The 71,537-nt window shown below is 46.5% G+C and overlaps 1 protein-coding gene, 1 long non-coding RNA gene, 1 other non-coding gene and 2 pseudogenes across 3 annotated transcripts; 3 read left to right on the plus strand and 2 right to left on the minus strand.

The window, feature by feature from the left end:
- The first annotated feature begins 3,368 nt into the window (after positions 1 to 3,368).
- LOC135276785 (uncharacterized) lies at positions 3,369 to 9,133 on the plus strand. Its single transcript, XR_010344350.1, has 2 exons — positions 3,369 to 4,788; positions 8,779 to 9,133. It is a non-coding gene; the product is annotated as an uncharacterized LOC135276785 (long non-coding RNA).
- A 2,847-nt stretch (positions 9,134 to 11,980) lies between these two features.
- Positions 11,981 to 13,043, plus strand: LOC135276781 (PEST proteolytic signal-containing nuclear protein-like; annotated as a pseudogene).
- A 9,623-nt stretch (positions 13,044 to 22,666) lies between these two features.
- Positions 22,667 to 22,770, minus strand: LOC135276854 (U6 spliceosomal RNA). The gene has a single exon (XR_010344409.1). It is a non-coding gene; the product is annotated as a U6 spliceosomal RNA (small nuclear RNA).
- A 13,450-nt stretch (positions 22,771 to 36,220) lies between these two features.
- LOC105720940 (olfactory receptor 1I1-like) lies at positions 36,221 to 37,285 on the plus strand (annotated as a pseudogene).
- A 5,980-nt stretch (positions 37,286 to 43,265) lies between these two features.
- CASP14 (caspase 14) lies at positions 43,266 to 52,305 on the minus strand. The gene is made up of 7 exons (XM_012457787.2): positions 52,146 to 52,305; positions 49,369 to 49,441; positions 47,702 to 47,851; positions 47,375 to 47,600; positions 46,325 to 46,441; positions 46,065 to 46,168; positions 43,266 to 45,591 (listed from the first exon to the last, which is right to left on the minus strand). Exons 2-7 carry the CDS (start codon positions 49,393 to 49,395, stop codon positions 45,487 to 45,489), a joined length of 729 nt encoding a protein of 242 aa, XP_012313210.1. The 5' UTR covers positions 49,396 to 49,441; positions 52,146 to 52,305; the 3' UTR covers positions 43,266 to 45,486.
- Positions 52,306 to 71,537: the final 19,232 nt, after the last annotated feature.

A 71,537-nucleotide genomic window follows, 5' to 3' on the forward strand; every position in this document is an offset into this window, starting at 1 on the left:
GAACACACACTCCTTCAATAAGATGCAAATGGAAAGTACATAAACAGATAATCAATACCATTATCATTATGGCCATCTAAACTGAAACCACAGTGACATACTCCTTCACACACACTAGAAAGGCTATGATCCAAGAAATGTAAAAGGCAAGTGTTGGCAAGGTCGGAGAGAAATTACAACCTTTAAATAATTTACGTGGAATATAAAACAGTGCATCCTACTTTTAACATAGTTTGGTATTCCCCTAAAAAGTTAAAAATAGGCTGGGCGTGCTAGCTAATGCCTGTAATCCTCGCGCATTCAGAGGCTGAGACAGGTGGATCACGAGGTCAGGAGTTTGAGACCAGCCTGGCCAACATAGTGAAACCCCATCTGTACTAAAAATGCAAAAATGAGCTGGGTGTGGCACTGGGTGCCTGTAGTCGCAGCTACTCAGGAGACTGAGGCACGAAAATCGCTTGAACCCAGGAGGTAGAGGCTATGGTGAACAGAGATTGTGCTACTGCACTCCAGCCTCAGCAACACAGGGAGACTCCATAACCAAAAAACAAAACCAACAAAAAAATTGAGGGTCATCTCACTGATGATCTAATAAATAATGGATTATTTCCTTGTCTTTAGAAAAATCACATTATTAACTGTTCTACTTTTAGATAACATAACTGCTATGACTTTAAGAACTCACCTTGACAAAGCCTTGAAAACCTAAGGTGATCACTGGGTGAACGGGCTGGGAGAACACATATAAAATCCACGCTGAGACACCCGGGAGCCCGCGTCCCCACAGGTGGACTGCAGGCAGCTGTAGCAGACTGGATGGGAGAGGGCAGCAGGCAGGAGCACGCAGGGTCTGGAGGCCATCGTTCTAAGGCCATTGGGAAACCCCTGGCAAACTTCAATCCAGAGCTTGACAGGATGAAATCTGTGACTGTAAATAAATGTTTTGACATTACCAAGTGAGGTCGCCGGTGGTGGTGGGATGGAAGATCCTCCAGGTGGGCTGCACTGAGGAGAGCGCGGCACCAGGCCAGGGTGTTCCTACCGGGAATGCGGGGTCTGCACCTGTTCAGAAGGAAAGGCTGAGTAGACCCGGCGTGGAATCATCTCCACTCTTTACATCTGTCAAGGCTGTGAAAACTGAGAGGGTCAGCTGGGCATGGTGGCTCATGCCTGTAATCCCAGCACTCTGGGAGGCCGACGTGGGTGGATCATCTGAGGTCAGGAGTTTGAGACCAGCCTGGCCAACACGGTGAAATCCCATCTCTACTAAAAATAGAAAAAATTAGCCAGGTGTGGTGGTGGATGCCTGTAATTCCAGCTACTCGGGAGGCTGAAGCTGGAGACTCTCTTGAACCTGGGAGGTGGAGGCTGCAGTGAGCAGGCATCGTGCCATTGCACTCCAGCCTGCACAGAAAGAGCAAAACTCCATCTCAAAAAAAAAAAAAAAAAAAAAAAAAAGAAAGAAAGAAAAAAATTGAGTGTCAGGAAAAATTCCCAAAAAGGAAAATTGGGCCAACATGGAAAGAGATATTTTTCTGCCAACTGTGGCAGGCAGTGAAGTGAAGCAGGTCTGTGGACTGGACTTTCACATAGAAATCATGTATTTTTGGTTGGGCACGGTGGCTCACACGTGTAATCCCAGCACTTTGGGAGGCTGAGGCGGGAGGATCACGAGGTCAAGAGATCAAGACCATCCTGGCCAACGTGGGGAAACCCCATCTCTACCAAGAATACAAAAAATCAGCCAGGCGTGGTCACACACTCCTGTAATCCCAGCTACTGGGGAGGCTGAGGCAGGGGAATCCATTGAAACTGGGAGGTGGAGGTTGCAGTGAGCTGAGATTGCACCACTGCACTCCAGTCTGGCAACAGAGCAACACTCTGTCTTCAAAAACAAAACAAAAGAAAAAGGAACCGTGTATTTCCTGATTTGGGGGTATGTGGGGGTCACCTGGAGAAGTTTCTTCTTTTGGTGAAACACACGGGAGTATTTTGTGTGAAGCTGCAAATCTGGCACAGCAGTAACTGCTGGGGAATCGGAGAGAAAGGAGAAGGCATACTAACTGCAGGTGCCGGTTTCCCAGATGCATGAGGTTACTGGGAAGTCAACTACTTTTTAAAACAACCCTGTCAATACCATGTCAGAAAGGCAGAAACAACATCACACTTCGTCACAGACGCCGAATCCAGCCCAAACCCAGCCCGGCACAGGCGGTGAACCCAGTGCCCCCGCGAGAGCCAGAAGGTCCCACACTAGGAGCTGCAGACGCTCCAAAGACCATGTTCGCGTCCCGAGTGATACGTGTGTTCTAAGGGACACGTGTGTGTTTCCTGGGTTATATGCGTGATGGTTGTTATTCTAACGGTGTCACGGGTGTTCTGGGTGGTATGTGTGCACTCACAGGCGTTCCGGGCACTCTGTGCACGCTGAGAGACACATCCGCGTTCCCGGGATCGGACCTGCGCGGCGACTGCTGCGTTCCCCTAACGGGTGTGACGTCTGTATGATGGGTGCCACACCAGCACCACAGAAGGAGCATTACTGGTATTATAAGGGGCTCTTATCAGTGTGGCGGCTGTTCTATTTGCTCTCCTGATGCTGCATTTCTGTTCCAAGCCTGCAGCACGGACCCGCGGCCGCCTCGCCTTGGGTGCAGAGAAACAACCTTGGCTGCGCTGGATTCACCGTGGTTTCTGGTTTCTAATTTTCCACACGAAGGGTCTCTGCCCCTCAGCAGTCACGGCGGCAAACGGGAAAGATTTTACTCACCGTGGACGCGGGTTCGAGGTGTCCCAAAGTGAGGGGCATCCCGTGGTCTGTGCTGAGGAGAACCCGCAAGGGCCTGCGCCGAGGAAACGGGCAGGACGCTGTGGCCTCCGGGATTAGAAAAGCAGGGCTCGCGCACCCTCTGCTGGCAGCCGGGGGCACTGCAGGGCCCTCGTGCTGGCGCTGGCGGTGGGCACGCGCCCTTAAAGTCAGAGGGAGAAGTGTTCAGGGCCATCGTTCTGGAAATACAAACTGACATGGAGCCCACTCGCCCATGTGTTTCTAAAAATGAAGAAGGGACAATTAATTGGAAACCATAGGAAATGAAATGAACATGGATGCATATTTTACAATTATGCAAAAATTCACTCAGCATAGTCTTCAGACTTAACTTTAAACTTCCTCTAACCCTTACTGTAACGCTAATCCTAAACCTCACAAACCCTTTCACCCTAACCCTTCACCATAATCCTGACCTCTCAACCTAACCCTGTACTCACCTGATCTCCCCACTCATCTCTACTACGCAGCTCCCAACCACCAACCGGAACCTCCTACTCGCAGCCCTTATACTATAATATTCAATTGGTAAACTCTTAAACCACTATCTCCTGATTTTGTGATGCCCTGACACTAAATCTGTAAACGCTAACCACAGTCTATTCACAATCCCATGCTTCTCTATCCTACTCAGCGCCATGCCACATCAAGGACTGATCTACAACCTCAGAAATGGAGACTTAGGAATCTTCAACATAATAACAGCAAATTTAAACCAACAGCATTTTGAAAGCATCAAACACCACGAACATGATTTTTTATCCCAATAAATCAATGGTGGTCTGCCTCATTTTGTATTTTCAGTAGAGATAGGCTTTTGCCATGTTGGCAAGGCTGGTCTTGAGCTCCTGACCTCAGGTAATCTGCCTGCCTCGGCCTCCCAAAGTGCTGGAATTACAGGTGTGAGCCATCGTGCCTGGCTATAGAATCCATTTTATATGTATACACTAGCAATGAATAATCTGAAAACAAAATTATAAAAATTCCACTTTTAAATCATACCAATAGCAATAATACGTTTAGGAATAAACGTAATCAAAGGCCAAGACTTAGATGGGGCAAACTGTAAGACATTAATCAAGGAAATTAAACAAAGCCCAAATAAATGTAAAAACACGTCACGTTCATGGATTTAAAGACCGTATTTGTTAAGTTTGCCAAACTACACAAAGCAATCTACAGATTCAACATTATTCCTATGAAAATACCAAATGCCTCGGGACAGAAGTGGGAAAGCTCATATGGAATTTCAAGGAACCCTGAAAAGCCAAACCCATCCTGAAAAATAACTCCAGATCTGGAGGTTCACACATCCCAGTTTCAAATCTTATTACAAAGCAATGGTAATCAAAACAGTGTGATACTGGCACAAGAATAAACAGAAAAATCAACTGAATTGAGTTGGAAGCCCAGACACATAACAGTACCTCTGTGCTCAACTGATTTGAGACAAGGTCCATAACCATTAAATTGGGGAAAACACGCTGTCCTCAACAAGTGATGTGAGGTAACTTGCGATCCACATAAAGGGACATGAAATTGTATCCTCACCTCATATCACATAAAAAACTTAAAATGGATCAAAGATCTAAATATGGCAAAACTAAAATCTCTAAACATATAGTGAAACCTTCATGACCTTGGATGTAGCAATAGTTTCTTAGATCTGACATGAAAACTGCAAACCATAAAAGAAAATCGACTGATTTCCTCAAAATTCAAAACTTTTATGCCTCAGAAGACATGAAGAAAAAAGTTTTAAGACAGAATTGTTATAAGAGGAAAAACAACCGTCTTCCCTCAACACTCAACACAGACACTTCTATTAACAGATGCACGGGTTTTTTGCCCAGACAGACCAAATCTTGGGTACCAGCTAGCTGTCCTACAGTGCAATCCACTTCTGACACTAACTGGAGAAAGCATCAGACCCCACAGACTAAGGGCTCAGTCCTAGGAAGGTAAGTCATGCTGCTTGTTGCTTGCAAATTCAATTGACAAACACAAGGATGGTAAAAACAAAGTGACTTTATGGCAGTGTTTAGCTGAAGGGAACATAGAGCCCAGGAAACCGCTTCCACTTTCGGGGCAGAAAGTGGGAGCTTTAAAAGGAGGAGTTGGCAAAATGGCATGCAGGGGATGGGGTGAGGAGGTGCAGGGTCAATGAGACTAGCTCTGATGTCTTATCCGTTAGGTGATCTTGCTATCATCATGGGAAGAGCTAGGTTGTAAATTGACTGTCGTCTCCTGGCAATCTCCTGCTGGGGGAGAGTTCCGGAGGTGCCTAGCTTGTTCCCAGGTTTGTTCCCTGAAACTTCTAAGTAAACACACAGAAAAGTCTGCAGTGTAGGAAGTATTTCGTGGAGAGACAGTAAAGCTTATAACTGCGTTCCTAAAGAGCTAAGTAGGAAGTGCAGGAGAAGAAAAACAGTAAAAGTAATTCATTTCTTCTCTAAGAAATCCGGGCATTCAGTTATAAGACGACAATCACATACAGTAGGTCACCGGGTTATCTTCTGACTTGGCCACAGATTGGAGGCTCTCACAACACCCTTACTGGGTTCAGCAATTTACTACAGCACATTACAGAACCCGTGAAAACAGTGTACTTCCTATCGCTGACTTATTGCCAAGGATATTTTAAAGGCTACAAATGAACAGTCAGATAAAGAGATGCACAACGTGGAGTACATGGAAGGGGTGCAGGCCTCCCATGCCCGCTACAGATATGACCCTCCCAGCATCTCCCCATGTTCAGCAACACAGACGCTCGCACTGTCCCAACCCAGTCCTTTATTACATAGGCAGATTGATTACATGAGTGGCCACAGTGATCAACTCAGACATCAGCACCTCTCCCCTTCACAGAGATGGGAGGGGGATGAAATTTCAAATCCTCTAATGAAGGTTGGTTCCCTTGGCAGCCAGCCCCACTGAGACTTTCCAGGTGCCCCCAGCCATCAGTCATCTCATTAGCACATGAAAGACACATCACTTCATACATTCCAAAGGCTGAGAGCTCTGTCTCAGGACCCCGCGGCAGAGACCACACATTAACTCATTATTTTATAGTAAGCCACAAAACAGAAGAAAAAACCTACACATTAGATACTTTATAAGTGTCTGTTATCCAGAATGTATAAATAACTTTTATAATTCAACAACAAAGACAACCCAACCTAAAAATCGACAAAGGACTCCGACACACACTTCACCAAGAAGCACACGAAAAGATGCTTAATATCATTACTCATAATTAACACCATAAAGAGATGTCCCTTAACTCACACTACAGCAGTTATACTAAAAAGAAAAAAAAGAAACCAGCGCTAACAAAGATATCCAGAAACCTGAAATACGAAACACTGCTTATGACAACATGAAAATGTGTCAAATAATTTGGTGTTTCTTCAAACAGTTACAAATAGATTTGCCGTATGACTCAGTGATTCCATTCCTAGGTGTATACCCCAAAGACCTGAAAACAGGTGTTCAAACAAAAACTTGTAAGCTCTTCAAATGTGTCAAGATCATAAATATGCAGGAAAGTCTTGGGAACAGTGCCAGGAAAACTGGATCAGAATGAAAAAGCACTCCCAGGTGGGGCAGGAGGTAAAAGTGAATTGAGTTTGTGGACTGAATTATCATGTAGGAACCGCGCTGATTTCCTGATCTAGGGGTTATGTGGTGGTAACCTGGAAGAGCGTCCACGCTTTGGGTAAAATATACCGGAGCATTTTGTGGGACACTGCAGATGTGGTGCAGCAGTAACTGCTGGGGAATCTAAGACAAGAAACAGGTTATATTGTGCACTGGTACTGGAAGTTTCCTCAAAGTATGACATTATTAAAAAGTAAATTGCTTTTTAAAACAACCATATCAATACTATGCCAGAAAAGCAGAGACATCATCAAAATCCACTATAGAGGCTACGCTTCATCCAAAGCTGTGAACCCTTATAAAAGCCTCAACGTCAACAGACTCCACTAAGTAGGTATTATTATATTTATTAGTAGTAGAAGCTACCGTGTGGATACATCAGTGTTACGGCACAGTGTGGGTACCAGCGTTAGGGCGCGGTGTGGGTACCAGCGTTAGGGCGCGGCGTACATATGATATTGGTGTTAGAACAGTACAGATATTACATTAGCATTAGGGCACCGTGTGGATAGTATTACATTGGTATTAGAAGCAAGAGTGTGGCTACTAGATTAGCATTAGAGTATGGTACGGATATCATATTGGTGTTAGGGCACGGTATGGACATCACAGTAATGTTAGGGCACGGTGTGACTGTTATATTAGAGGCCACTGTGAGAATATATCTTGGAAGCCACTGTGTCTGGGATGTTGATAATGATATATCAGGGTGTAGTCGTAAGGATGGGATTTGGGGATTTCATTTTTCTAGATGAACGTCTTCCTTTGCTGAGTACTATGAAGACTCTCTTCTGTGCACTCAGGGCCGTGGAAAGGAAGCTTTTTACTCACCAATGAACAACACTTAGTTGACAGGACCCTCGTGCTGCCCTGAGGGAGTTGAAGCTCCTCGCTGCTTCTGGCACCTCAGAGGGAAGTTGGTCAGGGGTGGGTTCTTGCGCCCTCTGGTGGTGCCAGAGCTCAGCACAGACACTTGCTCAGTTTCTCGGAGGACGTCCACCCCTGCCTGGCTGTCCTGAAATACCTATAAAATTCAATATTCAGTTTATTCAGTGTAATAATTTTGGAAATTCAAACCAAAATGAAGCCCACTGTGGCCCTATCCTTCCCAAAAATGGTGATGGAAGACTTTGGAAGCCATGTAGAATGAAATGAATATATGCACAAACTAAGAAAAACAAAAACTTACTCAAAATAGTCCAGAGACTGTAATTTGAAATGCGAAACTATAAAAAATGTAAGAGAAAATCTATGTGACGTTGGGTTTGGTGTTGAGTTTTAACACACAACATCAAACACCAATTCATGAAAATATTGATAACAGACTTTATAAAACTAAGTATTCTACTGTGAAAAACTGTATTCAGAGAAGAAAAAGACAAGACAGATGTGAGAAGATATTTACAAAATACATATGTGATTTTAAAACTGGGTAAACATCTGAACAGATACCCAGCCAAAGCAAATATACCGGTAATAGGCTGGGCATAGTGGGCATACTGGCTCATGCCTGTCATTCCAGAACTTTGGAAGGCTGAGACGGGTCAATCATCTGAGGTCAGGAGTTCCAAACCAGCCCGGCCAACACGGTGAAACCCCGTCTTCACTAAGATACAAAAAATTAGCCAAGCATGCTGGTGGGCACCTGTAATCCCAGCTACTTAGGAGGCTGAAGTAAGAGAATTGCTTAAACATGGGAGATAGAGGTTGCATTGAGCCGAGATCCTGGGTGACAGAGCAAGACTCCACCTCAAAAAAAAAAAGATGTTAATAACATATCTGATACATGTTGATACGTTAATACAAGGGGAAACTAGGTTGGGTCTACATAGGACATCTGCATTTTCTTCCCAATTTCAGTGTGACTCTAAAACTAATTTTAAATAAAACCTTCATTTAAAAATTAAATTTTTTTCAAATATCTGCTTAATTATTTGTACTAATAATTAGTACGTAACATTAACTACTCCTACTTTTTAAAATAAGAGCATTCATGATGATGCAAAGTAAATCATGCAAATATATAATTTCAAGGGACCTTTCACATGTTTTATATTAATATAACACATACACGTAAACATATTTACCATACCTTTTTTCTTGTAGTGTGGTTCACTCTCTAGGAAAGCTGGTCACCTCAGAACCAGGGAAAAACATTCGTATTTTGGAGACCATTTCAATTTACGGCTGGATGTTTTCAAAAGTATAACTTAAAAAAAAAGTTAAAATAACAAATTGACTGTGACTGAATCACTTATTCTAACGACACTTGTCTTTGTTTTGTTTCCCAGCATTCCTTTTGGCTACAAAACAAGAGCAAATATTTGCCATTGGAAAAAATATTCAAAGACAGGAAGACTGTAAACAGAATCTGTGACCACAATTATTCAATGTTTCATCAGGATGCTTTCTAATACAGAAGAGTTTAAAGGGACAAAGTTATTCCTCCAAAGATGCTTTGCAGAAATTGATGAAGCTAGAGAAACAAAAGTGGCGGGACATTCAATGTGACTTTAGATGCCACTGTGTCTTATGAGAAAAAATAATTTACCTTTTAGAGGATCACACAGAATTACTGGAAGCCCAGACTCTGCAATGGTTCTAAATTTAGATGTCGGTAACACTAGCAATAAATATAAAAAGGGATCTGTGTTTTATTTGTGTATTAAAATACCAAAGCAGTATTTAATGCTCCAAGTTATGCCTGAAATACAGTTGACAATATCAGAATCAAAGTAAGCTTCCTGGCCAGGCATGGTGGCTCACACCTGGAAGCCCAGCACTTTGGGAGGCCAAGGCAGGCAGATCACCTGAGGTCAGGAGTTTGAGACCAGCCTGACAAACATGGAGAAAGCCCATCTCTACTAAAAATACAAAAATTACCCAGGCGTGGCGGTGCATGCCTGTAATCCCAGCTACTGGGGAGGTTGAGGCAAGACAACAGCTTGAACCTGGGAGGCAGAGGCTGTAGTGGGCCAAGCTCACGCCATTCCTCCGCCCTACTGTATCTGTAAAAATGCAGATTCACTGAACCAGACTAAATTGTATTCAGTGGAAGGCTGATCAAGGATTCAAAAGAATGCAACCTTTTGTTTTATCTACTTCTGACCTAGAAGCACCCCCACTTCCTACTTCTAGTTGTTCCTCCTTACTGGACCAAACGACTGTACATCTTACACACATTGATTGGCGTCTCATGTCTCTCTAACATGTATAAAAGCAAGCTCTACCCTGACCACCTCGGGCCCGTGTTGTCAGGACCTCCTGAGGCTGTGTCATGGGCATGTCCTTAACCTTGGCAAAAAAAGCTTTCTAAATTGACTGAGCCCTGACTCAGATATTTTGGGATCACAATCTACAGTCACCACGGTGTGACAGTTGACTACAGCATTCAGTACGGAGACGTGCTATGCAGGTTTGTAGCCTGGGAGCAACAGGCTCTACCGTATAACTTACGTGTGGAGTGGGCTGCACCATCTAGGTTTTACAACGACACTCTATGGTGTTCGCACAAAGATGAAACCACTAAGGACAAATTTCTCAGAAAGTATCCACATCCTTAGGAGATGCTGAGTGTATTTTAAATGGTTAAAGTTTAGGAGGAAAAAAAAAAACTCAACTCCTGTTTAATAACAAAGCTTAATAGAGTTAACGTATTTCCTCTAATCTAACATGCTCATGATTAACAGACGTTATTTTATGCACCATCACAAACAGGCTGCCAATTAAACCGACTTTCTGAATAACAACAAAAATGTGAATTTACTTCTATCAATCCCAGTAAAATGAAAATGAATTACGTTTTTGACATGCTAAAGCAAAAGAGGAAGCCGTTAGCCTGAGGTCTTGCCTAAGCAAACGGAAACCGAACTTGGAGGCATTTAAACTGACTTAGAAAACATTAACAAACCAACCAGTCAGTGACAAAAAGCCCAGCCGCCAGTTGGCTGTATGACCAGGGACGCGGAGGGAACCATCCCCACAACAGGCGGTCGCCTGGCTGGAGCCGAGGCGGAACCTCACTCAGCTGCCACCACTAAGAGCTCGAAGCCCGAGCCCTGTTGGCCGTTCTGGTGCTCCAGGTGTGATTCATGAATCATTCCTTTGCTCAAATAAACCGTTTAAATTTCTTTTGCCTAAAATTCTTCTAACCCCTACATCCTAACCCCTAACCAGTGACCCCTAACTCTAGCCCTGACCCCTAATCCTCACCCTAAGCCCTAACCACACGGGAGTTTCTGCGTCTGCACTGATATGTCGGTGCTGATTATTACAACTGCTGTATTGGCCAGGCCGCACGAGCAGTGCCGGTTTTACAGAAACAGTCACAGGTGTTTTCTACATGCGCACTGCGGGCGTTGTATTCGTATTTCGGAGGTCGTGTCTGCCTTAGGAACGTTCTATTGTGTTCCGAGGCTGCGGTGCGCACCTCGCTCTGCAGCCGCCTGGCCTTGCGGGGAGACCCCAGGTGCGCAGGATTCAGAGGGGCTTTCGGCGTCCAGTTTTCCACCCCGAGATCTTCTTACCAGTCTCTCACCCTAAGCAGTCAGGGCTGCAAATAGGAAGGATTTTACTCACCGTGGACGCGGCCCAGAGTAGTCCCAAAGCGAGGCCGTGCCTCCTGGGTCCCTGCTGAGAACGCAGCTCCGCCCTCGCGGTGTCCCCCATGCCTGCACTAAGGAGAACGCAACTCCGCACGCTGGCGGGGCGCCGCGTCGCCACGTACACCTGCACGGCACGACGCCACGCACGCCGGCGCCGCGACACCATCTGAAAACGCGGGCTCGGGCGCCCCCTGCTGGCGGCTAGGGCCACTGCAGGGCCCTCTTACACTGCGGTGATGGGTATCACCTGCTGGCGGCTGGGGCCCTGCAGGGCGCTCTTGCTCACAGTGTAGTGGCGGCACGCCCCCTGCTGGTCGCTGGGGGCACTGCAAGACCCTGGCACGCCGGCGCCGCGACGCCACGCACGCCGGCGCCGCGACGCACGCCACGCACGCCACGCACGCCGGCGCCGCGACGCACGCCACGCACGCCGGCGCCGCGACGCACGCCACGCACGCCGGCGCCGCAATACCACGCACGCCACGCACGCCGGCGCCGCGATACCACGCACGCCACGGACGCCGGCGCCGGGACACCACGCACGCCACGCACGCCGGCGACGCGACGCCACTCGCGCCGCGATGCACGCCCCACCCGCAAGCGCCATGACGCACAACACGCACGCCGGCACCGTGCCGCCACGCACGCCACGCACGCTGGCGCCGTGCCGCCGTGGTGCCGCCACGCACGCCACGGACGCCACGCACGCCACGGACGCCACGCACGCCGGCGCCGTGCCGCCACGCACGCCGGCGCCGTGCCGCCACGCACGCCGGCGCCGTGCCGCCACGCACGCCGGCGCCGCGCCACGCATGCCGCCACGCACGCCACGCACGCCGCCTTGGCGCCTCGCACGCTGGCTGCTGGGGGCACTGTAGGGGCCTGTTGCTCACAGTGTATTGGCAGTACGCCCCCAGCTGGCAGCTGGGACACCGCAGGGCCCTCTTACTCCCAGTGTGATGGCTGGTGACCCCTACTGGCCTCCTTCTGCACCACTTAAAGTCACAGCGCCCGTTATTCAGCATCCACAGTTCTGGAAATTCGAACTGAAACGGAGCTATTACTGGAAAGAGCAGATGTCACAGTTCTTGTCTAACTTGGAAGAAAGATTTTCATTAAGAGGAAGTACAAAGATGGCAGATAACTTCATTGAAAATAAATACAGTGTAGGCGGGGAAAATGGAGGATGGGAAGGCGGGAGAGGAGAAGCCCGAAAAGTGGCAGCGAGCTGGAGCCGCCAGAGTAATGGAGGGGAAAGTTCCAAACGCAGCGCTGAGAAACGATCAGCTGAAGAAGCTGCAGACCTCCCAACAAAGCCTACAAAGATCTCCAAGTTTGGATTTGCCATAGGTAGACGACAAAGAAAGCATCAGCCATATCCATCAAACTTGGATGAAGTAAGCCTAAAGAAACTGTTCCAACTGTTGCTCCTAAAACACTTTCAGAAGCAGCAGCTTTTAATGAAGGTGAAGATAGTGAACCAGAAGAAATGCGTCCAGAAGCAAAGATGAGGATGAAGAATATTGGAAGGGATACACCAACATCAGCTGGACCAAACTCTTTCACTAAAGGAAAGCATGGGTTTTCTGATAACCAGAAGCTATGGGAGCGAAATATAAAATCTCATCTTGGAAATGTCCATGACCAAGACAATTAAATGATGTTTTGAAATTGGGGCGTGGGGTGGGTGTAAAGTTAAAAGGAACGGTTTCCTTTTTTAAAGAATGGTATAAGACTATCTTTGGAGCCGCTTTTTTTTTCTTTCTAATTTTTTTAAAAGATTGAGTGGTACACTAATAAATGAGAGTTTGAAATTAGAGGTAATTTATGTTTTATATACAGATTTCAAGACATTTGCTAATTTTGTAGTTTCATGTGATTAGTTTCCAAAGGCTACAGATAATAAAGAAATCAGAAATGGTAAAAAAAAAAAAAAAAAAAAAAAAAAGAAAGAGAGAAAATAAATACAGTGTAAAGAGCTTATTGTAGAAAAAATATGTAGGCCCCAAGGGAGGAGTAGGCTGATTGTGCAGAAAAACGGCCCGAGTCCTGTGCAGGCAATTTTATTTTGGACTTCTTCACATTCCTGCCTCCATCTCAAGTCTCCACCTGTTTTCTTTGGTTTTTCTGCTCCTGCCTTAGGTCCCTGACTTGCCCCTCTTAGGCTTGTGGGACCTCCTCACTGTTGGTTAAGGCACATGTGTGGTGATCAATCCAAAGCCACCATTGGGGCTGGCTCCTTCCCGCCTCCCGGGAAGGCCCTACAGTGGTCACGTCTGTACCTCCTGTGCCTGCCTGTCTCTTTTATGTCCTTCTCTGCCCCAACCTGTACTTATGGTGCCAGGTTTCTCTTACAAATGTCTCCTTTGTCCTTCTTATCAGCATGTAGCTAGCAATTTTCTGACATTTTAACTGTAGAGTGAATGATGATTGGGGCGCCCTAGGAGGAGTTCTAGGGTGTTTCTTTCCGCACAGGAACCTCTTCTTCCTCCTACCCACAACTGACAAGTGCCCATCCACTCCAGCATTAGAGATGGTACTAAAATATAAATTGTTGGTGGTCCCTCCAGGTGAGCCTTCCCATCATGTTGTGTCTAGCTACCTACCTACTGTAACAGAGCACACTATCTTGTGTCTTCCCCAAAAGTAGGGAAGGAACAATTCATTGGAAACCATAGGAAATGAAATGAATGTAGATGAAAACTTTACAACTTATACAAATAATCACTCAAAATCATCCTTACACAAAAAATGCAGAACTATTCAATTTCTAGAAGAAAACATAGAATAAAAGCTATGTGCCCTTGGGTTCGGTAATGAATTTTAACAAGCAACACAAAGTGTCAGTACACACAGAACAAAGAATTAAGTGGATTTTTTAAATATTAAAAGAGTATACACTAGAAGAGATCTTGTGAAGAGAATAAAAAGAAAAGTCACATATTGAAAGAAAATATTTGCAAAATACAGTTCTGAGAAAGAATTTGTATTCAATATACAAAAAAACCTTAAAACTAAGTAAAACAGCCCAACTAAAGATGCACACAAATCTGAACAGACCCCTCACCAAAGGATTTAAGAAAAACCAGACCTTTCAAAAGACTCCACCACTGATATTAACCAACTGCCTGAAGCTGCCTCTCCTTTCTTGCCTGATAAGACACCACCCATGACAGAGAGGTTCTGGCCAGTGTACAGAGGATGCACAGAGCAAGTTTTCATGTCCTCTGCCTCACCTTTTAATGTCAGAGGACTGAAAACATCACCCTGGGATCATGCTAACACTGCCATTTTTTGTACATGGGACCCATGAGGGAGTGAGAAACTCAACTGTGACTGCACGCATTTCTCCTTTCATAAATATTCATGGCTCCTCCTAGAGCTTATTAAATATGTGTATTTGGCCATGCCACTCAGCATAAATTACGGTTTCCTTTACCTCTCCCTTGAAGTGTCTGCTTCTGGCTTCTGGCTGGAGTCTATGCTTCCCAGCCCGTTAGAAGGACTACCCTGCAGGCTGCAACCCTGTATAGGAAATAAATCTCTCACTGGGTGCAGTGGCTCATGCCTGCAATCCAAGCAATTTGGGAAGCCAAGGTGAGTGGATCACCTGAATTCAGGAGTTTGAGACCAGCCTGGCCAACATGGTGAAACCCTGTCTCGACTAAAAGTACAAAAAATTAGCCAGGCATGGTGGTGGACAGCTGTAATCCCAGCTAATTGGGAAGCTGAGGCAGGAGAATTGCTTGAACCCAGGAGGTGGAGGCTGCAGTGAGCCAAGATCACACCATTGTACTCCATCCTGGGCAACAAGAGTGAAACACCCTCTCATAAAAAATAAATAAATAAATAAAATTATTTCATTCTATATTACAATGTAATAATGGAAATAAAGTGCCCAACAAGTAATGTGCTTGAATCTTTGGGCTCCGCTCCTGCCTGCCGGCAGCCTCTCCAGGCCCAGAACTTTCTCCAGTTGGCCTGTACAGGCCAAGCTCGTGGCTCACGATGGTCTATTTCAGCCCATACCCTACCTCGTGGTCGCCTTTGCAGATGAGGCTCCTGCCTCACGGCAGCCTCCACAGGCCCAGCTTCATCATGACGATGGCTCTGCAGGCCCAGCTCCTGCCTCTGGGTGGCTTATCTGGGCCCAAAGTGTCCCCAAGTCAGCCTCTCAAGGCCGAGCTCTTCCTCCCAGCTGTGCCTAGAGGGCCAGCGCCTGCCTCACAACAACCTCTTTCGGCTCAGCTCCTGCCTAGCTCCTGGTGGCCTTGTTAGGCCCCAAACTGCCCCAAGTCAAGCTCTCCAGGCCCACCTTCAGCCTCCCAATGGCTTGGACAGGCCCAGCTCCTGAGTGACAGTGGCCTCTCCAGGCCCAGCTTGTGCCTCACAGAGGTCTTCCCTGAACGAGTTTCCACCTGCCTCCTGGCAGCCTCCACAGGCCCAGGTCCTGCCTCACACTGACCTCATTAGGCCCAGCTCACGGTGGCCCCTGCAGGCCCAGCTCCTGTCCTCTCACAGGCTGTCCGGGCCCAAAACTTCCTCAAGGTGTCCTCTTCAGACCCAGCTCCTGCCTCTCGGTGGCCTCTTCAGTCCCAGTTCCTGCATCCTGGTGGCCTCACCAGACAACTTTCTCAAGTCTGCCATTCCAGGTCCAAATCCTGCCTCCCATCAGCCTCTCCAGGCCCAGCATCTGCCTCACCACAGCGCCCGCAGTCCAAGCTCCTGCCTTTCAGCAGCCCTGACAGGCCCCGCTCCTGCCCCCGACACGCTCTCCAGGCTGGAATCTTCCTGAAGTTGGCCGCTCCAGGCTGAGCACTTGCCTCACACTGGACTCTTTAGGCCCAGCTCATGCCTCTTGGCAGCCTCCCCAGGCAAAGCTACTGCATGCGGCAGCCTCTCCAGGCCCAGCTCCTGGCTCCCGCCTGCCTCTGCAGGCCTAACAGCTGACTCTTCATGCCCAGCATCTGCCTCACCACAGCCCCACCAAGCCAAGCTCCTGCCTTTCAGCGGCCTCTACACGCCCAGCTCCTGCCACCCAATGGCCTCTTCAGGCCATGCTCATGCCTCACAGGGCCTTTCCAGACCCAGCTTTTGCCTCATGGAATCTTCCCCGACTGGGTTGCTGCGTGTCCCCCGACATCCTGGATAGGCCCAGGTCCTGCCTCACGCTGGCCTCTCTACGCAAAGCTTATGCCTCACAATAGCATCTCCAGCTGCAGCTTTTGTCCCAGAATGGCGTCTCCAGGCCAAAAACTTCCTCAAGTCAGCCTCTCTAGGCCCACCTACTGCCTCCTGGTGGCCTCTGAGTGCCCAAATCCTTCTCAAGTTGGCCTCTCCTGGCCCAGATCCTGCCTCCCATTGGCCTCTAAAATCCCAGCCTCTGCCTTATGACGGCTTCTCCAGGCCCAACTCTACGTCTTAGCTGACTACACAGCACACCTGGTGCCTCTTAAAAACCTCTTTTGGCCCAGCTCCTGCCCGTTTGCCATCAACCACTATCAGCCCAAACCGTCCTTAAGTTCACCTCTGCAGGCCCAACATCTGCCTCGCGGTGGCATGTAAAGGTCCAGCTTTATCTTGAGAACACCCTCTGCAGAACCCACGCTTTACCTCTCAAAGTCTTTTGGAAGCCTCCCTGGACACAGCTCACACCTCGGCAGCCTCTCCGGGCCCAGCTCTGGCCTCTCGCTGGCCTCTAGTGTAGGCCCAGGTCCTGCCTCACACTGGCCCAGCTGTCTAGGCCCAGCTCCTGCCTCTGATGGACTCTCCCAGGCCAGCTCCTGGCTCCCGGCGGCCTCTCCAGGCCCAAAGCTTCCTCTCGTGGGCCTCCCCAGGCCCGGTTCCTGCCTGTGGTAGGCCCCTCAGGCCCAGCCTCTGCCTCTCAGTGGACCCTCCAGGTCCAGCTCATGGCCTCACCAGGGCCTCTCTCAGGCCCAGCTCCTGCCTTTTGGCAGCCTGTATGTACAGGCCCAGCTGTGGCCTCCCTGTGGCCTCTGTAGGACAAGCTGGTGCCTCCCGGCGGCCTTTCCAGGCCCAGCGTTGGCTTTCTGGCATCCTCTCCAGGCCCAGAACATTTCCAAGTCAGCCTCTCTGCGCCCGGCTCTTCCTCCTGGCTGCATCACAGGCCCACCTCCTGCCTCAAAACCACCATGTTTGGCCCAGCTCCCGGCAGCCTCTGTAGGCCACAGCCTTCCTCAAGTCGGGCTTTCTAGGCCCACCTTCAGCCTCCCAGTGGCCTGGACAGACCCAGTTCCTGCCTGAAAACAGCCTCTCCAGGCCCAGCTCTTGCCTTCGACGTCAGCCCCCCCAGGCCATCTCTGCCTGCCCGCCTGTCTGCCTGGTGGCAGCGTGGACAAACTCAGCTCCTGCCTTTCCGACGGCCTCTTTAGGTGCATCTCATGGCCTCCCCGAGGGAGGTTCCTACCTCTCAGCAGCATCTGCAGGCCCAGCTGTGCATCCCAGTGGCCTCTGCAGGCCCAGCTCTTCCCTCACAGCCGCCTTCCAGGCCCAGTTCTTGGAAGCCTTTTGGCAGCCCCTCCAGGCCCAGCTCATGCTTCTCACAGCCTCTCCAGGCCCAGGTGCTGCCTCCCGGCATCCTCTCTGGGCCCAGCTCCTCCCCCTGGCTGCCTCACAGGCCCAGCTCCTGCCTCCCAGTGGCCTCTCCAGGCACAAAACTTTCTGACGTGGGCCCCTCCAGGGCGGGGCCAGCTCCTGCCTCCCAGCCGTCTCCTTTGGCCCGGCGCCTGCCTCCCGTCTGGCCACTCCAGGCTCAGTCTCTGCCTCCCTCATGGCAGCCTCCCCAGGCCCAGCTCTTCTTCCTCGCTGGGTCTACAGGCTCAGCTCCCGCCGCCTTGCAACAACCACGTCTGTCCCAGCTCCTACCCAGCTCCCAGCAGCCTCTGTAGACTTTAGTCTTTTTCAAGTCGGGCTTTCAAGGCCTTCCTTCGGCCTACTGGTGGCCTGGACAGACCCAGCTCCTGCCTGACCACAGCCTCTTCGGCCCAGCTATTCCCTATACGGGCCTTTTCTGGCCCTGTTACTACCTGTTTTTCAGCCATTTTGGCAGGCCTTGCGTTTGCCTCCCAGTGGCCTCTTCAGCCCCATCCTCTGTGTCACGTCTGCCTCTCAAGATTCAGCTGTTTTTTCATGGCGGCCTTTCCTATACCAGCTTGTGCCCACCACGGCCTCTCCAGGCTCATCTCCTGCCTCTTTGTGGTTTTTTCTGCCCTGCACTTGCCTCACCGTGGCCTCCTCTGGACCCAGCTCTACAGGTCTTAGATCGCCAACAGCATCAAAAAGCCCAAAGCTTCCCTGGACTCTCATTTGTTCACTTTTCAGCAGTGTGCCTTGGCTGAACACCTGTCTCTGCTTTTAACCTGGAGAGTGTATTTTTGACAGATTTGTAGTAAATTCTGCCTGTGTCTTTTTACAGTGACGTCTCTTATTTAGTGTCTCATGGTTTTTCTTGTCTTCTGGGGGTTCGGAGGGGAATGGGCCTCTGCTTGGGCTGTTTGTCCTTATCCTGGATGTGGTAGTGTCTCGTTTCAAGTCTTCTTTTTTTATATTTTTACAGTTAACTTTTTTTTCCTTAGGGTCTTGCTCTGTCACCCAGGCTGGAGTGTCATCATGTGATCGTGGCTCCACTGCAGCCGTGGCCTTTTGGCCTCCACTCACTTTCCCAAGTCAGCATCTTGAGTAGCTTAGACCACAGGCATCTGCCGCCATCCCTGACTAATGTCTGATTTGTTTGAGAGGTGGGTCCTCACTCTGTTGCTGAGGCTGGTCTTAAACTTGTGGACACAAGCAAGCCTCTTGCCTGGGCCTCTCAACGTGCTGAGATTACAAGCATGAGCCGTCATCCGTGGCCTGCCGTTCACTTGCCATGAAGTATTAAGAATTTACTTTTTGATTAATATACTATGATTATATACATTTGTGAATATATAGATATTTTAAAGTTTTCTGGGATACCAATTTTTCTTTCTTTCTTTTTTTTTTTGAGTCAAGTTACTGCTCTGTCATTCAGGCTGAAGTGCAGTGGTGTGATCTCGGCTCACTGTAACCTCTGCCTTCTTGGCTTAAGTCATCCTCCCACCTCAGCCTCCTGAGTAGCTGGGACCCTAGGTACAAGCCGCCATGCCCGTCTAATTTTTATATTTGTTGTAGAGACTGGGTCTCACTGTGTTTCCCGGGCCAGTTTCAAACTCCTGGGCTCAAGTGATCCTCCCCCCTCCAACTCCCGCTGTGCTGGGATTACAAGTGTGAGCCACTGCACCTGGCCTGCCATTCCCTTTCATTGGGGCATTAAGAATTTACCTTTTAATTAGTATACTATAAATATATATGTAGATATGTGTGTATATACATTACATGTAGATATGTTAACTAAAATAAGCCAGGCACAGAAAGACAAAGTTTGCATGCTCCCAGTCATTTGTGGGTGCTAAAAATTAAAACAATTGAACTCATGGAAATAGAGAGTAGAATGATGGTCACCAGAGGCTGGGGGGTTGGTAGTGGGCTGGAGGGGGTGCACAGGGATAATCAGTGGGTACAAAAATACAGTTAGAATGAATAAGATGCAGTACTTGGTAGTAAACAGAGTGACAATGGTAGACAATATTTTATTGTATATTTTAAAATAGCTAAAAGAGGCTGGGGTGGCGGCTCATGCCTGTAAGCCCAGCACTTTGGGAGGCTGAGACAGGAGGATCACCTGAGGTCAGGAGTTCGAGACCAGCCTGACATGGTGAAACACTGTCTCTACTAGAAATACAAAAATTAGCCGGGCTTGGTGGCATGTGCCTGTAGTACTCGCTACTCACGAGGCTGAGGCTGGAGAATCACTTGAACCTGGGGGGATGGGATGTTGCAGTGAGCCGAGATTGCACCACTGCACTCCAGCCCAGGAAACAGAGCTACACTCCATCTCAAAAGAAAGAAAGAAACAAACAAACAAAAAAAGGGAAAAGAGCATAATCGAATTGTTTGTAAAACAAAGAAAGGACAAATGCTTAAGCTGAGGGGTATTCCATTTATCCTGATGTGATTATTACACATTGCGTGACTGTACCAGAACATCTCATGTACCCCATAAATATATACACCTGCTATGTACCCACAAAAATTAAAAGTAAAGCATTTTAAAACCCCTAATCTTGGCCAGTTATAGTGTGCAAACCTGTAATTCCAGTGCTTTTTGAGGTTGGGATGGGAGGATCACTTGAGTGCGGGGGTTTGAGACCCACCTAGGCAACACAGCAAGACTCTCATCTCTAATAATGAAAAAAAAATTAGCCAGGCCTGGTGGGGCTTATGCCTATAGTCCCAGCTACTTGAGAGGCTGAGATGACAGAATCCCTTGAACCCAGGAGAGGTTGAGGCTGTGGTGAGCTATGATTGCCCCGCTGCACTCCAGCCTGGGTGACAGAGTGAGACCATGTCTCTTAAAAAAGCCAACCAATCCTAGCATGACCTGACGCTGCCCGCCAGCTCTGTTCTTTTCCTGTTGCTCATTGTGCATCGGGCATCTGGGCTTCTTTTCTGCTCCTGTAAATGCCAAGCGGTTTCCCCCTTCAGGACCGCTGCACATGCTCTTCCCTGCCCGAAATGGACTTCCCACACCTCCCGCCACAGCTGGACTTTTCTCATGTTTCAGACCTCAGCTCACGTGTCACCTCTATGGAGAAATTCTCCCTCATCCTGTGAAGGGGACTCGTCCTCCTCTGCACTGCCTCGTCCTGCCTGGTTCTCTCAAAGCAGATACCACACTCAAAAATCAGCTTGTTATTTATTGAATTGCTTGTCTGCATGTTCTCCTCCCAAACTCACGCCAAATCAGGACAGAAGCTCCTTATGGCAGGAGTCTCATCTTGTTCATTCTCAGAACCTAATCTAGTAATTACACATAGTAGGCACACAATCAATGTTATTAGAAGGAATAAATATTAAGGGGCTGGTCAAGGTGGCTCATGCCTGTAATCTCAGTGCTTTGGGAGGCTGAGGTGGGTACAGGAGTTTGAGACCAGCCTGGCCAACATGGTGAAACCCCATTTCTGCTAAAAATACAAAAATGAGCTGGGCATGGTGGCAGGTGCCTGTAATCCCAGCTACTTGGGAGGCTGAGGCAGGAGAATCTCTTGAACCTGGGAGGTGGAGGTTGCAGTGAGCCAAGATTGTGCTACTGCACTCCAGCCTGGGCAACAGAGTGAGACTCCATCTAAATAAATAATTAGTTAAATAAATTAAATTAAATAGGGAAGTAAAACCACATGTCCCCTAGGCTCCTTTCCTCTTAGTCTTTCTATGAGTTAATTAAAGAGATTTGTTTTCTTACAAGCACACATCCAAAAAGTTACTCAAGGTAGGTTTTCCATGTTTTCTGGAATCTTGTAACTGCCCCAAATGATGTGGGAGTATTTGGAGGAGCAGCTCTTCCTTGCTTCCTTTGTTTTTCTTTTAGAGATGAAATCTCTCCCTGCCACCCAGGCTGGAGTGCAGTGGTGCAGTCCTGGATCACTGCAACGTCAGACTCCTGGCCTCAAGTCATCTTCCAATTCCAACCTCTGGAGTAGCTGGGACAACAGGCACACGCCACCATGCCCAGCTAATTTTTAAAATTATTTTTTAGAGACAGGGTCTCCCTATGTTGCCCAGGCTGGTCTCAAACTCCTGAACTCAAGAGATCCTTCTGCCTCAGCCTCCCAAAGTGCTGGGATTACAGATGTGAGACATGGTGCCTGGTCCTTCATTGCTTTTTAATAACCTTAATTACCTTCTTTTGAATATCTTTAGAACTACAGTGTTTTTGTCTTTTGAGGCTAGAGTTGAAGCTGATTTCCATAAATAGTCATTTTGAGTCAAGGCTTTTGAATAAAGTGAGTGGCCAGAGATGATGACACAATTCTGACTAAAACAGTTTCTGAGAGAGCACACTGTGAACTCTAAAATGTGCGTGCCAGTCACGGGGCCACAGTTCACTCTTCTTGCCAAACTCAGAATTGCAAATGAAAATTATTTATTTATTTATTTTTATTATTTTTTGTTTTAGATGGAGTCTCACTCTGTCACACAGGCTGGAGTGCAGTGGCATGATCTCAGCTCACTGCAACCTCCACCTCTGGGTTCAAGCAATTCTCCTGCCTCAGCCTCCCAAGTAGCTGGGGCTACAGGCATGTACCACCATGCCTGGCTAATTTTTGTACTTTTTTTTTTGAGATGGACTCTTGCTCTGTCAGCCAGGCTGGAGTGCAGTGGCCCGATCTCAGCTCACTGCAACCTCTGCCTCCCTGATTCAAGCCATTCTCCCTGCCTCACCCTCCCAAGTAGCTGGATTAGGGACACCAGTCACCATACATGGCTAATTGTATTTTTAGTAGACACGGGGTTTCACCATGTTGACGGCTGGTCTCGAACACCTGACCTCAAGTGATCCACCCACCTCAGCCTCCCAAAGTGCTGAGATTACAGGCATGAGCCACTGTGCCTGGCCAATATTTTCTAATATGAAAGGAATCACCAGGGTCTTCCCTTTCTTTTGATTCATTTATTTTCCTGGTTCTGAAGTGTTTTTTAAAATATGGAATGCTTTATGAATTTGCGTGTCATCCTTTCACAGGGACCACGCTCTTCTCCATTTCATGCCAATTCTAGTATATGTGCGGCTGAAGTGAGCACTGGTTCTGTTTATTTATTTATTTGTTTGTTTATTTATTTTTGAGACAGGGTTTCACTGTGTCTTCCAGGCTGGAATACAGCGACATGATCATGGCTCACTGCAACCTCTGCTTCCCAGGGCTCAAGCAATCCTCCTGCCTGGGCCTTTCAAAGTGTGGAGATTACAAGTGTGAGCCACTGTGCCCAGCCTACAATGTTTATTTATTATTATTATTTTGAGGAAGTTTATTGTTACCTTTTTGCAACAGTAGATGAGGCACAACTACCTCCTGCTTTTCCAACATCTTAATAAAAAAGACAATATTAACAGTGAAATTAAAATTAAAAAATACAAAAGCCTAATGTTCTGGAGACAGAAATGCCTACAGTCTATGTGTAGAAAAGTTGTAAATGATGATAGTTTAGCCTTGCAAAGAGTTACCTTCTCCAATGGCAATGCATTACAGAATCTGGAAGGGGGTGTCTTTAAAAACTTCCTAATTCACCCTGGTCATAGGAAGAGGAGGAAGTCCAGATCAGCAAGGCCAGGGTGTTGGGGTCAGTGGCTGAGCGGGTCAGGAACCCGGGCCGCGGCTCACTGATGCAGCCTACAATGTTTAACTGCTGACTTTGATGCCTGGTTTTGGTTGTACTAGACACTCCCACTACTTTTTTCTGTAAAAATTACTGGTTTGTTCAGCTCCTTCAAAAGATCTTTGGTGTTTTATACATCCTAATACGTGAGGCCAGGTGTGGTGGCTCATGCCTATAACCCCAGCATGTGGGGAAGCCAAGGTGGGAGGATCTCTCCAGACCAAGAGTTCAAAATCGGCCTGGGCAACATAGTGAGACCCCATCTCTACTAAAAATGCAAACAATTTAGTTGGGTGTGGTGGCACACACCTATAGTCCCAGCTACTTGGGAGTCAGAGGCAGGAGAATCACTTGAACCCGGGAGGTGGAGGTTGCAGTGAGCCAAGATCATACCACTGCTTTCCATCCTGGGCGACAGAGTGAGACTCTGTCTCAAAAAAAAAAAATTAATTAAAAAAATAAAATATATTTTTCTGAGACAGAATCTCTGTCAACCAGGCTAGAGCGTAGCGGCACGATCTCGGCTCACTGCAACCTCCGCCTCCCAGGTTTAAGCAATTCTCCTGCCTCAGCCTCCCGAGTAGCTGGGATTACAGGCACCCGCCACCACGCCTGGCTAATTTTTGTGTTTTCAGTAGAGACATGGTTTCATCATGTTGGCCATGGTTGGCCAGACTGATCTTAAACTCCTTGACCTCAGGTGATCACCTGCCTTGGCCTCCCAAAGTGCTGGGATTACAGGCGTAAGCCACCGTGCCCATCCAGAAAATACACTTTGAGTGGCTACCGTACTAATCACAGGGGCACAGAGTTTCACAGGATAAACAGGATAACACAATTTCAGTCCCCAGTTCCCAGCTGAGTCAGATGAGTGAAACAGACATTAATCCAAGAATGACACAAACTAATATAAAACCACTGCAGTGATGAGGCCGGGTGCAGTGGCTCATGCCTGTGATCTCAGCACTTTGGGAGGCTGAGGCAGGCAGATCACTTGAGGCCAGGAGTTTGAGACCAGCCTGGCCAACATGGTGGACTCCGTTTCTACTAAAAATGCAAAAAATTAGCCAAGCATGGTGGTACACGCCTGTAATCCCAGCTACTCGGGAGGCTGAGGCAGGAGAATCATTTGCACCCAGGAGGTGGGGGTTGCAACGAGCTGAGATCGCCCCACTGCACTCCAGCCTGGGAGACAGAGCAAGACTGCCTCAAAACAAAACATACCCCAAAAAACCACTGCAGTGATGAAGAGGTGAATGAGGGGATAGTGAGTGTAACATTAGGGCAACTGATGTAGCTGGGCAAGGGACAGGGGTTGGGGAGGCTTCCCTCAGGAAGTGGAGTTTGTGCTGTAATGTCAGTGCCAAGCAGGAATTTACTCGGGAGGGAAGAGCATTTGCAAAGGTCCTGTGGCACCAGCTCCTTTTCTTCTGATGGTTTTCAGCCCACTTCACCCCTCATTTTTTGGTCTTTCTTGGTCCCCTTAACTCTTGACATTCCCATCCATCTATACCAGGGTTGGCAACCTGTGGCCCATAGGCTAAATTCAGCCCTCGAGCTAATACCAGTTTTGCATTTTATTTATTTATTTATTTGTTTTTGAGATGGAGTCTTGCTCTGTTGCCCAAGCTGGAGGGCAGTGGTTGATCTCGGCCCACTACAACCTCTGCCTCCCAGGTTGAAGCAATTCTTCTGCCTCAGCCTACCGAGTAGCTGGGACTACAGGCGCATGCCACCACACCCGGCTAATTCTTTGTATTTTTAGTAGAGACGAGGTTTCACCATATTGGTCAGGCTGGTCTTGAACTCTGGACCTTGTGATTCACCTGCCCCAGTCTCCCAAAGTGCTGGGATTACAGACATGAGCCACCACGCCTGGCCTTATTATTTTTTAGTTTTTTAGAGACAGTGGTCTTACTCTGTCCCCCAGGCTGGAGTGCAGTGGTACAATCATAGCTCCCTGCAGCCTTGACCTCCTGGACTTAAGTGACCCTCCTTCCTCAGCCTCCTGAGTAGCTGAGACTACAGGCATGCACCACCATGCCCAGCTAATTTAAAAATGTTTGTTGAGATGGGGTCTCACCATGTTGCCCAGTCTGGTCTCGAACTCTTGGCTTCAAGCAATCCTCCTCCCTCAGCCTCTCAAAGTGCTGGGATTACAGGCATGAGCTAATGCACCTGGCCTAGAATAGTTGTAACATTTTAAAAGTGGTTGAAAACAAACCCAAAGGCTACATTGTGTGACATGTCCTATGATACGAAATGGAAGCTTCTGTGTTTATAAATAGTTTTATTGGGACACAGCCAAGCCATTCCTTGTCTCATCTATGGCTGCTTTCACCAGACAGCAGCAGAGTTCAGTCATTGCAGCAGAGACGGTAAGGTCCCTAAAGCTGACAATATTGACGACCTGGACTTTGACAGAAAAAATGTGCTGACTCCAAATCTATGGTGTGGCTCACCAGCGGGTTCGTTCTGAAGCACAGTCCTCCCCATCCTCCTTAAACCTTGTCATGGTCACAATCCCTGTGGCCCACAGGCCGTGTGACTCCCAGTGCCCTCCACAGGCCCTCTGCAAACCAGCCCCCCTGTCACTCTGGGCTCAGGCCACACCAGTCTCCATGATTTCTTTGAACAACAGAGGTTCCCTCTCATCATGGAAACTTTGCACTTCTTGTTCCCTTCCAGGGGGAGAGTACACCGAAGGCCCATGGAACTGGGCCAGCGTACCGCTAGAATACGAGTTTCTTGGGGGGCTGAAAAAAAAAGGTTTTAAATTCAATTGGTGAAATGGCATGATTGCCGCCTAGTGGCCACTTCTGCAACTGCAGTTTTCAGAGCTTTTCGAGCGGTTGGGAAGGTTTCCTCCTGGACTCGTCCGTGGTAGGAGCTAGAGCAGCATCCCAGATCTGGTTCTTCTGTATCTCTGAACCTAAAGCCTATTTGGGTCCCGGTTATCTACAGGACCCCCATCTAGCCCAGTGATGCTCAAACTTTTAATTTACAAGCTTTTTTTTTTTTTTTTTTTCTGAGACGGAGTTTCGCTTTTGTTGCCCAGGCTGGAGTTCAGTGGCGTGATCTCGGCTCGCTGTAACCTCCACCTCCTGGGCTGAAGCCATTCTCCTTCCTCAGCCTCCCAAGTACTTGGGACTACAGGCATGCACCACTGATTTTGTATTTTTAGTAGAGACGGGATTTCCCCATGTTGGTCAGACTGGTCTCAAACTCCTGACCTTAGGTGATCCGCCTGCTTCGGCCTCCCAAAGTGCTGGGCTTTTTTTGTTTGTTTGTTTTTAGAGACAGGGGTCTCATTACTCTGCCCAGGCTGGACTCGAACTCCCAGGCTTAAGTGATCCTCGTGCCTCAGCCTCTTGAATAACTGGGGCTGCAGGTGCGCCTCACTGCTGGGCATGGTGGCCCGAGCCTGTAGTCCCAGCTACTCTGGAGGCTGAGGCAGGAGAATTGCTTGAACCCGGGAGGCAGAAGTTACAGTGAGCAGAGATCATGGTGGCACTCCAGCCTGGCGCCTGGCAACAAATCGAGACTCTGTCTCAAAAAAAAAAAAAAAATTATCTCCCTTTGATCCAGTAATTCCACTTAAGGGATGTTATTTTTTAAAATGCAGCAATGTTCTCATTTGTGGGAGCTAAAAATTAAAACAATTGAACTCATGAAGATAGTGAGTAGAAGGATGATTACTAGAGGCTAGGAAGGGTAGTGGAGGTGTAAGCATGGCTGAATGGGCATGAAAAACAGAGAGAATAAATAAGAACTAGTATTTGCTATCGTAACAGGGTGACTATAGTCAAAAGCAATTTAATTGTACATTTTAAAGTAACTAAAATAATATAATTGGATTCTTCATAACACTATTATATGCAAATTTTTGGTGCCCCAAAAGAAGTAGCAATTGAATATAAATGTCCTCAGCAAGGCATTTTACTTCTATAGAAGGGTGCATGTCACAGATGGAACAATGGTGAACACACACCTGGGAGGGGAAAGGGTTCTTATTCTTAACAACACAGCAGGTAGCCCCTATTGCTCTGTCGTTCCCCTATTGGCTAGAGTTGGACTGCACAGTCTAAGCTAATTCCAACTGGCTATTTTAAAGAGAATAGAGGTATGAGCCAGAGTGGCAGGGTGAGTAGTTTGGTGGGAAGGATGGTTATGAGACAGGTCAGAGCAGGTGGCCAGGGGTGACTCAGGTCAAAGCAAGTGACCAGGGCAGGTGGCCAGAGCAGATGACCAGGATGAGTCAGGACGGAGCAGAGGACTTGGGGAACAGATGTGAACTATTGATTAGAACTGGTGGGACAGGTTGCTTACTGAAACCACAAGGAAGTTAAACTTTAAGATGGAGAATTAAAGACTAAGAGAGCTGAACGTACTGACACACTGATTCTTTGAAGAGAAACTTGGGGTTCACTGTATCTCACAATTCCCCATCTTGAATTTTTACGGTTGTTTTTTCTCTTCAAACGTCCTTAACGTGTCTTGGCTTAGTTGTCCCACTATCCCTTTGACAACCTCCCTGCTGCAATTAATAAACCGCTGCTGATCATAATAGATGTAATTTATTTAATTTACATTTTTATTAATTGTCACCTACGAAAATATTGACTTAAATCCTGCAGCCATTTGATCTCGGGCTTTACATTTATTTGGTAACTCCAATAGTGTTTATATAAACGTGGGGGTTAAAAGACACATGTGAGGAACTTCTCTTTTTTTTCCCGATGTTTCTTTTTCTTTTTTTTCGTGTTGATGGAATTCTAGGGTCAAAGGGATGGCCAATTGGACCAGAGCACGAGTGCTGCTCTAACTACTTGGCAGAGTACTCAGCAATAGTCCCCTGCAGTACCACCACACATTTGCTTGGGGATGAACAGGGCAGATTGATGGTAAGCTCTTGAGAAGGCTTGGTTTCACTGCACGCTCTTAAGTCTTCAAGGAGTGCCAGCTTTCCCCCCTGCCGTGAAAGGCATGAGGTGAAGTTAACATCCGGGGCCGGAGGTCAGATGGCCCTTGGGGGCTGACCTGCAGGGCTCTTAACCTCAGGGAACAGCAGTGAAAGGGTCTTTCATGACTCATCACCCCAGGCTGTGGGGTTCCGGAAGACAGCTACCACACAGCTCATGCCCAGTGTGTGAGAGAACCACCCAAGTGGAAAGGGGACAATCTGGGTCTCTGGCCTGCCTGTCACACAAGTATAACAGCTGCTCTTGTTTAGCATGCAAACAGAATATCTTGTCCATTCCAGCCAAGCATTTGCCTCCCGATACCTCCTGATACCCTGTTTCAATTGCTATAGTTTGTTTTAAATCTTTAACCTCTGCTACAGCTACTCTGGTTTTTATCCTTGAATAGATAATGAGAGAAGGTTTGGTTAGCAGAGAACTTAGCATAGGGAGAAGGGGGTGCAGGAGGTGAGGAGGCAATGAAGCACATTTCAAAGGATCCTGTGGGGTCCTTCCCTGAGACTTCTGCTCCTAAACCGTAGGAACAGCTTAATGAAGGGAAAGAACTCTGGGGAGCAGAGATGGCAATCTGTCTGACAATGGGGAGGGGTAACTCCTTTAGTAAAATGAAGATTTGGTTTTAGAAAACTGCAGGTACTAGTTGGGGCGGCCCATCCTCGCTCTTCAGTATTTTATAGAGCATTGAACCAACTTTGGCAGAGAAGCTCTGTTCTAGGAGGAGATTTCCAGTTTATGCTGGAGTCTTTGTCAAACTGTTCTCAAACTAACTTATTCCAGTTAACAGATTTTTTTTGGTCTGAGGAGAGTTAGGAAGGATAGAGATACTTTTCTGAAGTGGAGAGCTGCCTCTGACTTGGCAGGTCTCCACAGGATGTAACCAGGCAAGCATCAAATGTAATAGTTCGAGGCAAAATTGACTGGGTACATTAATAACTAGGTGGTCAGCAATAGAGCGAGGAAAGAAGAAGGAGTAATAGAATAGATGAAAGAGAGTTAGATTTTTCTTACCTTCAGTTTGGTAGGGTTTCCCCTGGGACTATGGCCCATGACTCTGGAGGGGTGGTGCTTTCTTGACTCATGTGTGATGGGTCCATCCCTTTTCTGCTGTCTGGACTGTGGTTTCAGTAGTTAGGAACACTAGGTGAGGTCCTTCCCAGGCTGGTTTGAGCTTTTCCTTCTTTCCAATTGTAACAAGGACGTGGTCCCCAGGCTGATGTTGGTATGCTGGAAACTCTAGGGGTGGCACCTGTGCTAAAAGACCAAGTATATAATTTTTGAGAAACTGATCTTTTGTTTCAAATGTAGGGAGACCAGCAGTAGAACATAGATAAGGCAATCCATAAAGCATCTCGCAAGGGGATAGGCCTGTGGTCTTTTCGGGGAGCAGTTCAGATTCCTTATTTATTTATTTATTTTTTGAGATGGAGTCTCGCTCTGTCACCAAGGCTGGAGTGCAGTGGCGCGATCTCGGCTTCTGCAACCTCCCCCTCCTGGGTTCAAGTGATTCTCCTGCCTCAGCCTCCCAAGTAGCTGGGACTACAGGCACGTTCCACCACACCCAGCTATTTTTTTTTTTTTTAGTAGAAAAGGGGTTTCACCATGTCAGCCAGGATGGTCTCGATCTCCTGACCTCATGATCCACCCACCTCAGCCTCCCAAAGTGCTGGGATTACAGGTGTGAGCCACCTTGCCCGGCTGCCATTCAGACTCTTAACAGGGTAATAGGCCTTCCTACTTTCCCTGATGAAGGTGGGTGCCAGGGAGTATGATATTTCCATGTTATATCCAGCACCTGGGCTTATTTCCTAATGACATGTGCAGTGAAATGAGTCCTGTTATCTGAATCAATGTTCTCTATTAATCTAAACTTGGGTATAATATTTTCAACTAATGCCTTGACTGCCTTATTAGCAGTTGTACTTGAAAAGGAAATAGGTCCTACCCAATGAGTAAGGTGATCTGTTATTACCAATAAATACTTTAGACGACCAATTGGAGGCATCTCTGTGTAACCAATCTGGATACTTTGGAATGGCCTTAAGCCTGGATTCCTTCCCCCGAGGGGTAATTTTTAAAATAGTTTATTAGTTTTCTTTTTTTTTTTTTTTTTTTTTTTTTTTTGAGACGGAGTTTCGCTCTTGATACCCAGGCTGGAGCGCAATGGCGCGATCTCGGCTCACCGCAATCTCCGCCTCCTGGGTTCAGGCAATTCTCCTGCCTCAGCCTCCTGAGTAGCTGGGATTACAGGCACGCGCCACCGTGCCCAGCTAATTTTTTGTATTAGTAGAGACGGGGTTTCACCATGTTGACCAGGATGGTCTCGATCTCTTGACCTCGTGATCCACCCGCCTCGGCCTCCCAAAGTGCTGGGATTACAGGCTTGAGCCACCGCGCCCGGCCAGTTTATTAGTTTTCTTACATACTAAGCAACTGTCTGTAACCTGTTTGGCTAGTAGATAAATTCCTATGCACCCATAAAGTCTGAGGACTGCGTGGCACATGGCTTGGGGCCCCCAATGTGTCCCTCAATGCATTTGGGATCAGATTCCCCTCATAAGGTGTTTGGATAACATTTCTCTCTGGTCTGGTGAAGGGCTAATATCCAGAATCTACAAACAACTTAAACAAATTTACAAGAAAAAAAAACCCCATCAAAAAGTGGGCAAAGGATATGAACAGACACTTCTCAATAGGAGACATTCATGCAGCCATCAAACATATGAAAGAAAGCTCATCACTGGTCATTAGAGAAATACAAATCAAAACCACAATGAGATATCATCTCACACCAGTTAGAATGGCAATAATTAAATAATCAGGAGACAACGGATACTGGAGAGGATGTGGAGAAATCAAAATGCTTTTACGCTGTTGGTGGGATTGTAAATTACTTCAACCATTGTGGAAAACAGTGTGGAGATTCCTCAAGGATCTAGAACTAGAAATACTGTTTGACTCAGCAATCCCATTACTGGGTATATACCCAAAGGATTATAAATCATTCTGTTATAAAGACACATGCACATGTATGTTTATTGTGGCACTGTTCACAATAGCAAAGACTTGGAACCAACCCAAATGCCCATTAAGGATAGACTGGATAAAGAAAATGTGGCACATATACATCATGGAATACTATGCAGCCATTAAAAAGAATGAGTTCATGTCCTTTGCAGGGACATGGATGAAGCTGGAAACCATCATCCTCAGCAAACTGACAGAGGAACAGAAAACCAGACGCTACATGTTCTCACTCATAAATGGGAGTAGAACGAGAACACATGGACACAGGGAGGGGAATATCACACACTGGGGACTGTCATGGGGAGAGGGCTAGGGAAGGGATAGCATTAAGAGAAATATCTAATGTAGATGATGAGGTGATGGATGCAGCAGATCCCCATGGCACATAAATAACTATGTAACAAACCTGTACCTTCTGTATGTGTACCCTAGAACTTAAAGTATAATAAAAAATAAAATAAAAATATGAAAAAAGGTCTTACCTGCTAGTGAAGTTAAAAAAAGAGAGAGTGAGACGAAAAAGAGGTCCAACTTCACTATCAGTCAGGGAAGTGAAAATGAGAGTAACAATGACTTGCTCCTTTTCACTCATCAGACTGGCGATCATCCAAAAAATAATAATGCAATAAAACCCAGTACTTGCAACTGTGTGTTGAAAAGGACACACCTGTGTGTTGTTTGTGGGAATGTGATTTATTATTGCGTTTTTGGAAAGTTACTAGAACAATACCTCATTGAAATTCCACACTGGGAATCCACCCTATGGAATGATATTTATCAAGGAATCATTTGTAGTAGCAACAAAAGACAAACTGCAAATAAACTGTGTGCCTTCAGATGTGGAAGGATTGAATAATCAGAGTACACTCCTATTATGAGCCATTAGGTAGCTATTAAAAATAATGAGTTAGATATTTATCTATTCACCTGGAGGAATTCCATGATGTGTGTGCTGCCAAGTTTAAAAAAATAGATAAATAAGTAGGTTTTAGAGAAACATATACAGTCATGTGTCACTTAATGACAGGGATTGTTTCTGAGAAATGCATTAGGCAATTTCATCATTGTGTGAATAACCTAGAGTGAACTTACATAAACCTAAATGATGTAGCCCACTACACACCAGGGCTAGAGAGTCTAGTCTATTGCTCCTAGACTACAAACCCATACAGCACGTTACTATACTGAATACTGTAGGCAACTGTAACACGACAGTAAGTATTTGTGTATCTAAACATAGAAAAGGTACAGTAGGCCAGGAGAGTTGGCTCACACCTGTAATCCTAGCACTTTGGGAGGCCGAGGCAGGTGGATCACTTGAGGTCAGGAGTTCAAGACCAGCCTGGCCAACATGGTGAAACCCCGTGTCTACTAAAAACACAAAAATTAGCTGGGTGTGGGGGCATGGGCTTGTAGTCCAAGCTACTCAAGAGGCTGAGACAGGAGGATCTCTTGAACATGAGAAACGGAGGTTGCAGTGAGAGTAGTTTACATCTCTACACTCCAGCCTGGGAGACAGAGCAATACTCCATCTAAACAAACAAACAAACAAACAAAAAAACAAACTCACTCTTTTCTTCACCTAAAAGCAAGTCCTTGAGCAGATGCTGAAGATGCCTCAACCCATAGCCCCTTGTCTCACCACTGATTTCACCTTACAGCAGCAGTGGTCAATTTCACATGCACTGGTGGAAGCCCCTGCCTCTGTCTTTGCTGTCTGGACATCTTCTCCAGCACCGTGGGAGTGTGTTCAGTCAGTCTGCAATGCAGAGCAGCCTGCACAGCAGGGGATTTAACACCCCCGAGTACCACCATCAACCAACAAGGGAGTCAATGATAAATACCCAAGTACCTCTTCCCTCAGTGGAGTAATTCTGAAGGTGAGCTCTGTGTAATGCCCCAGAGAATACCCCCAGCAGAACTGAGCCCTGTTTCCCACAAAGGGAATATGATGTTTGTTAGCACACTTTCTTTCCTGCTTCACTTTCCCCACTTCTGGGACCAAATAAACCATCTGCGCCCAATTGCTTTATGATTAGAGCCTGTTTTGAACTCGAATCAAGACTATCAGTTCCCCTGGGCACAATGGCTCATGCCTGCAATCCCAGCCATGTGGGAGGCTGAGATAGGAGGATCGCTTGAGTCCAGGAGACCAGCCTGGGCAATGTAGAAAGATCTCATCTCTAAAAAAAGGAAGAAAGAAAGAAAGAAAATTCATTAGCCCGGTATGGTGACACACGCCTGTAGTCCTAGCTACTTGGGAGGCTGAGGTGGGAGGATCACTTGAGCTTAGGAGTTCAAGGCTGTAGTGAGCTATGATGGCACTCACAGCCTGGGTGGCAGAGCAAGACGCTGTCCAAAAAATAAATAAACCAAACACTGCATGGTCTCACTTACAAGTGGGAGCTGAACAATGAGAACACATGGACACAGGGAGGGGAACAACACTCACTGGGGCCTTTTGGGGGAGAGCAGGGTGGGCAAAGCGTTAGGGAAAAGAACTAAGGCATGTTGGGCTGAATACCTAGGTGATGGGTTGATAGGTGCAGCAAACCACCACGGCACACGTTTACCTATGTAACGAACCTGCACATCCTCCACATGTACTCCAGAACTTTAAAAATCATAATAATATTTTGTAAAAACTCTATCAAAAAATAAATAAATAGGATTATAAATCATTTTACTCTAAAGATACACGCATACGTATGTTTACCGCAGCACTAGTCACAGAAGCAACTTTTGCTACTGTCCGTGGTCCTGAAAAAAAAGTATTTCACCCAAAACCATGGCAGGTAGCACATTGGTGTCTCCCATCCGAACTCTCCTGGGAATTCTGAAACCAGTTACAGAAGGAAGAGTGAGAGAAGAAAAACACAAGAGAAAGAGGAACAAAGGATCTATTCAGGAAGTGTTCTGAGCACGTTTATGGTGGGCTAGGCTAAGCTGTGATGTTTGGTAGGTTAAGTGTGTTCAATGCATTTTTGACTTATGATATTTTCTTTTTTGAGACAATGTTTCACTCTTGTTGCCCAGGCTGCAGTGCCGTGGCACAGTCTCGGCTCAGTGCAACCTCTGCCTCCCAGGTTCAAGTGATTCTCCTGCCTCAGCCTCATAAGTAGCTGGGATTACAGGCATGAGCCACAACACCTGGCAAATTTTGTATTTTCAGTAGAGACCGGGTTTAACAATGTTGGCCAGGCTGGTCTCAAACTCCTGACCTCAGGTGATCCACCTGCCTCAGCCTCCCAAAGTGCTGGGATTACAGGTGTGAGCTACTGCGCCCAACCTGACTTATGATATTTTCAATGTATGACTCCATTATCAGTCTCAGAACATCTGTGCCTGTAATTTATTGGTGATGAGAACACATGAAATCGAGTCTCAGAGTTTCTCAGGTATACAACGCATTGTTATTAACTATAGTCACTATGCTGTACAAGTAGATCTCTTGAATGTATGCCTCCAATCTAATTGAAATTTTGTATTCTTTGACCAATTTCTCCCTCACACCCACTTCCCTCCCCAACCCTCTGGTAACCACCATTCTACTCTCTGCTTCTATGAGATTGACCATTTTAAATTCCACATATAAGTGAGAACATGTGGTATCTGTCCTTCTGTACCTGGCTATTTCACGTTACATAATGTCTTCCAGCTTCATCTATATGGTCGCAAATGATAGAATTTCCTCTTTTCTTGATGGCTGAATAAATAGTACTCCATTGTGTATTCCTACCACATTTTCCTTATCCATTTATCTGTTTTTAGCACAAAACTGATGTTAAAATTACATATTGTTGGTGGAAGGATGAAAGGGAAAGGGGGTGGGGGAAGGAAAGGAAAGAGGAAGATGGCCAGGCGTCGTGGCTCACACCAGTAATCCCAGCACTACGGGAGGCCAAGGTGGGTGGATCACTTGAGGTCAGGAGTTCGAGATCAGCCTGACCAACATGGTGAAACCTCATCTCTACGAAAAATACAAACATTAGCCAGATATGGTGGTGGTGCCTATAATCTCCGCTACTTGGGAGGCTGAGACACAAGAATCACTTGAACCCGGGAGGCAGAGGTTGCAGTGAGCTGAGATGGCACCACTGCACTCCAGCCTGGCTGACAGAGCGAGACTCTGACTCAAAAACAGAAAAAGAAAAAAGAAGAGGGAAAGATAACAGGAAAGGAAGAGAAGGAAAAACAGAAGATGGCAAGGTTCCCTTTACTGTATAGGGTTTTGGTTGGGTTTGATTCTGCTTGATTTTTGTTTGTTTGTTTGTTTGAGATGGAGTCTTGCTCTGTCACCCAGGCTAGAGTGCAGTGGTGCGATCTCAGCTCACTGCAACCTCTGCCTCCCAGGTTCAAGCGATTCACCTGCTTCAGCCTCCTGAGTAGCTGGGATTACTGGTGCCTGCCACCACATCCTGCTAATTTTTTTGTATTTTTCATAGAGACGAGGTTCCACCATGTCAGCCAGGCTGGTCTCGAACTCCTGACCTCAGGTGATCTGCCCGCCTCGGCCTCCCCAAATGCTGGGATTACAGGCATGAGCCACTTGGTTTTGTTTTCTATGAAGCTTTGCTCCACTGAAGGAGACAAAAGTGTTTATAGAGAACATCCAAGTTTGACTATGAGCAGCTCCGTTAGGTCCTTGAGACCCTGACTGCCTCAGGCATGAATGACTTGGCTTGAGAGGCAACAGAAGCCCCCTGAAAATGGCTTGAGGATAACCGAACACAAAGGAACTTGATGGATATGATGGAATTTTCACAGAACAGTATAGGTTTCTGTGGGAAGCTGGGACCAGAATGGCATCTCTGACCCCTGGACCTATATGGTTTCTCTCCCTTTTTGTTCCCACTAGACACAGACCATACATGGAACCAGAAAACCAAACCAAAATCTCAGAATTCTTCCTCCAGGGACTCTCAGAAAAGCCAGAGCATCAGACCATCCTCTTCACAATGTTCCTCCCCACATACCTGGTCACCATCATCGGAAATGTCCTCATTATCCTTGCCATCCTCACGGACTTTCACCTCCACAAGCCCATGTGCTTCGTCCTGTCCAACCTGTCACTCGTTGACATCCTATGATCCTCCACCACCGTCCCCAAGATGCTAGTGAACATCCATCGGGACTCAGAGCAGAGCCATCCCCTTAGCGGACTGCCTCACCCAGATGTACACCTTCCACCTGTTCAGGACCATGGACAGCTTTCTCCTGGCAGTAATGGCCATCGACCGCTTCGTGGCATTGTCCACCCGCTCCCTTACTTGGTCCTCATGTGCCCCCGTGTCTGTGGGCTGCTGCTGTGGGCACCGTGGGTGATCACCAACATCCAGTCTCTCGTACACACCTGCCTCATGGCTCAACTGACCTTCTGTGCTGGCTCCGAAGTCTCCACTTCTGTGACCTCATGCCCCTGCTGAAGCTCTCTTGCTCAGACACGCACACCAATGAGCTGATGATCTCGGCTTCTGGTGTCGTCATGGGCATCGCCCACTCTCCTGCATCCTTCTCTCCTACATCCGCATTTTCTGGACAGTCTTTAAGATCCCTCCTGCTCAGGACAAGTGGAAAGCCTTATCCACCTGTGGCTCACACCTCACTGTGGTGTCCCTGTTCTATGGGACCATCTTTGCTGTGTACTTACAGCCTGCATCCCCCAGCTCCTCCCAGAAGGACAAGGCAGCCGCCCTCATGTGTGGGGTGGTCATCCCCATGCTGAACACTTTATCTACAGCCTATAGAACAAGGACATGAAGACGCCCTGGGGAAGCTCATCGGCAAAGTGGCCGTCCCCCTGTCCTAGGGAAGAACAGTTATTGGATGCTTATCATGTTCCAGGATCACTGTTGGGTGCTAGGGACACAGAGAGCATCCCATCCCCTCACTGGGAATACAGATACAGAATAAATCCTTCCAGTACAACATGGTAAATGTGTCTTAAAGAGATGAAAAAAGTGGATGGGCCCCCAAAGGGAAGGCATGCATTTTCCCCATGATTTATTTTCCCCATGAAGATCAGAATAGCAAAGATCAAAGTGGCCTGAAATCAGCCCTCTGGGGGATTGGGTGTTTAGGGTTGCTAGGTGGATAAGAGTAGTTGGAAACAAGACATGTGGCTACACTCATTTTAGTATTGACAAAGGATGGGTGCGGTGGCTCAAGCCTGCAATCCCAGCATTTTGGGAGGCCAAGGTGGAACGATCGCTTGAGGCCAGGAGTTTGAGACCAGCCTGGGCAACATACAGGGACCCTATCTCCACAAAGAAAATCATTTTAGCAAGACATGGTGGTGCACACCTGTAGTGTCAGCTATTCAGGAGGCTGAGGCAGGTAGATCATTTGGGCCCAGGAGTTCAAGATTGCAGTGAGCTATGATTGCACCACCACACTTCAGCAGCTTGGGAATCAGAGCAAGATTTGTCATTCATTCATAGATAGATAGAGCCATAGATTGATAGATAGATAGGATGGATGGATGGATGGATAGATAGAAAGGTAGATAGGTAGATAGATAGATAGACAGGATAGATAGATGAGATAGGAAGGTAGATCAATTGATCAATCAATAGATAATAGATGATAGATTGATAGATCAATAGACAGATTATAGAGAGAGACAGAGACAGAGAGCGACAGGATAGATAGATGTAATAGGGAGATGGATAGATAGATAGATAGGTAGACGTAATAGGACGATAGATAGATGATAGATATAGTGCACCTGTCATCCTAGCTACTCAGGAGGCTGAGGCAGGAGGCTCTCTTGAGTCAAGGAGATCGAGACTGCAGTGAGCTATGATTGCACCACCACGTGCCAGCCTGGGCAACAGAGTGGACCCTGTCTGTAAAAGTAATAATAATAATAAAATTAAAAAGGATGTGTTGAAGTCCTAACCCCAAGGACCTCAGAATGTGGCCATATTTTGATGGGCTTCCCTTTGTGGGTAACCTGACCTTTTTCTCTGGCTGCCCTTAGCATTTTTTCCTTCATTTCAACCCTGGTGAATCTGACTATTATGTGCCTTGGGGTTGCTCTTCTTGAGGAATATCTCTGTGGTGTTTAGGGTTTCACCATGTTGGCCAGACTGGTCTCAAACTCCGCCTTGGCCTCCCAAAATGCTGGGATTACAGGCATGAGTCACCGCACCAGCCTGACACCTTCATGTTGGACTCCTAACCTCCAGAACTGTAAGACGACAAATTTCTATTGTGTAAGTCACCTAGTTTATGGACTTTTTATTTTTATTTATTTATTTTTTTTGAGAGAGAGAGACAGGATCTCACTCTGCCACCCAGGCTGGAGTACAGTGGTGCAATCGTAGCTCAGGTGCAACCTCATCTCAAACTCCTGGGCTCAAGCAATCCTCTTGCCTCAGCCTCCTGAGTAGTTGGGACTACAGGCCCATGCCACTGCAACCAGCAATATATATTTATAGAGACAGGGTCTCACTATGTTGCCCAGGCTGGTCTCAAACTCCTGGCCTCAAGCGATCTGCCCTCCTTGGCCTCCCAAAGTGCTGGGATTGCAGGTGTGAGCCGCCACATTCAGCCTGATTTGTGGTACTTTGTAACAACGTCCCTAGAAAACAAATACAGTTAGTTTAGGAAATGTCAGCAACCTACAAAGACTGTGTCCCACGGCTGCGTGCAGTGGCTCACTATTGTAATCCCAGGACTTTGGGAGGACCAGGCGGGTAGATCACAAGTTCAGGAGTTCGAGATCAGCCTGGCCAATATGGTGAAACCCCGTGTCTACTAAACATGCAAAAAAATCAGCCAGGTGTGGTGGTGGGTACCCATAGTCCCAGCTTCTTGGGAGTCTGAGGCAGGACAATCACTTGCACCCAGGAGGCGGAGGTTGAAGTGAGCTGTCTCCCAGCCTGGTGACCTGGGTCACTGTCTCCCAGCCTGGGTGACCTGGGTGACAGAGTGAGACTCTACCTCAAAAAAAAAAAAAAGGCCGGGCGCGGTGGCTCAAGCCTGTAATCCCAGCACTTTGGGAGGCCGAGGCGGGTGGATCACGAGGTCAAGAGATCGAGACCATCTTGGTCGACATGGTGAAACCCCGTCTCTACTAATACAAAAAATTAGCTGGGCACGGTGGCGCGTGCCTGTAATCCCAGCTACTCAGGAGGCTGAGGCAGGAGAATTGCCTGAACCCAGGAGGCGGAGGTTGCGGTGAGCCGAGATCGCGCCATTGCACTCCAGCCTGGGTAACAAGAGCGAAACTCCGTGTCAAAAAAAAAAAAAAAAAAGACTGTGTCCCAATATCCCAATACATCCTCTAAGTTTATGACTGACCATGTGTTCTGGTCAAGGGATCCTGGGCTGGAACTGGAGAAAAGGATGAAGGATCTAAGTTGCACGGATTCGCTTACTGGGTATCAGCGTGATGCCAGTAATGCTGACAACAACCGAGATTTATTATCTGAACAACGCTAACTCCCTTATATGCACAGTCTCAATAAAGTTTAAACAACAGCCCTACGATGTAGGTGCAGAAGTAATTTCTGGTTTGCCATTGAAAGTAACGGCAAACAGCCATGACTTCTGCACCAACCTAATAGTTTAACACCTTTTTTTTCCACAGAGGAGAAAGTTAAAGCTTCAAAAGTAAAGCTGGCTAGATGTGGTAGCCACGGTTCAAACAGTGAACCCATCCCAGAGCGCCGGACCTTGACGAGAACAAGATGTAGTTTAGCATTCACAGTCTAGAGAAGAAACCTGCAGATTATAGCCCAAGGCCAAATCCTGCCTGTGATCTGTTCTTACACGGCCTGCAGAGCTTAACAATTTTAACATTTTTAAATGGTTGGAAAAAAATAAAAGATATTACCAAGTGTGGTGGCTCACGCCTGTAATTCCAGCACTTTGGGAGGCCAAGGTGGGCAGATCACCTGAGCTCAGGAGTTTGAGACCAGCCTGGCCAACAAGGTGAAACCCAGTCTCTACTAAAAATACAAAATTTGCCAGGTGTGCTGGTAGGCACCGGTAATCCCAGCTACTTGGGAGGCTGAGGCAGAAGAATCACCTGAACCTGGGAGGCGGAGGCTACAGTGAGCCAAGATCATGCCATTGCACTCCAGCCTGGGTGACAGAATGAGACTCCATCGAGGAAGAAGAAGGAGGAGGAGGAGGAAGAGGAAGAAGAAGAAAAAGAGTATCTTCTTCCAGAATATAATAGATTCTGGATATTAGAAAAAGGAAAAAGATGAAAATTAATTTTAAAAGAGAAAAAGAAGATTCTATGACCAATTAAAAATATATAAAATTCTGGCTGGGTAGAGGAGGCTCATGCCTATAATCCCAGTGCTATGGAAGGCTGAAGTGGGAGGATCACTTGAGGCCAGGAATTTGAGATCAGCCTGGGCAACATAGTGAAATCCCATCCCTACAAAAATTTAAAAATTAGCCAGGTGTGGTGGCATGCACCTGTGGTCCCAGCTACCCACGAGGTTGAGGCTAGAGGATCACAAACCCAGGAGTTCGAGGCTGCAGTGAGCTGTGATTGCACCACTGCACTTTATCCTGAGCAATAGAGCAAAACCCTGTCTCAAAAAAAAAAAAAAAATTAGTTTGTCCTTTTACCAAGCAAGTTTAATGACTTCTTTTCTTCAGAAAAACTAGAGCCTGCTACCCAAAGTGATACATGAATCAGAAGAATCATCATGCTTGTTAGAATGAAGGCTCCCACTCTATCCCACACCTGCTAATCATAATTCCCCGAGGCATTCATATGATCCTTAAAGTGGTTTTTGTTACATGGAAGAATTACATAATGGTGAATTCTGAGACAGTTTCTTTTCAAATGAAAGAAAATAGAATTATTTTAAAGAAAAATATTAATGGAAAAATCACACAGGAATATGTAGACATGGGATGAAGTTTGCAGGTAAAAGACCGACATTTGGGAAATTGTGGTTTTGAAATCCCATTTGGATACATGCACAGTCAACAGGAACAACCAAGGGTGTGCCTTCTGGGTGTGCAAGCATTCTTTAATTCTGTGGTTTGCATGGTGGATCATTTATTCAGTCTTCCCACCAATGTTGGTTTCTACAGAATAATCAATAGGAAAATGTTGGGCATAGTCAGGAAATACTCAATATCTGTTCCCTAATCTCTTCCAGCCCAGCTGTCACCAAGAGTCTGTCTAAAGGAATAGATATGTTGCTATTTAAAAAAGGCCTCGTCATCACTGGTCATTAGAGAAATGCAAATCAAAACTACATTGAGATACCATCTTACACCAGTTAGAATGGCGATCATTAAAAAAACAGGAGACAACAGATGCTGGAGAGGATGTGGAGAAATAGGAACACTTTTACACTGTTGGTGGGAGTGTACATTAATTCAAACATTGTAAGACAATGTGGCGATTCCTTAAGGATCCAGAAGTAGAAATATCATTTGACCCAGCAATCTCATTACTGGGTATATATCCAAAGGATTATAAGACATTCTATTATAAAGACACATGCACACGCATGTTTATTGCGGCACTGTTCACAATAGTAAAGACTTGGAACCAACCCAAATGCCCATCAATGATAGACTGGATAAAGAAAATATGGCACATATACACCATGGAATACCATGCAGCCATAAAAAAGGATGAGTTCATGTCCTTTGCAGGGACATGGATAAAACTGGAAACCATCATCCTCAGCAAACTCACACAAAAACAGAAAACCAAGCACCGTATGTTCTCACTCATAAGTGAGTGTTGAACAATGAGAGCACACAGACACGGGGAGGGGAACTTCACACACTGGGGCCTGGGAGTGGGGGCTAGGGGAGGGATAGCAGGGAGTGGGGGGATTGGGGAGGGAATAGCATTAGGAGAAATACCTAATATAGATGACAGGGCGATGGATGTAGCAAACCACCACCATACATGTGTATACCTGTGTAACAAACCTGCACGATCTGCACATGTACCCCAGAACTTAAAGTATAATAAATAAATTAAAATTAAGGAATAGATATGTTGCCTAAAAACCTAAACCCACCCAGAACGCTGTAGACATTGAATGCCACAGTACTGCTCTAGCCCCAGCACCAGGTACAAAATCCAAACACTTCTCAAATTAAGTACAAATCAAAATTTATGATTTTCCATTTGGATATTACATTGTATTCTAATAGCAACAGATGAGAACTGACAAATTCATTTGCATGGATTAGATAATCTAGGTTTGCTTCTCCTACGTGATAATCAATGATGATTACACCCTGTTGCAATCCAGGGTAAGTCTGAAAAATGAAAACTACCCCAGTTGTTATTTTTGTTTGTTTTAGATAAACAACATTTCTGAAAAGCAGCATTTCTGTGTCTGCATACTTCCTTGGAAACATTCTGGAGATGGAACAATTATGTAAAAGACGGCCATTCGGCATGTAAGTGTTGCCTGCAGCTTTACAAATTCCCAAAGCATCTGTTTTTATGAAAGAGACAGGAGCTCAGTGTGGAGGCTCACACCTGTTATCTCAGCACCTTGGGAGGTCAAGGCAGGAGGATTGCTTGAGACCAGGAGTGTGAGACTAGCCTCGGCAACATAGTGAGACCCCATCTCCACAAAAAAATAAGAAAATTAGCCAGGTGTGGTGGGGCACACCTGTAGTTCTAACTACATGGGAGGCTGAGGTGGGAGGACTGCTTGAGCCCAGGAGGTCAAGGCTGCAGTGAGCTATGATGGCACCGCTGCACTCCAGACTGGGTGGCAGAGCAAGATCTTATCTCTTAAAGAAAAAAAAAAAGGAAAGAAGACACAGGATGAGGCTCCTGATTCTCCATTCATGATAGACACACCTGGGAAGAAGCGGCCACTGGGGAAAAAAAATTAAATCCATAACTCCATTCATATCAGCCTCATGGTTTCAGCACAGAACAAAGATTTCAACACTTTCTTTCAAAGTTTGACAACTGTTTATTGAACACTTATTATGCAGATCAAGCACTTGTTCCCTGTCCTCCAGAAGTGGTCATTTACAGCATCTCGTCCTGGGCGAGAGGGCAGGATCAACCAGAAAAAAGAGTGGAAATGGCTTTCTGGAAAAAGTAGGGGTGGGAGGTAGTGGAAGAGGGATAAAGGGAGAGGGAGAGCCCCCCAGCTTAGGGGAAATGGTGATAGCAAACGCTTAGAGGCAAGGGTGAGTAAGAGGACATTAGCCTTGTTGAAAGAGTGAATTCATGGCAGAAGAGATGGGAGATGAGTTTAGCTAAGTGCTGGCAGATGGTAACATTGGAAAGGTGTGAGAGATCCCAAATGCAGTTTGACTTTGGTCTTTATTTGACTGATTGATTGATTTTGGAGACCAGATCTCACTCTCCTGCTTAGAGCTGGGATGCAGTGGCATGATCATAGATCCCTGCAGCCTCAAACTCCTGGGTTCAAGTGATCCTCCAACCTCAGCCTCCTGAGTAGCTGGGACTACAGTCACTTGCCACCATACCCAGTTAATTAATTTTTTTTTGGTAGGGACGAGGTTTTGCTGTGTTGCCCAGGCTGGTCTCTAACTCCTCACCTCAAGTGATCCTCCCACTTCAGACTCCCAAAGTGTTGGGATTACAGGTATGAGCCACTGCACCCAGACCCCTGGTCTTTAAGTAATAGGGTATGTTGTGTCTTCTTGAGTGTTCCAGGGAGATCATTGTTATAGATGATACGGAGGACACATGGAAAGTGAGATGAAAAAGCAGAGAGGCAAGGGAGGAAGTTGTTTGCAAAGATGCAGTTAAGAGAAGATGAGGACTTGAGCCTGGACAGTAACATGTCAGAGAAGAGAACACAGGCACAAAAGTTGTTTCAAAATCAAGCTGGACTGGGCGTGGTGTCTGGTGGCATATGAAGGATGCAAGAAGAGAGGAGTCATAGATTAACTGCAGAAATCGGAACCTGGAATCTGAGGTTGAGGATACCAGGGAATGCTTGGAGGAGTAACCAGGAAGAAAAGGTTCATCTTTAGCTCTGAGTTTTCAGTGACACTGGATGCACCCACAGGTTATCTGAGCAGGAAAGGTCAGGGCTGGGGATGGGGAGATACAGACTGGGAAGATAGTGAAGCCGGTCTGACTTCCAGCCTGGTGCTACAAGGTTACCTGGAGGTAACCTTAGTTGGTGGTTATTGAGAATTTCTAGAAACTTCCAGAAGGCTCCTACCTTGGAGATAGGGAAAATTTTTATTAGGCATCTTCACTAATTTAAAAAGATTTCAGATGGATCAAGGCTTAGCATGTCGTGGAAAGGAGGCTGGACTGGAAGTCAAACCTTGTCCTTGTCTCTGTCTTACTGTGTTGCATTTGACAAATTATTGAACCTCTCCGGTTATGAGAGGTTGAACATTATGTTGTCTGCAAAATAGCAAGGTGACAACAGGGATTTGACATAGCTCCAGCATGCTCTCATTCAGAGTAGTCGGCTGTAAGAATAGATGAATGGATGGAGTTTCTTGGAGAGAGGGCAGAGTCCAGAGTCTCAGGGGGAGGGGTGTGAGGAGGAAGGGATCCAGAAAGGAAGAGACAACTTCATTATCCAGAGATACCATGAGCTAGGAAGAGAACGGAGTTAAGACACCAACTTGCTAGCCAAGGAGGAGTGGTTTTGGAAAGAATGGTTCTTGCCTTACTAAATCACCAGAGTAAAGGAGGGAACTGGAAGTCGGGAATGCATTGACCTCAGGAGGAGGTTTTATCTCCAAGTGAGATGCAGGAGCCGGGGGAGGTTGGATTGGAGTAGGTGGGGATGAGTGGGCATTGATTTGTCCATGGAAAATCTTGAGTTTTATCCTGTTTCTGCTTCATGGGAGAAAGAAGACCACAGGAACAGAAAGTGGGGTAAGTGAACGCACTCTTAGGTCTCTTAGGTTGCATTAATAAAGATAGAAAGTCCAGCCTGAGGGAGATGATGTTAATGTTACCACCATGCCTTGTGCTAAGTTTTGGCTGGCTTGCTCTAAGAAGGACAGGGACAGATTAAAGGAGGACCTGCATGAGGGTCGTGATGAAAAGGAAACTGGGTGCCATTTATCCTTGGGAAGAGAAGCTCTTGGGAAGTGGTAAGAGCTGCCTCTAAATTTCTGTGGTACAGAAGGCATGATGGAGGGAAAGCTCCTCCCTGTCTTTCTGCTTCTACTGCAGATACAGCCGTTTCCGGAGGGTGCTTTGGATTTCAGGGTTCACTTTCCTTGGTTTTCCTCCCTGATCCAGCTCTGCTTCTGCCACCTGCCGGGTCACCTGCAGCAACAGGTGTGGTCAGCTTGGAGGAGTCGGTGTCATGGGCTTATGGGGGAGGGTTAGGTAACGGGGCAGGTGGGTATTCTTGTCCTAAGATGAGAGACCTTTATGGTCTCCCCCTATGCCATAGTTTGTATGGAATCCTTGGTGGGCCATTTGTTTTCCTAATTTGCAATAAAAACATGTATAAACATTAAAAGAAAACAGTTTGCCCAAACATTGTGTATATCCAAGGGGAGGTTTGTTTATAGAAATTTATCTGTATTTCATTGAAACGATTTCACATACTGTGAGTTTTGAGAGTCCCTGCATTTGGGAAAGTTGTTGGAAGATGGGCATCTTAGTTTCTGTGTTGAGATGTGGGTTGGATTTGGGGCTGGGGGAAATGGAGAGGGGTTAGGAGGAGGCTCAGCCCCCTCTGCCTGCACCCTACCTGGCCTGAGCAGTGGCCCAGCTACCTCAGGTCAACTCACCTCTGTCAGAAGCTCCAAGATATGTCCTTTTCTCTTTGTGAACACATCAACCAGGGTCTGGATGAAGCAGGAGCCTTTTTGATCATGTCGGTAGGAGATGTATCCTGGGAATCCCAGAGAGGTGGGTTCGGGGGAGCTTCAGGGGGGTAGGTAGAGGGGATCCTGGAAGGGGGTGGGTCCTGGAGGAGAGGTTCAGGGGTCGGGAGTGGCAGGTGATGGGGAAGAGCAGAGGTAGCCCTGGGCCAGTTGGGAGCTCATACCCTCCACCGTGGAGTAGACGTGCAGGGCGTCTGTGTAAGTTGGGATGGTTTGGGGGCTGTCTTTGGTGACCATCACAATCTCATCCCCACCTACTGTTTCACCGGGGTCCTTTTGTTCTGAAACAACAAGCAGAGGAGGAGGCAAAGTCAGAGAGACAGGTAAGGAAAGGGACCGGGCATGGTGGCTCACACCTGTCCTCCCAGCACTTTGGGAGGCTGAGGCAGGAGGATCACTTGAACTTGGGAGTCTGAGGCTGCAGTGAGCCATGATTGTACCACTGCAATCTAGCCTGGGTGAAAGAGTGAGATGTTGCCTCTTTAAAAAAAAAAAAAGGTAAGGAGAAGGTGCTAGGATGGTCTGGTGGTATGCAGGTGCAGTGGGGCTTTTTAATTTAATTTGATTTTTTAGAGACAAGGGCTTGCTCTGTTGCCCAGGCTGGAGTGCAGTGATGTAATTATAGCTCACTGCAGCCTCTAAATCCTGGGCTCAAGTGATCCTCTTGCCTCAGCCTCCTGAGTAGCTAGGACTGCAGGCCCATGCCACCATGCTCCTGGCTAGTTTTTAAAATTTTTTGTAGAGCTGGGTTCTCACTATGTTGCCCAGAAGCTAGTCTTGAACTCCTGCCCTCAAACAAAGCTTCCCACCTGGGCCTCCCAAAGTACTGGAATTACAGGCATGAGCCATGGTGCCTGGCTTCAGCTGGGGCTTTGGATCTGAGACTGGCTTGGATAAAACCATAGACTTGGTTGGGCGTGGTGGTGGTGGGAGGCTGAGGCGGGAGGATTGCTTGACCTCAGGAGTTTGAGACCAGCCTGGGCAACATAATGAGACCCTGTCTCTATAAAAATTAGCTGGACATAGTGGCAGGCGCCTGTAGTCTCAGCTACTCAGGAGGCTGAAGCAGGAGGATGACTGGGGCCTGGGAGATGGAGATTGCAATGAGTTGAGATTGCATCACTGCACTCCAGCCTGGGTGCTAGAGCAAGACTCTGTCTCAAGAAAACAAAACAAAACAACAAACCACAGACTGCTCTTGGGTCTGTCCCCACCTCCTCGACAGGCCTGTATGATGTACACCTTGGGCTTGGCTCGCAGGGCCTGGCAGTTCTTGTTGTTCAGGGCCTCAAAGAGGTTCTCCAGCTTGACCATCTCCCCATCTTCTCCCTCGAGGAGGCCTTCCTTCCCATGAGCCATGAGTACCACGAAGGCACAACTGACGGGTTCTTCCCAGGAATCGATGGCCTGCTGGAATTTTTCCAGCTCTTCCTGGAATTGCTGGAGTGAGAGGAAGAACCAGACTCAGCTGAGTCCCTAGAGCCCACACATCCAAGCTAGTATCTTTCCCCCAGCCTGGCTTGGAGTAGGCACCCTGATACCTGGGCAGTGGGGTCTCTCTTCATGGTGCTTTCGAATCTTAGCTGCTGGAACATGTGTTCCAGGGCATCCAGGTCTTCTTCGGAACCTTCCCGGGCTTTGGTGACACACAATGTGAGGGCCAGGCGGGCACCTGACATATCATATTTCTCCTGGGCCAAGAGATGACAAAAATCAGCATGGGAGGTTCAAGGAGAAGCGGATTTAGTCAAAAGAGGTGTGGAGGCTGGGTGTGATGGCTCACGCCTGTGGTCCCATCACTCTGGGAGGCTGAGGTGGGAGGATCACTTTAGCCCAGGAGTTTGAGACCAGCTTGGGCAACATAGTGAGACTCTGTCTCTACAGAAAATGACAAAATTATCTGGACTGGGTGCGGTGGTTCACGCCTGTAATCCCAGCACATTGGGAGGCTGTGGTGGGAGGATCACAAAGTCAGGAAATAGAGACTATCTTGGCTAACATGGTGAAACCCCATCTTTACTAAAAATACAAACAATTGGCTGAGTGTGGTGGCGTGCACCTGTAGTCCCAGCTACTTGGGAGGCTGAGGTAGGAAAATCGCTTGAACCCAGGAGGCAGAGGTTGTGGTGAGCTGAGATCACACCATTGCACTCCAGCTTGGGCAACAGAGTGAGACTCTGTCTCAAAAAAAAAAGAAAAAGAAAAAACAAGAAATTAGCAGGGTGTGCTGGTGTGCACCTGTGGTCCCAGCTCCTTTGGAGGCTGAGGTGGGAGAATCGCTTGAGCCTGGGAGGTTGAGGTTGCAGTGAGCCATGATCTTGCCATTGCACTCTTGCCTGGGCAACGAGCAAGACCCCATCACAAAAACAAATGAAACAAGAGAGGCTTGAGCTAAGGGTCATCAGGTACAATACAACATGCTCAGGTACGTTTACATTTCAAATAAAAAAAGAAGTAATTTTTTAGTATAAGTAGATCCCAAATATTGCATGGGATATACTTATACTACACAATTATTTGTTGTTGATGTGAATTGGGTGCCCTTTATTTTTATTTCCTACATCTGGCAACCCAATCTGGGGTCCAGCTTTGTTCTAGCTTGGTGTGAACTTGGGGCAAGTCACTGCACCCATCTGATCACCTGAGCCTCACTTTCCAAATATAGACAATGAGAGTGTGTGTGATTTCGAAGATCTCTTCCAGTTGTCATATTTTGTGGCTTTACAAGTCTCCTCATCCTCCCCAAGAGTGTTCTGAGCATTCCTCTGTTACCTCCTCACTTGCAGAGGTCTCAGAGTTTCTGAAGCTAATACTGAGATCCCATGCTTTCCCATCTGAGGAAGAAGAATTTTGGGGAGTCAACATTTCTTTTCAGAACAGAAGCAGGGTACTGAGTACCCCAGTGATAAGAACGTCATCTTTTAAAAACTCAATGTAAAATTGTTCATTGCAGGACTTCTCAGAACGTTTAATGTGTTGAGAAGAACTTGATCTTTGGAGACAGATGTAGCTGAGTCTGACTGCCCCCACCCCCCAACCTAACTTGGGTTCCATCTCTGAGTAGTTTTTTGCTGTTTTGTTGATTACAAAGTACCTCCTAGCTCTGAGTTCTGGTCATGATGTTTTCACTCCCTCTTCCAAGACATTAAGGTCCTCACCTTCCTCCTCCCCATATGATCGCCCTCCCCTCAACCTGCACCCAGCTGACCTCCTCCAAAGGTCGCAGATTGCTCATTTCTCCTTTGACTGTGAACTCCAGCTCCCAGTACCCTTGTCTGATCCTGGGGGTCAAGAAAAAATAGGTTAAAAGTCATTAAAAAGAGGCAGAGCGGCTCAGGGGACAAACTGGTTTATCTGGATTTTTGAAACCGAATAGCACCCCAGAGGTGGGCATTTGGTCCACGGACAGATCTGGCCAAAGCATGATAGTCCATGAAATAGTAATATATCATCCCTAGAATGACAATTTCACGGTGTCTTCAGACTGCTGGGCCCATCCCACAATGCCCCCCACCTCCAAAAACTTCCTGTATCTCCCTTGGGTCATTCACCAGCTTGTGATGGACTGAGCTTCCCTCTGAAAGCCCTGGAATGATGAGCAGAGGCAAGTGGCCCATGTGTTTCCCTTTTCTACCCAGGAGATGACGGGCTGGGGAAGCCATCTCAAAGAGATGCCTTGGAGATGGATTTAAAAGGAGAATGCCATCAAAGTGGGGAATACAATGTTGATATTATCTCAAATACAAAGGGGTCAGTCCACCTCCCTTGCTCTTCCTTGAGGCTGAGTGTCTGTCCACATTCTCCATTCTCATCTCTGAGTCCTGTTCTGTCCTGTTCTGTTCTCTGACTGCACAGACAGATTTTTACCATACTCTTGGTATTTCACCATCTTCTTGCCTTTCCCTACACTTTCTTATCAGTAGGGAATGGTTTCTTTTTTTTTTTTTTTTTTTTTGAGATGGAGTCTTTCTCTGTCACCCAGGTTGGAGTGTGCAGTGGCGTGATCTCGGCTCACTGCAACCTCCGCCTCCCAAGTTCAAGTGATTCTTCTGCCTCAGCCTCCCAAGTAGCTGGGACTACAGGCACCCACCAGCACGCCTGGCTAATTTTTTGTATTTTTAGTAGAGACGGGGTTTCACTATGTTAACCAGGATGGTCTTGATCTCCTGACCTCGTGATCTGCCCGCCTCGGCCTCCCAAAACACTGGGGTTACAGGCATGAGCCACCACTCCTAGCTGGGAATGCTTTTTCTTTCTTTCTTTCTTTCTTTCTCTTTCTTTCTTTCTTTCTTTTTTAACCTATCAAGATCCTTCTCTTACAGTTTGCGTGGCATAATATCTGCTATGCCTTCCCCCATCACCCATACATCCATCTATCTTTTCATCCACCTATCTATCCAGTCATCCATCAATTCATTCATCTATCCATCTACCGTCTGTCCATTAATTCATCGTCTATCCATACATTCACCCACTCACCCATCCATCTATTCATCCATCTGTCCATCTACTTATCTATTAATCAGTCATCCCATCCACTCATTTAGTGTTCCAACCACACATCTGTCTAGTCACTCATCAGTCCAATTATACATCCGTCTATTTATCCATCAACCTGTCCACCAATTTATCTTTCCACTGACCTATCTATCCACGCATCCATCCATCCACCTACCCACTCACACATCTATCCATCTGTCTGTCCATCTACCCATCTGTTAATCAGTCATCCCGTCTACCCATTCGTTCTTCCATCAACCCATGTATCTACTCATCCATTCATTTATCCATCAACCCATCTATCTTTCCACCTACCTATTTGCTCATCCATTCATCCATCCACCCACTCACACATATATCCGTCCATCTATCCATCTATTAATCAGTCATTCCATCCACCCATTCATTCTTCCATCAACCAATATGTCCATCCACCCATCCATCCATCCATCCACTCATTCATTCATCCATCCATCCATCCATTCATCTGTCATCTCTATCTTCTTCCATCCCTCATCTATTCTTTCTATCTTCCATTCATCCCTCCATCTAACCCTCCCTCTATCCATTCCTTCATCCATCATCTGTATATTCCATCTATCCATCCACCTATTTACTCATCTATCCACCCATCCACCCACCCATCCAGCCAGCCAGCCAGCCAGCCAGCAAATATTTTCTGGGTATCTATGATGTGTTATGCACTTAGAATTCACTAAGTAAGACAGATATGTTCCTTGCCCTTCTGTCCTTTTGCAGCAGTAGTCTGTGACAGAAATGAATATTAAATATATTTTCTTTTACACACACACACACACACACACACACACACACACAGCAAGTGCTGAGAAGAAAGAGGAACCAAAGATTGTGAGGGAGGAAATGGAAGGAGCATAGCCCTGGAATCAGACAGACCAGAACGAAATCCTGCCTCAGTCCCTTCCCAGCTGTGAGACCTTGGGCATCTCATTCTCTCTAGAGATTCGATTTTCCCATCCACAAAGAACCTGGGGAGAGCCCTAGGTGCTTGACAGCAATGGCAAACCCAGGTAGGTTTTATGATCCCTCTTAAGCTCCTGGAACTTTTCCTTCTCTGGACTCTCACAGCTCTGCTTGGACCTACTTGAGTTACAGCATTGTTTTTGGTTCTTATTCTCCTTGCTGAACTGGCAGCTCAGTTTTCAGGACTGAAAGCCTGACTTCATTATCTCTGTCTCCATCACGGCCAACAGTGTGGCAAGGAGCACAGAGTGGGTGTTGAGAGAATTTGCTGAGTAAATAAATAAGACACAAATGAACAGATGAAAGAAAGAGTGGATGTATGGATGGAAATCTCTTCCATTCTGCCCAAACTGGCCAGAGCATTAGTTCATGAAGGGAGAGAGAGCGTGTGTATGTAAGAGTGTGTGTGTGTGTGTGTGTGTGAGAGAGAGACAGAGAGAGAAAGAGAGAGATGGAAGAGCTAATATCTGCCAAATCACTTACCAACCCTAGAAGCAGCTGTTCCTCAAGGCCAAGTTCAATTTCACTACTCTCCTAGTTGCCAATACAGAGCTGGGCACCGAGGAGGAGTCAGGACCACGTGCTGATGTTGGAGAAGGGGCTGACAGTGTGGAATCTCCCTGGGTTTCTCCTGAGAGGCCTGTCTGTGAATGAGGTGGCACAATCATCTGTCCCTTTATTGTCAGTGAGTTTTCTGTCACTCAAGAAACCTCATGACACACCCTTGGCACAGCCTTGATGTGAAAATGGAGCCAACGCCAATGGGATGCATGACGGTAAGGCTGAGTGGACTCCCTCTGGCAAAGGTGGCTTAGGCAGAGCCTCTAAATTAGCCAGAGGTCTGTGCCAGCCCAGCCACAACCTCTCCCAGCCCCCATCCCATATCCAGCTCATCTGGTTATTACATCATCACTATGCCTTGTTTATTCATCTCACCTTCCACTGTGTAGATAACATCGACTTCATTTACTTATCATCTCATCAAGTCCTTAAGAGTCTAGAGAGATCAGTATTGTCCCATTTTGCAGGTGGGGAAACTGAGGCTCATAGAGGTGAAATGACTGCCCAAGGTCAGCAATTGGCACAGTTGGCATTCAAACCTATAAGGGGTGAGGTGTGGTGGCTCACACCTGTGGTCCCAGTGCTTTGGGAGGCCAAGGCAGGAGGATCCCTTGAGGTCAGGAGTTTGAGACCAGCCTGGGCATAGTGAGACCCTGTCTCTAAAAAAACAAAACAAACAAAAAAATGATAGCATGCACCTGTAGTCCTAGCTGCTCAGGAGGCTGAGGTAGGAGGCTGGCTCGAGCCCAGGAGTTTGAGGCTGCAGTGAGCTATGACTGTGCCTCTGCACTTCAGCCTGGGTGACAGAGCCAGACCCTGTCTTAAATATAAAAACGAGCAAACAAATAACCCCTAAAAGTTTCCAGCCCAGTTGCCTTAACTGATGCCTCATGTTGAGCCCTCTCTTCTCTTCTTCCTCCTCTATTTTTTTCAGCAATTTTATTTCATTTTATTTTACTTACGTTAACAGTGAAACCAAAGGCGAACCTGATTAAGCCCTCCAAACTTAACCTGCCTTGCCTTTAATTGCTTACTTACAGTTGATCTTAAAATGCCACTAGCAAGTCACATAGCCAAATAATGCTAACTAAACTCTCGATAGCTTCCCTACAGATAACATTTCTGACTGTGGGTCACTATGGTAATGGGTGCTTAAAGTTGTTTTTCAAGAACTAGGTGGGAGGCAGCTCTTGTCTAGTTTAAGCCAGTGGAGATCATGGACCCTTCATCTGGACCCATGTGGGTAGCTGACATCAGAGGGCCATAAACTCCACCTCAGGTCATGCTAAATGCTACTTTCTGCACATATGTCCTATCTAAAGCCATGTAGCTCAACTATGCTTGCTCAGAAATCCTCATGACTTCACCTTTTCTACTGCCAGTTATCTTTCTTCATACTTTGGACCACCCTGTGTTCTATCCCATAAGTACCCTCAAACCCTATTTTTGGGTAGGAGGATTTGAGACCTGTTTTCCCACCACCTCAATTAATTGCCTTGTGAATAAACTCTTTCTCTTCTGCAAAATCTGTCACTACAGTGATCGGCTTGTTCCACGGAGGCAGAACAAACTTGATTCCACAGCAACAGCTTAAATGAGATATAATTTACGTATTATACAATTCACTCACTGAAAGTGTCCAATTCAGTGAGTTTTAGTATATTCACAGTGATGCAACCATTGCCACAGGTCATTCTGGAACATTTTCTTTTTTCTTTTTTTTAGAGACAAGATCTTGATCTGTCACCAGGCTGGAGTGCAGTAGAGAGATCACAGCTCACTGCAGCTTCAAACTCCTGGGCTCATGTGATCCTCCTGCCTCAGCCTCCTGGGTAGCTGAGACTACAAGTGCACACCGCCACGCCTGGTTAGTTTTTTTTTTTTTTTTTTTTTTTAAGTTTTTTGCAGAGACAGTCTTGCTATGTTGCCCGAGCTGGTCTCGAACTCCTGGCCTCAAGGGATCTTCCTCACCTGGCCTCTCAAAGTGTGGGATTACAGGTGTGAGCCGCCACACCTGGCACATTTTAGAACGTTTTTATCACCCCCCCCCCCCCCAAAATAATCCCAGTACCCTTTAGCTACCACTCCCAATCTCTCCATACAGTCTAGCCTTAGTCAACCACTAGCTGACTTTCTGTCTCTGTAGCTTACCCTGTTCTGGATATTTCACAGAAATAGAATCATATTATGTGATTTTTGTGTCTGGCTTCTTTCGCTCAGCATGATGTTTTCAAGAACAGCCGGGCGCGGTGGCTCACGCCTGTAATCCCAGCACTTTGGGAGGCCGAGGTGGGTGGATCATGAGGTCAAGAGATCGAGACCATCCTGGTCAACATGGTGAAACCCCGTCTCTACTAAAAATACAAAAAATTAGCTGGGCATGGTGGTGCATGCCTGTAATCCCAGCTACTCAGGAGGCTGAGGCAGGAGAATTGCCTGAACCCAGGAGGCGGAGGTTGCGGTGAGCCGAGATCGCGCCATTGCACTCCAGCCTGGGTAACAAGAGCGAAACTCCGTCTCAAAAAAAAAAAAAAAAAAAAAAAGAAGAGTATTGGGGGATGTTGGTTTGTTGTCTCTTGTTTCATTTTGTTTTTGTTTTTAGAGAGCCAAGTGTTAGGCATCTTTCAGCAAATCATTGCAGATACTCCCATTCCAATCCCTTCCCCTGAGATCCAACCTTCTTAACTGACCAGACCCTATAAAGCAATGAAGTCTCAAGGAGGAAGAAGACAGCATCCACACTGTAGCACGTTAGTGCTTCATCCCTTTTTGTGGCTGAATAATAGTCCATTGTACAGATATACCTCATTTTGTTTATTTATTCATCTGTGGAGGGACATTTGAGTTGTGCTAGGCTTTTGGCTGTTTGAAGGATGCTGTTATACATATTTATATATATAAGTTTTTGTGTGGATTTTTTTTTAAGACAGGGTCTCATGAAGTTGCTCAGGCTGGGGTGCAAGGATCTTGACTCACTGCAACCTCTGCTTCCCGGACTCGAGCAATTCTCTTGCCTCAGCCTCCCCAGTAGCTGGGACTACAGGTGTGTGCCACCATGCCTGGCTATTTTTTTTTTTTTTTTTTGTAGAAACAGGGTTTTGCCATGTTGCCTAGGCTGGTCTTAAACTCCTGAGCTCAAAATGATCCACTTGCCTGGGCCTCCCAAGGTGTTGGGATTACAGGAGTGATCCCTACCATGCTTGGCCTGATGCATGTTTTAATTCCATTCCTGCTAGTGTGATTTTTAAGCAATACAGAAAGTTTTTTTTTAGCAAAACTGGCCCACTCTCATCTTTCCAATTATTTCCTTTGCTTCGAGGTAACCCAGACACAAGACTGAGCAATTTCCCTTCAGCTCCTATTTCTTCATTGATCTACACACATTCACAGTGTCGGTTACATAGGCGGGCTCATTCTACAAAATTGTCCTGATACTTGCCTTGTTCACCGAATTATGTGTCTGGGTCATCTTTCCATGTTAGCACATGTGGAACTAACTCAAATTTTTTCATGTTCTTTAAAAAACTATTTAGATAAAGAAAATGTGGCAATATACACCATGGAATACTATGCAGCCATAAAAAGGATGAATTCATGTCCTTTGCAGGGACATGGATGAAGCTGGAAACCATCATTCTCAGCAAACTGACACAAGAACAGAAAATCAAACACCACATGTTCTCACTCGTAAGTGGGTGTTGAACAATGAGAGCACATGGACATAGGGAGGGGAACATCACATACTGGGGCCTGTTGGTGGGTGGAGGGGCTAGGGGAGGAATAGCAGGGAGTGGGGGAATTGGGGAGGGATATCAGGGGGTGGGGGGATTGGGGAGGGCTAACATTAGGAGAAATACCTAATGTAGATGACTAGGGGATGGATGCAGCATAAACATAGGTTTACACTGTGGCATGTGTAAACCTATGTAACAATCCTGCCCGACCTGCACACGTACCCCAGAACTTAAAGTATAGTAATAAAAAAAGAGAATAACCTATGTGAAGGAAAGTACACAATTCTTAAATGTGCAGCTTCATAATTTTTTCAAACTGAACCTACCCACGCGACCACCATTTCAATGGGGCCATTGCATTAATTCTGCAATGGGATAAAAAGTACACACTTTTGGCTAAAAGAGAAACAAAATCCTGGGAAACACCAAATCAAACTGGACATAATATCCTACTCTTACCCCATGCCAACATTTTAGCTAAAGCATGCTTTCGCTATGTTCCTCCTCCTTGAAATCTCATCTTTTCACAGGGTCTGGTCAGTTAAGAAGGTTGGATCTTAGGGGAAGCAATTGGGACTTGGAGTATTTTCAGTGGTGTGTTGGAAGATGCCTCACACTTGGCTCTCTAAAAACAAAACAAAATGAAGTAAAAAACTCACAAAAAAAAACATCCCCATAAAAAGAATGAAATCCATTTCAGCCATAACAAAGAATGGCATTTGTGGCAACATGGATGGAACTGGAGGACATTATGTCAGGTGAAATATGCTAGAAACAGAAAGTTAAACAGCACATGTTCTCATTCATATGCGGAAGCTAAAAAAGTAAGTTAATTTTGTAAAAGCAAAAAGTGGCACAGTGGATGTCAGAGGCTGGGAAGGGTGGGGGGAAGAGAGGATAGGGAGAGATTTGTTAAAGGATACAAAATTACAGCTAGTGCTATTCACAACAGCAAAAACATGGAATCAACCTAGGTGCCCATCAACAGTAGATTAGATAAAGAAAACATGTTATATATATATACCATGGAACACTATGCAGCCAAAGAAAATAACCCAATCATGGCCGGGTATGGTGGCTCACGCCTATAATCCCAGCACTTTGGGAGGCAGAGGCGGACTGATTACCTGAGGTCAGGAGTTTGACAACAGCCTGGCCAACATGGTGAAACCCATCTCTACTAAAAATACAAAAATTAGCCAGGCATGGTGGCACATTCCTGTAATCCCAGCCACTGGGGAGGCGGAGGCAGGAGAATCGCTTCAACCCGGGAGGCGGAGGTTGCATGAGCTGAGACGGTGACACTGCACTCCGGCCTGGGTGACAGAGAGACACTGTGTCTCAAAAAATAATAATAATGTATTTTGCGACCGGGCGCGGTGGCTCACGCCTGTAATCCCAGCACTTTGGGAGGCCGAGGTGGGTGGATCACGAGGTCAAGAGATCGAGACCATCCTGGTCAACATGGTGAAACCCCGTCTCTACTAATACAAAAAATTAGCTGGGCATGGTGGCGCGTGCCTGTAATCCCAGCTACTCGGGAGGCTGAGGCAGGAGAATTGCCTGAACCCAGGAGGCGGAGGTTGCGGTGAGCCGAGATCGCGCCATTGCACTCCAGCCTGGGTATCAAGAGCGAAACTCCGTTTCAAAAAAAAAAATAATAAATAATAATAATAATAATAATAATAATAATAATAATGTATTTTGCAGCAACATGGATGCAGCTGGAGGCCATTATCCTAAGCGAATTAATGCCAGAACAGAAAACCAAACACCACATGTCCTCACTTATAAGTGGGAGCAAAACATTGAGTACTCATGAACATAAAGATGGATGCAATAGACACTGGTGACTACTAGAGGGAAGAGGACAGGAGAGGAGGCTAGGGTTGATAAACTACCTACTATGTCCTGTGCTCACTACTGGGTGACGGGATCATTCATACAGCAAACATCAGCATCACGCAGTTTAGCCATTTACATGGTCTGGCTCTGTGTCCCTCCCCAAATCTCATCTTGAATTGTAATCTAATTGTAATCCCACATGCTGGGGAGGGACCTCATGGGAGGTGACTGGATCATGGGGGCAGTTCCCCCATGCTGTTCCCATGATAGTGAGCGAGTTGTCAAGAAATCTGATGGTTTTATAAAGGGCTTTTCCCACTTTGCTCTGCACGTCTCTGTCCTGCTACCACGTAAGACATGCTTCTTCCCCTTCTGCCATGATTTTAAGTTTCCTGAGGCCTCCCCAGCCATGCAGAACTGTGAGTGAATTACACCTCTTTATGAGTTACCCAGTCTCGGGTATTTCTTTATAGCAGTGTGAAAACTTACCGATATACCCATGTCACAAATATGCTGGACTCACGTCTCGCCCCCCGGACTCACCTCTTACCGTCTGGACTCACCTCTCACCGTCTGGACTCACCTCTCACCTGGACTCACCTCTCAACAACTAGACTCATCTCTCACCACCTAGGACTCGCCTCTCACCACCCGAACTCATCTTTCACAATCTGGGCTTACTTCTCACCACCTGGACTCACCTCCCACCACCTGGACTCACCTCTGAATTTAAAATAAAAATTGAAAAAAAAAAAAAGAAAGATAAAGGTAACTTCAAAATGATAGAAACACTTTATGGCATTTTTACTTGCCCTTGTCTCTCCTCTTCCCCCCACAAAAATACAGATAGGTAGGAAGAGTAAGCTCTAGTGTTCTACAGCACTGTAGGACAACTATAGTAAACAATAATATATTACATTTTCAAATAGCTGGAAGGAGGATATTGCATGTTCCCAACACAAAGAAATGATACAAGTTTGAGATGATTGACATGTCAATTACCCTGATCTGATTACTGTATGTCATATGCCTCAAAACATTACTATGTACCCCATGAATGTGTACAGTTATTATGCGTCCATTAAAAATAAAAAGGAAGTAAAACAAAAAACCTCCAAAGCAATAAAAAGCAAAAATGTCCTCATTTGTAGTTTGCCAATTTCCATGGTGTATGTATTCTCACTGTAGCTGATGTCAAGTTACAAACACGGCATCATTGAATGCAGAGTTGGGAGGAACTGGCCTTCGATCAGCCCAGGATTGAGAGGGCATTTCTGAGGCAGCCCCCTCCTGCATGGAGGCAGGTGGGTTTAGACTGCCCAGTTCTTGGGTTGAGGGCTGTGGTTGAGTGTTTCATTTGGAACGAGGCACACGGTAAAAGCCCAGGAAGGAAGAACTGGGTGGATGAGTGTACTGGGATGTTCAATTGTCTCTGAAAATGGAGGTTGGCAGAGGTGGCTCCTCATGAATTTCTCCTCAGTCCAACGATGATGAAATGTCACGAGCTCCTCGCTCCTCTACTGAGACACGTATTTCCACAGTATCAGTATGTAAGAGAAGGATGTGTCAGCATGTGCTGGAGTACCTGTGAGTTAACTAATTAAGTAATTACATTGATTAATTATATTAATCAGAGTTTTCTGACAATTGGCTGGTCCAAGAAAGGCAACCTGGCATAAGGACTCCATGGAGGAATGCCTACCTAATGGTTTCAGGGTTACAAGTTGGCTTCACAGAGGAGGTATATGTCACCTGAGGTTTGAGGAATGAGTAGGTGCTTTCCAAGTGGGCATTTGGGAGAAGCAGCCAATGCAGAGGGGTCCCAACATGGGGCAATAGCAGAGGTGAAAGAGTGTGAGCTTGGTGGATGCAAGGCACCATGTCTGCCTCCATATGGCCAGAGAATAAAGTGTAAGAGTCAGTGGTGGTGAGAGTTAGTCCAGATGGTGGGAGGTGAGTCCAGGTGGTGAGAAATAAGCCCAGGTTGTGAGAGATGAGTCTGCGTGGTGAGAAGTGAGGTCTAGGTGTTGAGAGGTGAGTCCAGATGGTGAGAGGTGAGTCCAGGGGGTGAGAGGTGAGTCCAGGTAGGTGAGTCCAGGAGGTAAGAAGTGAGTCAAGCTGGTGAGAGATGCATTCAGGTGGTGAGAGATGAGTCCAGGTGGTGAGAGTGAGTCAAGTTAGTGAGAGATGAGCTCAGGTGGTGAGAAGTGAGTCCAGTTGAGAGGTGAGTTGAGGTAAGAGATGAGTCCAGGTGGTGAGAGATGAGTCCAGGTGGTTGGAGGTGAGTCCAGATGGTGAGAGGTAAGCCCAGGTGAGATGTGAGTCCAGGCAGTGAGATGGTGAGATATGAGTCAAGGTGGGTGAGTTCAGCTGGTGAGAAGTGAGTCCAGGTGGTGAGAGATGAGTCCAGGTGGTGAGAGGTGAGTCCAGGTGGGTGAATCCAGGAGGCGACAGTGAGTCCAGGTGGTGAGATGTGAGCTCTGGTGGTGAGAGGTAAGCCCAGTGATGAGAGGAGAGTCCCTCTGTTGAGAGATGAGTCCTGCTGATGGGAAGTGAGTCCTAATAGTGAGAGGTGATTCCAGGAAAGGGTGGGATCATGAAGGGGCTTGAAGTCACCCTAAGGGAGTCTGAATGTGCTTGGGTTTTGGAGTGACCAACCGTCCTGGTTTGCCCAGATCTGCAGAGTTTTCTGGCATGTGGGGATTTCACTGCTAAGAAGCCAGGGAAGTCCTACGCAAAGTGCATAAGTTGATCCTTGATCCAAATAGGCAATGGGGAGCCATTGAGGAATTCATAGCTGGAGAATGACACAAGGACTCTTGGTTGTTAAAAGATTAATCAAATCTCAAGTAAAATGAAGCTTCTGCAGAAGCTGCTGCTGAACCCTTCCTGGACCAGGTGGTTCTCAATTTCCATGGCTGCCTGCACTTCTCCTGGACAGTCACTTTGCTTTTTTTTTTTTTTTTTTGAGACGGAGTTTCGCTCTCGTTACCCAGGCTAGAGTGCGTGATCTCGGCTCACCGCAACCTCCGCCTCCTGGGTTCAGGCAATTCTCCTGCCTCAGCCTCCTGAGTAGCTGGGATTACAGGCACGCGCCACCATGCCCAGCTAATTTTTTGTATTTTTAGTAGAGACGGGGTTTCACCATGTTGACCAGGATGGTCTCGATCTCTTGACCTCGTGATCCACCCACCTCGGCCTCCCAAAGTGCTGGGATTACAGGCGTGAGCCACCGCGCCCGGCCCACTTTGCTCTTATAATGCTCCTCTGATACCTTCTTTCTTTCTCCTAAAGACAGTCAGCCAGTGAGAGTGAGCCATGCATGTTGTGTTTGCATGGCAACCAGCATGACACATGGAAAACGTTCAATTGATGTGCGTTGGGAGCAAAGGTGTGAAGTTGTCAGAATTGGTGCTTCTGTGTCTTTACTCCACAGATATAAAGTGGAAATAACACCACGTCCTTCCTCAAGAATGTAGTATGAGCCAGGAGGGGTATAGTCCCAGCTACTTGGGAGGCTGAGGTGGGAGGATCACTTGAGCCCAGGAGTTTGAGGCTGCAGTGAGCTATGATTGCACCACTGCACTCCACTCCAGCCTGGGCAACAGAACAAGACCCTCTCTCAAAAACAAACAAACCAAAAACAAAACCCAAAAAACCCCAAAACCGAACCAACCAACAAACAAATAAAACCCCCAAAATGTAATATGAAACTTTGTATACTTTGATCAATATCTCCCTGTTACCTGCCCCAGCCCCTGGCAACAACTGTTCTACCACTCAACTTTCACGAGTTGGACTTCTTTAGATCTCACGTATATGTGAGATCATGCAGTGTTTGTTTTTCTGTGTCTGGATTATTTCACTTAACCATCATGTTCTCCAGGTTCATCCATGTGGCAAATGATGGGATTTCCTCCTTTTAAAGGCTGAATAGTATTCCATTGTGTGTATACATGTATAAAAAGTAGACTATATGTATACATATGAATATACACATTATGCATTATATGTAGACACTGTACATGTATCAAAATCTTGTATACATGTATAACATTTGCAATATAATATACAATATACATTTTCTTTATCCATGCAATTGTTGATGGGCACTTAGGTTTATTTTATGTCTTGGTTACGGGTGAATAATGGTGCAATAAACATGGTAGTGCAGATAACTCTCTTGAGATGCTGATTTCATTTCTATCGGATATATAATCAGTAGTGGGATTGCTGGATCATATGGTAGCTCTATTTCTAGTTTTGTTTTTTTTTTTTGAGGAACTGCCATACCATTTTCCATGAAAGTTATACTAATTTACATTCAAATTTTCAAGTAGGCAGGAGGAATAAGTTTTTGACACGTCGTATGGCAGGGTGACTATAGCTTGTAACAGCAGATTGTACATTTTTAAGTTCTGTAACATAGAATCTTGCTCTGCTGCTTAGGCTGGAGTGCAGTGGTGTGATCACAGCTCACTGCAGCCTCAAACTTCTGGGTTCAAGTGACCCTCCCACCTCAGCCTCTGGAGTAGTAACAAGCTTGTACCACCAGGCCCAGCTGACATCAATCTATCTATCTATCTATCTATCTATCTATCTATATTTAAAGGCCTCAAGGTGATTCTAATGCATTGCAAGATCAATACTGGTGATTTTGTGGGAAGGGACAGGTAATAAGTGGATAAACTGGTAAACAAGAGAACTCAGATGACGACACGTGTTTAAAATGGAAATAGATCAGATGAGGTGACAGAGAATCACTGGAGGTGGCTACAGGGTGGTTGAGGGTGGGTCTCAGAGGAGACAATGCTTGAGGTAAATCCTGGGAGGTATAGGTGCTCAATCCATGCAGCTACGTTCCCCTTCCCTTTCAACACTGGTTTCCTAACTCAGCTGCCTGGTGGAATCAATGAGGGAGTTTAAAAAAGTATTAATGCCTGGGTTACATCCCTAGAGATACAGTTTAGTTGATGGGACCCAGGTCATAAAACATAAAATTAACCAAAGTGTACAACTCAGTGGCATTAAGTACAGTCATGACGTTGTCCAGCCATCACCACTACGGTACTTCCAGAACGTTTACGTCACTCCAAATGGAAACTCTTGTCTCCATTAAGGCAGTTAAAATACAAAATTACCTGGGCGCGGTGGGTGGCACATGCTGTAGTCCCAGCTACTTGGGAGGCTGAGGCGGGAGAATTGCTTGAACCTGGGAAGTGGAGGATGCAGAGAGCCACAATCACATCACTGTACTCCAGCCTGGGCGATAGAGCGAGACCCTGTCTCAAAAATAAATAAATAAATAAAAGAAATGTGGAATGTAGATCGATCCCTGCTACCACATGGATTAAACTTGAATGCATTATACTCAGAGAAAGAAGCCAGATACAAATGACCACGTCGTGTATCCAGATAGTACCAACTACCACCTTACTTCATATTTGGTTTCAATCCATAAAGGACTGAATCCCAGGGGACAGCTGACATGGTTCACAATCGCAGTCAGCAATGGCATCCTTTAATTTGTATTCTTTGACCAACATTTCCAAGTTTTAGTGAGGTGAAGAGAAATAAGTTTTTAAAAGTTACTATTATTCGATTTTAAAAATTTGACATAGCAATTGTACATATTTATGGGGTACATAGTCTGATATAAGGATAGTGACTCCTGCTCACTTTCAGTGTCCATTTACATGGCATGTCTTTTTCCACCCCTTTACCTTAAGTTTATGTGAGTCCTTATGTGTTAGGTGAGTCTCTTGGAGGCAGCAGATAGTTGATTGCTGAAATCTTATCCATTCTGCAATTCTAAATCTTTTTTATATTTTTATTTTTATTGAGATGGAGTCTCATTCTGTCACTCAGGCTGGATTGCAGTGGCGTGATCTCAGCTCACTGTAAACTCTGCCTTTCAGGTTCAAACAATTCTTCTGCCTCAGCTTCCTGAGTAGCTGGGATTACAGGCATATGCCCCCACACCCAGCTAATTTTTTTTTTTTTTTTGTATTTTTAGTAGAGATGAAGTTTCACCATGTTGGCCAGGCTGGTCTCTAACTCCTGGCCTCAAGCGATCCACCCATCTCGGCCTCCCAAAGTGTTGGGATTACAGGCATGAGCCACTGTGCCCGGTCAATTCTAAATCTTTTAAGTGGAGCATTTAGGCTATTTACACGCAACGTCAGTACTGAGATGTGAGGTACTATTCCACTCATTGTGCCATTTGTCGCCTCTATACCTTGTTTTTTAAATTGTATTTTTGTTTTATAGGTCCTATGAGATTTATACTTTAAAGAGGTTCTATTTTGATATGTTTCCAGGATTTGTTAAAAGATTTAGAACTCCTTTTAGCAGTTCTTATAGTGCTGGCTTGGTAGGGGCAAATTCTCTCAGCATTTGTTTGTCTGAAAAAGACTATCTTTCCTTCATTTATTAAGCTTGGTTTTGCTGGATACAAAATTCTTGGCTGATAATTGTTTTGTTTAAGAAGGCTAAAGATAGGGCCTCAATGCCTTCTAGTTTGTAGGGCTTCTGCTGAGAAATCTGCTGTTAATCTGATAGGTTTTCCTTCATAGGTTGACTGGTGCTTTTGCCCCACAGCTATTAAGATTCTTTCTGGCAGTGGCTCACACCTGTAATCCCAGCACTTTGGGAGGCTAAGGCAGGTGGATCATGGTGTCAAGAGATCAAGACCATCCTGGCCAATATGGTGAAACTCTGTCTCTATTAAAAATACAAAAATTAGGCCAGATGCGGTGGCTCACACCTATAATCCCAGCACTTTGGGAGGCCGAGGCGGGTGGATCACAAGGTCAAGAGATCAAGATCATCCTGGTCAACATGGTGAAACCCTGTCTCTACTAAAAATACAAAAATTATCTGGGCATGGTGGTGCACGCCTGTAGTCCCAGCTACTCGGGAGGCTGAGGCAGGAGAATTGCTTGAACCCAGGAGGTGGAGGTTGCGGTGAGCTGAGATTGAGCCATTGCACTCCAGCCTGGGTAACAAGAGTGGAAACTCTGTCTCAAAAAAAAAAATACAAAAATTAGTTGGGTGTGTAAAAATCCAAAAATTAGCTCATCTACTTGGGAGGCTGAGGCAGGAGAATAGCTTGAACCTGAGAGGCAGAGGTTGCAGTGAGCCGAGAGATTGCACCACTGCACTCCAGCCTGGTGACAGAGTGAGACTCTGTCTCAAAAAAAAAAAAAAAAAAGAAAGAAAAAAGACATGAATAAAAGCAGCAATGGCATCTTAGGCCTGAAAGTCAATGTGGGTGAGGGCTTCCCGTCTCCAAGCAGCCCAAGTCTCTTGAGTTGTTTGCAGAAGAGCGAGTGTCTATGTTTCACCAGACATGCTCATGCTTCCTGAGCATTGTTTTCCTGAGGGTTCACAGGCCTGGTGGATATGCTCTGCCTTCACACACCATCAGAGAATGGCCATGTATCTAAATTGTTCGTGCTCTTCCCTTGGGTACATCCATGAATTCATCTTTGTAGCCACAGAGCTCTTTCTCTGCCTGGAGCCCATATTTGCATCTATGTCACCAGCCCATGCTTCTCTCAGCATCTCAGGTCCTGACCTCTGGAGCCCCCTTTCCTTTTGTTGGGAGTTGCAGAAGTGAGAGCTCATCACCGTGATGAAAGGAGGCGGTGTTGCTCAAAGATCTTTGGCAACTTTTCATCATTCCGGGCTTCCTTCGGGGGTAAACAACCCGTGGGTGAGCAACAAGATGAGACAGCATCTTGTCAGGCAGGATTTTGTTCACCACAATCTGGGAAGACATCCAAGCACCCCAGGTGCTCCTTCCCTCCCTGAAAGTATGAAAGTTTCGCAAGCCACTGAGCTTGCAATGCAATGGAGAACACAGTTGTGCAGTTGTAATTTCTCAAGCGATCCCCAAGATAGTTCTCTATTTTTGCTTTTTTACTTCATCTCATTTTTAAATGTTCCTTCTGGGTGTCTATTGCCATGTACATGCACAATTTAAAAATGCAAATATGTTTAGTAGTAGTAGTCACACCAGCAGTAGTAGTAGTTGTTGTAGTAGGATGAGAATCTTGATTGCATTTACAACTATTCTTGCAACTCAGCTCTGTGAAGGAGGGGGGTTGATTGATCACCAAGGCAGGGAATGCGTATCACACATGTCACTTTTTAAAACAAAATTTATATAAAGTATACATGGAAGCTGTCCATTAATAACACAGGATACCTCTATTTCAGGTGTGATAGGTATTCTTTTACTTGCCTTCACTTACCTGAGTCACAGGATTGAGGGATGCTTTTCATTCACCTAGAGCATTTTTTTTTTTCTTTTTCATAGACAAAGGGTCTTTCTGTGTTGCCCAGGCTGGTCTCGAACTCCTGGCCTCAAGTGATTCTCCTGCCTCGGCGTCTCAGAGTTTGGATTACAAGTGTGAGGGCTTACAGCATTTCATTTTTTTAATTTTTAATTTTTTTTGAGACGGAGTTTTGCTCTTGTTGACCAGGCTGGAGTGCAATGGTGTGATCTTGGCTCACTGCAACCTCTGCCTCCCGGGTTCAAGCAAGTCCCCTGCCTCAGCCTCCCAAGTAGCTGGGATTACAGGCATGCACCACCACACCTGGCTAATTTTGTATTTTTAGAAGAGATGGGTTTTCTCCATGTTGGCCAGTCTGGTCTTGAACTCCTGACCTCAGGTGATCTGCCTACCTTAGCCTCCCAAAGGGCTGGGATTACAGGTGTGAGCCACGATGCCTGAACTAACTTAGAGCATTTTAAGCATGGGAACGTGAATCCCGACAACAGCTGTGCAACTGTGTGGAGAAAAGCGAGGTTAAGAACAGTTAAATAATATGGATCCTAAGTGTTGCAGCTGGGCTCTGAGGGCAGCAATCTGGAACTCCCAAGTTCTCTTATTTCCTTCCTTTATGGCCCAGGGATTGGCTCCATGAAAAAGAAATGAAAGAAATGTTTGGCTACTCTCCAGGTCCATCCTGAGAAGCTCAGAAGAGTTTGGGAGAATGAGTTAGCCAAAACTGCTCTGGGGGAACTGAAGCAGGTTTGGTAACAAAGGCAGTTCTCCCTCTCTGACCTTAACCTGCATGGCTGCACACCTGTGTTCTCTGACCTGGTGCATCTTTTCACCATTTGTATGTTGCTTCTATCCCTACCAAGTTGCTATAGGGGTGTGTGTGTGTGTGTGTGTGTGTGTGTGTGCGGGTGTATGTGTGTGTGGTGTGAGAGGTGCATGTGGAAGAGATGAAATACAAGTGAGGAAATTTCATTCTGTAGCAAGCAGATAATTGAATGGAAGGCACAACAGCACAATGGTAAAAACGTATCCTTTGAAATCAAACTTTCTGGGCACGTTGGGAGGCTGAGGTGGGCGGATCATGAGGTCAATAGATCAAGACCATCCTGGCCAACATGGTGAAACCCCGTCTTTATTAAAAATATAAAAATTAGCTGGGCATGGTGGTGCGTGCCTGTAGTCCCAGCTACTTGGGAGGCTGAGGCAGAATTGCATGAACCCGGGAGGCAAAGGTTGCAGTGAGCCAAGATCATGCCAGTGCACTCCAGCCTGGTGACAGAGCAAGATTCCATCTCAAAAGAAAAAAAAAAAGAAATCAGACTTTCTGGGTTGGATTCCTGACCCTAGCGACTTGAATTCTGAATTATGTAACCTCTTGGTGGCCGAGGTTCCTCACCTATAAAGAAGTGATAGTAGGCCGGGCGCGGTGGCTCGTGCCTGTGATCCCAGCACTTTGGGAGACCGAGGTGGGTGCATCACGAGGTCAAGACATCTAGACCATCCTGGCCAGCATGGTGAAATCCTGTCTCTACTAGAAATACAAACATTAGCTGGGTGTGGTGGCGCGTGCCTGTAATCCCAGCTACTCTGGAGACTGAGGCAGGAGAATTGCTTGAACCTGGGAGGCGGAGGTTGCAGTGAGCCAAGGTCACGCCACTGCACTCCAGCCTGGCAACAGACCAAGACTCCCTCTCCAAAAAAAAAAAAAAAAAAAAAAAGGAGCGATAGTAATACCCACATTGCTGGAGTGTGGTGAGGGGTTAGTATATCTAAAACACTTAGAATAGTTTTTGTCATCTAGGAAACATTCTGTTTTACTCCCTAAATAGATCTTGACTTCATCCTTTTCTCTCCAACATCTCTTCCTGTGCCCTAGTTGAGACGTCCAATATCTGTGACCTGGGCAGCAGGTGTAGACTCCTAATACATCCCTACTAGCTGGTTGTGTGACCTAGAAAAGCCCCTGCCATGCCCCAGGACAACTGCCTCCTTAGTGTCCACAGGGAGGTTGGCTCTGGTCAGCTGGCTGGTGTTCTGGAAGCTGCGTGGTGTGTGCATGGCAGGTCTTTTTCATGATGAAGGTGGAGGAAAGGAGGTGACCATAAGCCGATGTTATCCATGAGCTGGGCCAAGTCTTCAGGGAGGACCTGGTTCACACCACCGTGGGATGAGGTGACCTAATAGCAATTAATGATGCCTGTAATCATTGTGGCGTTAACGAGGCAGGAGATGAAGATAGAGGGATAATTGCTGTGTATTAGTACCATGAACAAGCAGAAATGGCAACAGTGGTTACTCTTGCACTGAAAAGTCACAAACTTGTTTCTGTGTTCAGGAAAGGGGTGAGGAAAGAGATAGGGAAGGCCAAGCGAGAGAATTCCAGCAGGCATGTGAAAGGGTGCTTGGGTAGAAGATGATAGCTAGAAGAGGGATGTCAGCAGAATTGCCTGCACCAGGCCCTTTCTCCACAGAAGGATGAAATGAAAGTCCACTGCTGTCAACAGCGGATCAACTGATGGAACGTGTTGAATCTCAAGGGACTCCGTTGATGAGATGTAGAGGCCTTCTAGAACCTGAAAGGCCAAAAGCAGAAAACGTCTATGTGAAATCAGATCCCCCAAATGCTGACCTCAAGAGGGTCTCCTCCTCGCCTTCCCTCCCTCCCTCCCTCCCGCTCCCCCTTCCTCCTTCTCCCCCCTCCTCCCTCCCTCCTTCCCTCCCTCCCTCCTTCCCTCCTTCCCTTCTTTCCTTCCATTTTCCTTCTCCCTTCCTTTCTCCTCCTCTTCTTTCCTTCCTGCCTTCTCTCCCTCCCTTTCTCCTTCCTTTTCTTCCTTCTCCCTTTTCTCTTCCTTCCTTCTCTCCTTCCCTCCATCTTCCTCTCCTTTCCTTCCCTCCTTCCTTTCTTCTTCCCTTCCTGCCTCTCCCTTTCTTCCTTCCTTCCTTTTTTCCATTTTCTTCTCTCCTTCCTTCCTTTCTCTTTTCCTTCCTTCATCTCTCTCTCTCTTTCCCTCCTTCTTCCCTCACTCCTTCCCTCCTTTCTCTCTCTCCTCTTCTCTTTTCCCTCCTTCCTTCCCCTTCTCTCCTTCCTTCCTCTTTTCCTCTCTTCCTTCCCTCTCTCCCTCCATCCTCTTTTCCTTTTCTCCTTCCTTCCTTCATTCCCTCCCTCCTTCCCTTCTTTCCTTCTCTCCCTCCCTCCCTTCCTTCTTTCCATCTTTCCTTCCTTTTTACCTTCTTTCCTTCCATCTTTTCTTCCTTCTTTCCTTTTTACCTTCCTTCTTTTCTTCCTGCCTCCCTCCCTCTCCTCCCTTCCTCTGTTTTTCTTCCTTCTCTCTCTCCCTTTCTTCCCTCCTTCCTGTTAACATCTATTGTCTTCCTACTATGCCCCAGGCATGGCAGATATAGTGAAAAAAATTAGATACAATCCATGCTCTCATGAACCTTAAGTTTACTGCAGGGAGACAATCATTGGCAAAACAGTCACACTAACGAATGTGTATTTGGAAGCTGAGATAAGTACACAGAAGGAGAGAAGTTGGTTCTTTGAGAACATAAAGGAACCAGCCGAGTCTCCACTGCTAGGACCACTGGGAAGACATCCCTGAGGAAGAGACATGCTTGAGTGAGAATTTTCTGGGCAAAGTTATGGGAAGGAGGGGGAGTGAGAAAGGGTGGCCCAGGTGTAGAACAAACATGAACAAAATTCCCTATAGCTGGAGAGGAGGCCAATGGGAAGGGTGACAGAGAAATGGCCCAAGATTTTTTTTCCCCTCCCTCTGTTTTGTTGCCCAGGCTGGAGTGCAGTGGTGCAATCTCAGCTCACTGCAACCTCCACCTCCTGGGTTTAAGTGATTCTTGTGCCTCAGCCTCCCGAGTAGCTGGGATTGCAGGTGTCTCCATGACTCCAGGATATTTTTTGTAAAATATACATATTTTTAGTAGAGACGGGGTTTTGCCATGTTGGCCAGGCTGGTTTTGAACTCCTGGTCCCAAGTGATCCACCCACCTTGGCCTCTCAAAGTGCTGGGAGATTACAGGTGTGAGCCACTGTGGTCCAAGATTTGAATGGAGAAGGAGAGGTACGAGCCGGCCCTGCAGGCTTCTGTCCCCAGGCAAGTCTTTTCTCCAAACGGAATGGAATCAAACCTCCCCACACTGGCCTCCAGTCACCGCAGGTAGTAGTGTCGGAACTGAGGGAGATAACTATGTCCAAGACTGCTCAAATCAAACCCAGAGAAGACTTTCCTCAATTTACACGGCTTCCATTAGGCCAGGCACTTTGTGAGTGCCCCAGAGTGGGGAAACCTCTTTAAAAATCTGTGGATAAATGCTGGGTACCCGGGATTCCTGAGAGCATGAGAGTCCTTGAGCCCTCAAGTATACTGATGCATTGCAGAATTTTTCATCAATGAGAATGAGATTTCTGTTGGAAGAATGTGATTTTCCAGCAAGGAGGATGTACAGAAAAAGAGGGGTCCCAGGTGAAAAATATTTGAAGGAAAAAGGCATCCAGATGACATTCACAGAGGAATCTGATTTGCAACACTGAGCCCCTAGCCACCTCTCCAGCCTCATCCACCACCATCTTAAAAATATCTTCAACTTCCCAAACACACCACATGCTTTTCAGCCTGCCCCAGGACCTTTGCACAGGCTGTTATGCTTTCCTGGCACACTCTTCCCCACTGTCTCTCTCTCTCTCTCTCTCTTTTTTTTGAGACAGAGTTTTGCTCTTGTTTCCTAGGCTGGAATGCAATGGTGCAATCTCAGCTCACTGTAACCTCCACCTCCCAGGTTCAAGTGATTCTCTTGACTCAGCATCCCAAGTAGCTGGGATTATAGGCATGCGCCATCATGCCTGGCTAATTTTGATTTTGATTTTTTTTTTTTTTTTTTTTAAGTAGAGATGAGGTTTCTCCATGTTGGTCAGGCTGGTCTCGAACTCCCAATCTCAGGTGATCCTCCCACCTCGGCCTCCCAAAGTACTGGGATTACAGGTGTAAGCCACCACACCCAGCCCCCACTCTGTTTTTTTACCTGACTGATGTCCATTCATACTTCAGGTGGCAGCTTCCTTAGGGACTTCCCTGACCTGCCTTCACTTCCTCTGGGTAAGATCTCCTTCATTTTATGCATCAATCGCACCTGGCCCTCCTCCTTTTTTTTTGAGAAGGAGTCTTGGTATGTCATTCAGGCTAGAGTGCAGTGGTGCAATCTTGGCTCACTGCAAACTCTGCCTCCCGGGTTCAAGTGATTCTCCCACCTCTGCCTCCTGAGTAGCTGGGATTACAGGCATGCACCACCATCCCCAGCTAATGTTTGTATTTTTAGTAGAGATGGAGTTTCACCATGTTGGCCAGGCTGGTCTTAAACTCCTGACCTCAAATGATTTGCCCACCTTGGCCTCCCAAAGCAATGACATTGCAGGCATGAGCCACTGTGCC

Source organism: Aotus nancymaae, unplaced genomic scaffold (assembly GCF_030222135.1).
Source record: "Aotus nancymaae isolate 86718 unplaced genomic scaffold, 86718_ANA_hifiasm-v0.15.2.pri h1tg000028l, whole genome shotgun sequence".
Classification (NCBI taxonomy): Eukaryota; Metazoa; Chordata; class Mammalia; order Primates; family Aotidae; genus Aotus; species Aotus nancymaae.

Excerpts from the sequence above, each read along its gene's own strand:
- CASP14 (XM_012457787.2), bottom strand. The coding sequence starts at position 49,395 with ATGAGCAATCTGCGACCTTTGGAGGAG. Across the intron at positions 47,852-49,368 it reads ATCTGCGACCTTTGGAGGAG|GAGAAATATGATATGTCAGG; the intron begins GTCAGCTGGGTG and ends CTCTTGGCCCAG. Across the intron at positions 46,442-47,374 it reads CATACAGGCCTGTCGAGGAG|AACAAAAGGACCCCGGTGAA; the intron begins GTGGGGACAGAC and ends TTGTTGTTTCAG.